At 40.4% G+C, this 72,089-nt stretch overlaps 2 protein-coding genes and 1 pseudogene across 2 annotated transcripts; 1 reads left to right on the top strand and 2 right to left on the bottom strand.

Moving 5' to 3' along the window:
• Positions 1-28,903: 28,903 nt before the first annotated feature.
• Positions 28,904-29,257, bottom strand: LOC125281248 (histone H2A-Bbd type 1). The gene has a single exon (XM_048213786.1). It carries the CDS (start codon positions 29,255-29,257, stop codon positions 28,904-28,906), a length of 354 nt encoding a protein of 117 aa, XP_048069743.1.
• Positions 29,258-36,994: 7,737 nt separating this feature from the next.
• On the bottom strand, positions 36,995-37,336 carry LOC113265818 (huntingtin-interacting protein M). The gene has a single exon (XM_026513259.1). It carries the CDS (start codon positions 37,334-37,336, stop codon positions 36,995-36,997), a length of 342 nt encoding a protein of 113 aa, XP_026369044.1.
• Positions 37,337-71,110: 33,774 nt separating this feature from the next.
• Positions 71,111-72,089, top strand: part of LOC113265766 (60S ribosomal protein L6-like) — a 5,767-nt pseudogene continuing 4,788 nt past the window's right edge.

The raw sequence follows: 72,089 nt of genomic DNA, 5'->3' as shown, positions 1-72,089 counted from the left end.
TTTCTGGAACACTCAGAGATGCTCAGGATACAGGTGAAACAGCAGATGCAAAATGCACTTGGGAGTGCCTTTCAAAGAGATGAGCAGGCAAGAACCCACATGCCTGCCAAACAGTGAGAACGACCATAGAGATAAAGATGCTGTGCGGAGCGAAATAAATAGTTCTTTCACTACGAAAGACTCAAGGGCAGGTGGTATGCAATCACGGGGATTTATTTTCAGTAGCGCAGTTTCCTCCTACACGGACAACTGCGTGGCACATTCAATGGCAGTGCAGTAGTTGAATTTGTTTTTAAAGAATTTATTATTTATTTGAGACAGAGAGTGAGCAATCAAGAGAGAGAGAGAACATGAGTTGGGGGAAGGGGCAGAGGGAGAAGTGGACTCCCGGCTGAGCAGGGAGCCCGATGTGGGGCTGGATCCCAGGACCCTGGGATCATGACCTGAGCCGAAGGCAGACACTTCACCGACTGAGCCACCCAGGTGCTCCTGAATTTTTTTGTTTTTAATTTCACAATGGTATTGATTTCCTGAACATTAATTAGGAGGCCAATTAGCAATATTAGCAGCCTTATAGCAATGCTCCAAGAGCAGAATGTTCCACAGTAATTGTTACCACTTATATAACTCAGCTAATCCTTATCACTCCTTCACAAAACAAGCTCTAATACCCCCACTTCATAGATGAGAAAGCTGAGGCCTAGAGAAGTTAATGAACATGCCCACACAGTAAGTAACTCAGTGCATTTTGGTTTCAGGGACCTGTTTCTAATCATTACAAGTGACTGTCTCTCAGTGCCTTTCGTGGAACAACAGCATCCCACAAGATGTCATGAGATATTCTATGGAAATTTTAAAAAGTCCTTTAGTCCAACAAAATTTCGTATATGTCCAGTTAAATCAAATTGAATATTTTTTCTCCTACAGAGCTTTTCAGAATTTCTCATATTTTAATGTTAACTATGAAGGTTCATAGAACTCTCAGTTTGGAAAAAAGATATCTAACGTGATTCGGTTCTTATCTTGGCATCTTGTATTTTGATATTTCTAAAGAGAACACATTTTCCTACTTCTTTTAGAGGACTACCTCTATCTTAAAAAAAAACTGGTCAGGTAGGGCGTCTGGGTGGCTCAGTCAGTTAAGAATCCCACTTTTGATTTCGGCTCAGGTCATGATCTCAGGGTCGTGAGATGGAGCCCCACATTGGGCCCTGCACTCAGCGCGGAGTCTGCTTGGGATTTTCCCTCTTCCTCTCCCGCCCCCTCTGCCCCTTCCCCGGCTCACTTGCATGCACGTGCGCTCTCTTTCTCTCTCAAATAAATTCATAAATAACATCTTCAAAAAAACTGGTTAGGAAAAAATCGAAATAAATTGAAAAGAGAAAGATTTGAAAGAAAAATTAGAAGATATACTTAAATCTCATTTGATAGTCCCCCAAATGCTTTTTAACTACTAACACCTATAAAATTCTATATTGCCCCCCAAAAGTATCACAGAGTAGATCATATATAAATTTAAAATAACTGTACAAAGGAAACTGCAAACAAAATTAAAAGAACCAAGTGATGGCTCCATATAAAGCAGGAAAAGGATTAATATCTAGAAAATATAAAGAGATAAATACATGAAAATAAACCAATAAAAGAAGGGGCAAATAACAGGCATCCCACAGTATTAGCAATTCACAAACAAATCATAGAAACATGAAAAGATGCTCACTTAGCTCACTAGTTATATAAATGCAAATTGCAAGGAGAAAACATTTTAGCTTTCCCATTTGATTATAAAAATGTAAAATACAAAAATCTGTACCATCTAGTGTTTAATGAGGGTGTGCGGAAATAGGTAATAAATAACCTCATGTCCCACTGGCGGAAAGAGGAATAAGTTCAATCCCTAGTGGAGATGATTTTCTGTGGATCTTTTCTGTATCTACCATGTCTTGTGAGCAGAGCCACTAGCTGGCCTTCTGTTCTGGGCAATCCTTCCAAGGATGTTTGTTTAGTGACCAGCCTTGAAAGACACCGTGTCTGTGTCTGCAGCAAGGAACAGACTTGCTTACGATTTGTTGAACAAAGCAAAAGTCTCTCTCCAGGGCAGAGGGCAGATTTTCTGGCCGCTCATTGTAAAAAATTGGGGTCCCCCCAGTTCAGGGTTCCTCAGCCGTTATGCAAGTCCACTACATGGACTATTATCACCCGGGAACTTGAGGGCAAGGGCAGCCAAGGCCAACGTGAAGCTCCCGAGACTTTCTATGCTGAGTAATCAAGTCCATTGCATCCGACCCAGGAGTAGCAGATCTCTAACCATCATCTGTAAAACTATGACAGGCCCATACTCATTAGCCTGAATGGAAGGTAAAATCTCAGAGCCTTTACAGTTCTTCTCACCCTTTTCAGAGGATGAGTTGAATCTTTCACAATTGGTCAAAGGGTACCAAGTTTCAGTTATGCTAGATCAGTAATTCCCAGAGATCCATTGTACAGCATAGTGCTTCTAGTTAAGAACACTGTATTATATACTTAAAAAATCCCTAAGCGCCCTTACCATTCCTTCCTTCCTTCCTTCCTTCCTATGTATGTACAAACATAGGATGGGAGGAAACTTTCGGAAGTGATGAATACGTTTATGGCATCAATTGTGGTGATAATTGCATGGGTGTATGCTTATCGCCAAACTCATTAAGTTGTAACATTAAATATGTACAGCTTTTTGTACGTCAATCACACCTCAGTGAAGTTTTAAAAATTAAGATGTGTATTTTTGACCACTTTTAAGAATCCATCTTATAGAAGAATTAATAGCTGTGTGTATAGGTGAGGCTAATGTGTAGATATTCATGGTAGCATAATTATCCAGAGTGAAAATTCTGAAATTGCCTCATGTTACTGCAATACCATGGTTCCATATTAAAGTGAGGTATTTAAAAATATGCACCAACATGGGGATATCTAAACTACATTGCTAGTTGAAAATAGGGATATATTTATGCTTTCAAATGTGTATGTGTCTAGTGCAATGCCATCAGTATATGTGTATTTATAATATACACAAATGCATAGGAAAAGGCATAGAATAATACACGTGATCTGCTAATCATGTTGCCTATGGGGATGGAAACGTAGGGGGTTACAGAAGAAATGAAATTTATTTCCATGTTGTTTATTATTTTATTTTGTTCACTTATTTATTTATTTAAACATTTATTTATTTGAGAGAGCACGGGTGAGCACAAGCGGGGGGAGGGGTAGAGGTATAAGCAGTTGAGCAGGGAGCCCGGTGCAAGGCTCAATCCCAGGACCCTGAGATCATGACTAGAGCTGAAGTCAGACGCTTAACTGACTGAACCACCCAGGTGCCCCCCCTATTGTTTATTATTTTAGAGACATGCATGTAATCATATATTCTTTATGTCTTTAAAAAATTTCCAAGAAGCAATAAGGTGTGGTGACTGAGTGCAGTTAGAAGGAAAAGAGAGAAGCCAAAAATAATTTTAAGAATTTGATCTTAGAGGGGCACCTGGGTGGCTCAGTCAGTTAAGCGTCTGCCTTCAGCCTGGGTCATGATCCCAGGGTCCTGGGATTGAGCCCTGCATCTGACTCTCTGCTCAGCGGGAAGCCTGCTTCTACCTCTCCCTCTGCCCCTCCCCCTGCTTGTGCTCTCTTGCTCTCTCTCTCTCAAATAAATAAAATCTTTTTTTTTTTTAAAGATTTTATTTATTTATTTGACAGAGATAGAGACAGCCAGCGAGAGAGGGAACACAAGCAGGGGGAGTGGGAGAGGAAGAAGCAGGCTCATAGCAGAGGAGCCTGATGTGGGGTTCGAACCCAGAACGCTGGGATCACGCCCTGAGCCGAAGGCAGACGCTTAACCGCTGTGCCACCCAGGCGCCCCAAATAAATAAAATCTTAAAAAAAAAAAAAAGAATTCGATCTTGGAAGAATACAGGTGACATTGCCAACAATAGGGAAGTTGGGTAGCTGTGCTGGTTTTGATGGGCAATAATGAATTCTGGTTTCAGACATATTGTGAATTAGGTGATACCACCCGGGCTCTTCCATATCAGTCTCCTACTTCCATCTTGCTCTCCTACGTCAGATTTCCTCCAAAACACAAATTTGATCATTGTTACTCCCATGCTTAGGATCCTTCAATGTTTTCCCTTTGCTTTTAAAAGTTCAAATTGTTTAACATGGTTTAAAAAACGCTTTATGATCTGGCTCTAGCTTACCCCCCTCTCATGTATCTACCCTCTAACCACACTCAACACTTCATTCTTCTAAAGAAGCCATGGTCTCTGCACCTCCAGATCTTCCTACTTATAAGACTTTGCCTGGAAGATCCTCTCCTCTCTTCACCTGCTAACTCCTAAGTATCCACAGGCATCTGCTTAAATGCCTGACTCCTAGTCTAGCTGGGGTATCTGTAATACGCTAGATAATAGCCCCAGAGATGCTCATGTACTAGTCATCAGAACCTCTGCCGAGGTGACTAAGTTAAGAATCTTGAGAAGGGAAGATTATCCTGGGTCATCCAGATGGGCCCAATGTAATCACAAGGGTCCTTCGGAGGGGGAGGTAGTGGAGCTAAAGTCGGGAAAAGAGGTGTGATGATAGCAGCAGAGGTTGGAGTAATGTTCTCTGAAGATGGAGGAAGGGGCCATGAGCCAAGAAATGCAGGCAGCCCCTAGAAGCTGGAAAAGGCAAGGAAATGGATTCTTCCCTGGAGCCTCCAGAAGAAAGTCCTGCCAGCACCATGATTTTAGCCTTAAGACTCATTTTGGACTTCTAGCAAATGAGATAAAAAATAAAACATTTAAGAATCAATGCCTGAAATAAAAGTCTCCTCTCAAGAGAGAACATCGAATCAGCCTGAGGTGATGCTCTATGTCAAAATGGAATGGGAAAAAGAAACTAAACGCAGGCAGATGCTTCAGATGGAGAAACTGGGCAATGCTCCAGCTCAGTGGGAACCACTGCAGGGCTAGTGGGTTTAGAGTGGAATTTACCACTGAAACCACTGTATATGACATTATGGTGGCCTCCTTAGCATGGATGCCGTCTTCTTAGATTGTGCTAGGTTCTATTTAATCAGACAGTTAACCCTTTTCCAATAATTCTATGTTACAAAATGTCACAAAAAATTGCCATCTTTAGAACAGATGTATGCAAAATGATCAGAAAAATGTTCCACTTAATTTAAAAAAAACACCATCAGGGAGAATGTAAGGACAAGAGAAAGATCCATCATACAAAATATAGGAAGAAGAGCAATGATTGGAGTTTCCTTGGAAACCTTCTTTGTAAGTGGAGCTTATTAGCTCCAAATACAACAGGGGCAGTCATTCCTTCATGTTTCAGTTATCTGTTGCTCAGTAACAAACTGCCCCAACGTTTAGTGACTTAAAACAAAAATTTATCACTATCTTCTATAGTTCTGTGGGTTGACTGGGCTTGACTGGGCTTAACTGGGAGGTACTCATTTTGCCGTTTCTTATGAGACTGCTGTCAGGTGGCAGCCGGGGCTGAAGTCATCTGAAGGCTGGACTAGTGGGGTGGTAAGGATAACACACTCACACGTCTGGCACTTGGTGTCAGCTGCTGGCTGGGAGCATAGCAGGAGCTGATGACCACCACACCTATATGTGATTCGTCCTTCATGGTTGTCTCAGGCTAGGCAGACTTCTTACACGGCAGCCGTCTTCCCCCAGACCAAGGCTTCTAAAGGCCTAAGCAGAAGCTGCAAGACATCTTAAGGCTTACCCTTGGAAGTCCCAGAACATTACTTCCACCACGTTTTATTTGTCAAGCAAATTGCTAAAATCATCCCAGATGGAAGGAGGTGAATTCGATTCCAATGGAATGGGAGTAGGGATGAACTTGTAGCCCTCTCGAATTTACCATATGTTACTTCCGAATATATACCATGTATAAGATTGTGGTTACCAGAAGGTTTGCAGATCAAGGCTCATGCACTCTTTGAGCTCTTTGATATGAATGGAGAAATTGCATGTGCACCATGATTCCCTATTTACTGTACCGGATCAGTACAAGTAGAGGCACTTTTAGCTACCCAAAGAGAAGCACACAGGGTTTGAAAAGGTCAGCGGTTAAGAGATAAGAATGTAAGGGTTATTATTTTACACACAGAGACACAAAAATCAGTGACATGGTAGCACAGTTGGCAGACATGGAAATTATTTGAGACTCTCCTGCAAACAAACAGTATCTAGAGTACCGTTGGGTATCCAGAGAAAACAGATGCCATGAGTCCCAGGGACACATGAAAGGGTAATAGAGCAAGAAAAGATAATGTTCTCGATGCAGAGCCTGGCAAGTAAAACGAAAGTCTCCTCAAAGGGTTTTGCAAGACTTGTGGTTGCTCCATTATTTGCGGTAGAGATTCATAAAGCTTTCTGAAGGATACCTTAGACAGCAAGAACTACTGACTCTCTACCTTCAAAAAGTATACATATGTTTTAACAGACAAAGAGAGGTAATTTCAGGAGTTCATAAACTGTGGTTACCCAGAAGTTTATACTCCACAGGTAAACACTGTTAATACAAAGCCCTTGGAATCAAATCCAGACTCAGTGCACCCTTTCAAGAGTCGGTGTTAGAGAAAGTGTGAAGCTTCAGAAACAAATGGAATTAAAATTCTACTCCCTGAGAGAATAACTTGGACAGGTTACCCTAAGCTTCCACATTTCAGTTTACTCATCTGTAAAATGGGAATATTAATCTCCACTTCCTTGGTTTGTTGTGAATATTCAAATGAATTAATGTGTGTGTGTATATATACATAAAACATATATAAATGTATTAAAATGTATACAAAATGTGAAATGTATGTAAAGCACAATATCTGGCACCTAACAGATGCTCAAAACATTTGAGACCCCTCCATTCATTCTGCTTTTATGCTGAAGTTAAGCAATATGTCATCAAGAGAGATCAGTCAAAACGTTACTCTGTTCCCTTTGATTCACAAAATACTCACAAGTCTCTCTCTAGCTTCCCAGATTTTTGACTAAGAATTCACAAACTTCTTGGAAATTGCATAGAAAGTCCACAATTTTTATTAATAAGATTATTAACACTATTAGGCTTCTCATAGATGATGACATGCTGGAAGGCTCATAATATGAAATGAAAAAAATCAGGATATAAAACTACTTATACAGCATGGTTCCAATTTTAAAGGAAATACATACACACCTAAATATTACGGAAAGAATGGAAGGAAATAAATCAAACTATTACATCTATGTCTGAAGACTTATATTATGGCTGTATCTTAATTTCTTCTTTATACTTGTCTTTAGTTCCGTGTTTCTACAGTGAACACATATTATATACAGTATCACTAAAAAACACAGCAAATGTCATTGCTGTCAAAAATATATTCTACCAGTATTAGCTCAGCTTCATATGCCATGATATACAATGCATATATCCATGGATTTTTATGCTTGGCTATTGAACAGGAAAATATTTCACTAGTAGAGTCATATAGGTTAATAAATCTATTAAGGTTAATAGATCTATTTTTTAAAGTTATGTTTAATTCATTAAGGTATGTTCAGCCCAGAAAACAATAAAACCAAAGGACAGATAGAATGGGTTACAGAATATATAAATGTTCATGCAATAAATATGTATAAAGCCACGTGTCAGAAACTATGCTGGATCTGGCGGATACTCGGATGAAGAAAACATGGGCTCCGTCCCAAGAAGCTTGTCTATTTTCTAGTGGAGACAGACATAAACATAAAAAAGAACAGTTTTATAAACGCCAACTTGGCTTTGAGAACACAAAGCAAAGAACAATTAGGAAGAGGAGAGTGGCCACTTGAGGATGTGAAGACAGTAAATAGGAAAAGTCACAAGAACACAAGACTAGTCCAGGGAATAGTGAATAATCCCCGGGCTGGGGTCTGAGTTAATGGTGGAGAGGTGAGAGGAAGGAGGGTGCCAGCCAGGGAGGAACGCGGTATCCAAATAAAGCATCTGGACTTTATGGAGTGTTTTTCAAACTGTGTCTCTGGCAATGGTTTCTTAGGAAACACAGCAAGGCAACTTGAGTGGCCAAGGCTGTGGCGCCGACCCCTGCTTGAAACAGAGGAGCTCTGCTTTTATCTGGTCTCTAAGTCAGATTTCCTGGCACGATTTTATTTGAAGAAAGAGTTCCATGACCTTAACAAGTCTGAAAACTGCTCCCATGCCATCAAGCTGTTGGTTGCTTTTAAGCCAAGAAATAGCACAGTCAGCTTTCTATTTTAGATTTGGGTTTTGAAAGACATCAGCCCTCTGTGCTTATATGAAAGAGAGGGTAGAGGCTCTGTGGACAACGTGGAGTCTCGCAGGGCTGCGAGGGAGAGATTACCAACTAAAGCTGTGGTAGTGGGAAAGCACCTAAGGGTCATTTTTTTTTCTGGTATTTGGGAATGATCTCAATAAGATCCAGCTACCAACTAGATGTGGGTGGTAAAGAGAAGGGAGAGTGTGACTCCGAGGTTTCCGGCATGGCGAACTGTAATGGGTCTTAAATTGTAGTGTACGTAAGAATCACCCCCAGGGCTTGTCCAGAAACAGATTCCTGAGGGTCCATCTGCAGAGATCCTGATTCAATAGGACCGGAGTGTAGCCTAGGAATGCTGATGGTAATACTATTGACAGAGAGAGAGAATGCAAGACAATAAAGGCCAGGGAGAAAAAACTGAAATTTGCACATGTTGAGGTCCAAGTGCTTATACGGGTAAACATCAACAAAGATCTGTCCAGAAAGGCATCTGGAATATGGAACTGGAGTTTATCAGAGCCTACACTAGAAGCATTTAATTGGGAATCGTTGGTGCCTATTTGGTGGCTAGAGTTATGCAAGGAAGAACATGAGAGGGTCAGGGGTAGGAGCATAAGGAACAATAATTAAAGAAGGGACAAAGGAACAAATGAGCTGATGGAAGACTGAGAAGGGATAATCAACACAGTGGGGGATGCATTTGAGTCTAATGAATTGGGAGTCAAGTATATCACTTAGAATCTAGGTAGGCCACCATTAAGTTTTTAATTAACCAATCAAGTAAACTGTTACAAACACATCTCCAGCTACATGAAGTACTACACTAAACCCAGAATCTTTGGAAAATGTACCATCTCAATGAATTCAGCCCAATCCAGGGTTATATCACATATTCCTTGCCCTATTATCCTAGTTTCTAATAATGTAAATTAGTAAGTCTTGTAATTACTTTAGTGTATAATCCAATTCCTTCAAGGTCATACTTTGTACTTGTCCCCCTGGAACATGCTGAAAATCTGACCAATAATTATGGACCTTGTGGTAACAAGAATTATTGGGGATGGGTGTTGAGAATAGACAACCTCTTACATGATAGATATAGACAGATAGAGAGATAGAGAGAGAGATAGATAGCCAGCCAGCCTGAAAATAAGCCATCAGTTGGGAGATTTGAAGTTACCGATCAAGACCAAAGGAAAGAACAGTTCGAGATGGATGTCTGAGAGGAAGTTCTATAGGAGATTATAGTGCAGAGGAGCACTTGAAGCATGGAGAATTTAGAAGAGTCATGCATGTTCTAGCAGCTTCTTTTCACAGGAGTCAAAGTGAGCTAAGCAGAAATGTCTTCATACAGGTAAAATGCATGGTCAGACAGCTCTTGCAAGTTCAGAACCCTGAACAAACACTCTGAAGGGTGAAGGAGCTTGAAGACTGGTATAAGAAGATGCAATAGTCTACCCCAAAATTCAGTTCATTGGCATCCAACCCCAATTAACCAAGCTCTCTTGAGGATTGCAAATTACTCCTAGGGAATCTTGCTTCCAAAGTCTTGTTGACATCACCTAGCTGAGGAGATACTAGGTCCTTTGTGGAAAGCTATTCATGCTACTCAGGCAGGTAGCTTGCAACCCCAGGAAGATCTATTTTTAAACTAAACCAGCAGTTGACTCTCACCTGCCCCGACCTCTCCTCTAGAGGAGGAATTCTCCATAAATACAGCCAGCTTGCTGCCCCTCATACTTAGTTTTTTTTTTTTTTTTTTCCCGTCTGATTAGTAATGCCATGTCTGCCAAATGCAGCAAAGAGCTATGGAGGGTAAGATGAACAACATTTATTCCCCTTCAAAGGTGGTCTTTCACCATGGTCTACTGTAGGGGTTGACACAAATTTTCTATGAAGGGCCAGCCAGTGAATATGTTAGGCTTTTTGGTCCAAGTGGCAAAATCATGACTATTTTGTAGCTACTTCTATAACGAGAGAGAAAACAAACGTCCACAAATATCTTATTGGCAAAATTCAAAAAAGAAGAAGAAATGTTGAATTTGGGGGGGGGGTGATTTTGTTTATTGATTGGTTGGTTGTTTGGTAACACAGATCCACTAATGAGAAGGACGGGATTTTAGGGCAGATAACATTTCACTTATCTAATGTTGGTATTCCTATAATCAAAATTATAGTAGGTATGACTGTGTCCCAGACCTACTAAATTTGAACCTGAATTTTAACAAAAGCCCCCAGTGATTTGCAAGCACCCTAAAGTTTGAGAACATACTAGTCTAGAGCTTCTTAATACTATCTGAGCTGCATCTCTATTACTCCAGAGAAGGTAAGGAAAGCTACAGATCCTAGAAAAGGTTCACAAACCATTCAAAGTCCATTCAAGAACTCCTATAGGGTCAGTGGCCCTGAAGACCTAAGGAACTCTGCTGTCAGGCCCACCTCAAGATGAATATGTTCTAAAATTAGATTGTGGGGATGGTGTTCAACCTAAGAATATACTAAAAACACACACACACACACACACACACACCTTGAATTGCACACTCAAAATAGGTAGATTGTAAGGTATGTGCATTATATCTTAGCAAAGCTGTTTTTATTTAAAAAGTCAAATTAAAGAATTTCAGTTTGGTGGTGAAGTATATTTTTATTTTACTTTATTTTAAGATTTATCTATTCATGGGGGGGGATGGGCAGAGGGAGAGAGAAACTCAAGCAGACTCTGAGCTGAGCAAGGAGCCCCACGTGGGCTCGATCTTACAACCCTGAAATCATGACCTGAGCCGAAACCAAGAGCTGGATGCTTAACCAACTGTGCCACTGAGGTCCCCCAAGGCATTAGATTTTTCAAACTTCCCATGGGTTTCCAATGGACAGCTCAAGTAGACAACTGCAAGAACCCCAGGCTTTGGCGTCAGGAAGCTCTGAGTTCAAATCCCAACTTTCCTACCTACTATGTTACAGAAGCTAAGCTATTTAACCTTCCTGAACCTCAGTTTCTTCTTATGTTAACTGGAGATAATCATATTACCCACCTCACAGGGTTTCTGGGAGGATTGGAAGGAACTTCTAACGCAAAATGCCTAGTTCGGTCCCTATCACACACTCTTGTTTCACATGAAGCCACTGAATTCCTCAGATATCAAATGTAAGGCCAAAAAGAAACCACTGTGTAATTCACATTATCTAAGTCATAGTTAATCATAACTGTTCTATTATCCATGTGGTATTCTATTTTATATTGGGTTGTGTATTTCCTGCTTCATTAGTGTACTTGCCCTAACTCCTTTTCCTTATGGCTCATGATAAAAATGACAGTAAACACTCACATAGCATTTATATACATGTGTCAGGCATTGTCCTAAGGTGTTGGTTTACATATGTTAACTCATTCAGTCCTCACGTCAACACCTGGAGTTACTTTCATTATTACCACATTACAGATAGGCACAACAAGGCAGAGGGAGACTAAGAAACTTGCCCAATGCCACAAAGCTCATAAGTGGTGGAGCTGGGGTTCAAACTAAGGAAGTTTTCCTCTAGTGACTGTGTTCGTGACCATTATACTATACTGTAGAATTATATATATATATATATATATATATATATATACACACACACACACACACACACACATACATATGTATATATATGCATATATGTGTATGTGTATGTACATATGCATATGTATGTATATATATGTATATATAATTAACATATTAATAAATTTTATATTTTATATTTTGTATTAAATTACATATAATAAATAACAAAGATAATATATAATTATATATATTATATATATATAAATACATAACTCAGAGATATATCATACACATAATTTTAGTCTTGCTCAATCTTATACCAATGCCCAGCACTCTGGCTTTTGAGGGTGCACATTTCTATGCACCAAAAGAATGTACAAAGATGGACACGCAGGCACACCAGAAAACTGAAAGATGGACTGCCGTAAACACAGATTCCTTTGTTGGTAGGAAAGGTGGGTTCAGGGACTGGTGCCAGTCTGCAGACTGTTACTGTCTGAGACAAGATATGTACAGAACTGAGAGCATTTACAAACTGTCATAGGAATTTGACACCAGAGTGACAAAGGAGCGAGTAATCAGCGGACTCATCTCATCATACGGTGCCTTTTACAAAAGCATCAGTCTGAGGTGGCTTGGAAAATGAAAAACAAAGGAACTGGTTCTTTGCCACAGACTGCTTGGGAAATAACACTGCTCTCAGTATGTTTTCTTTTCCTTTCAACGTTCCTCAAGCTAGGGGTTCTCTCTACCAAGAACAAAGCCTGGAGGTCTGAACATCGTTTTACTACCTGACAGCGCAGAGAAGATGTAGGATATGACATTGGAGCAGCTTCCCCTGACTGAGAAAGGAGGTAAAAGCTCCAGCAATGGGTCATGGTGCAGAGAGGGCAGAGGAAAAGAGGTTAGGAAGGGCCTGCTGCTACTTGGCTCCTGCAAGGATGGCCTGAGGAGCTCAGCTGGGGGAGGGGGACTTAGCATGGCTGAGACAACAGGAAGTCTTACAGGGGCCAGTAGACCCAAGGGCCCAGAGAACGCAGGCCCCTCTACCCTGGACTAAAGGTCAGAGAGAGGATGCCAACTGGTAAGACACTGGGAACAAGGACAAAACAGCAACAGCTCTGTAGATGCCAGCAGACTGGGGGAGCCTGTGACCCAGGAAGAAAGGTAGAAATTGGGGGAGGAGGAAAAAACATTCCAGGGAGATACCTTTAGAAGTACTTAACTTGACCAAGGTAACACACTCAGCAAGGACTCTGGTTCAAACCTAGGCTCTGAAATTTATTAGCTGTGGGATCTTGGAGACATGACTGAACCAAGACATCATCTTGGTTACATGGAAAGTACTTGAATAGTCCTTGGGTCATAGTAAATCCATGGAAAATGTGAGCAGTTACTAAGATTATTAGTGGTGGCACTGGACCTACATTTTATGTTTGCTGACCCAGGGTCAATAGTTACTCAATATAACCAATCAAATATTACCCCTGGATTTTATCCTCATTGTTCGGGAACCTGTGTAGTACTAATACTCAGTTACATCCTATTCTGCTTAAGTATAAAGCCAAACACCTCACTATTAATCACAAAAACAATAAGAGAGTGAAACAGGAATTCACTTGACAGAAAATCAATAGCTATTTGGTTTGTTGTATGTAACTGATTTAGAAATAACCTTCCTGTGTTTGGAGCTCAAATTCAGTAATAGCCAATGAAATCAGATGACAGCTATAAGTAGTTTGAAGTAAATTGAATTCTTCCTTTTTTTTTTAAGATTTTATTTATTTATTTGATAGAGAGAGACAGCGAGAGACAGAACACAAGCAAGGGGAGTGGGAGAGGGAGAAGCAGGCTTCCCACCGAGCAGGGGGCCCGATGCAGGGCTCGATCCCAGAACCCTGGGATCATGACCTGAGCCGAAGGCAGACGCTTAACAGCTGAGCCACCCAGGCGCCCCTGAGTTTTTCCTCCTTAAACATGACTAATGCAAACAAAACATTCCAGTCTTTCCTTTTTTCCAAGTTACTGGCTAGGCTTCCTTGTAGTTATTTTCCCTGGGCTGGTGTCTCAATTAGAGGACCATGATTCTTTGTCACAACATGTGCTTTAGTATATATCTAGTTCCAGTCAAAATGTGAAACTTTAAAATTATATACATTTGTTTGTAGGCACAGACATCTTTGGATATACCATTATATGTTGAAAATTGAAAAAAAAATATCTATTTTGTATTAGGCTCTTACGGCCTTGTTTGAAAACATATCCTTGATATATTGATTGATTTAAATGACATTAATTTCAAAAATTTTAATCCTATATTGATTTGTATGTGATTTCATGCCAGGAGACTAAACATCATTGCTGTCTATAAATAGCTCTTGGGAGGATCTATTAATGGATTTGTCTATACTCTGATAGGTGAAGCAAATAAATATGTTTGCTATGATCTTTCTTGGTCTGTGTTTACCAAGTGGGCTGTTGCTGAACTTTTTATGACCCAGATAAAAGTATGTTTAAATTCAAAGTCTATTTTTGAATCCTGGAACATCATTATTTGATGGCTGCATCCCAAGTACGATTTCTCCACACACACCTGCTGTCCCATCTCAACTATATTTTCTGATAAGATCTACGACTTCCATTCTTAGAATACACCGTCAATGTTAAATGATTTTGTTTAAAAAGTATGTTGTTTGGTTTTGGAAATTTTACTTGCTTTGAAATGAAGTGCCTCTTACAGTTGCTTTGTTATACGTCTTCTTAATTTCCCTCCAAGTTCTGGTGCCCTTTTGGAAATATTTTCTGACTGCACAACACCAAAATGAAAATGCCACTGAAGTCTATTTACATGAACCACAAACCCCTAAATGAATTGGATGTGTTCCTAATGTAGGAACAGAGTGCTTCCTGGCATTTGATTAGTAAGATTAAATCACATTAGCCTGGATAAGTCAACTGTTACAAAGACTGGAAACTGCTAAACGAAACTCTAACAAGAGTTACAAATGGTATTATGCCTACTTGGAAAGGAATAAGGTTATTAAGGGGTTCAGTGGAGGTAAGACTGATTTTAATATTTTAATTCAGTGAAGAAGAAAATGAAGTAAAAACCTATTCAATGATTTTTGTAGCTGATAATGCTTAAAGTAAAAATAGAAAAACACTAAGGTGAGAGAACACTTAAATGAACAAGAAGTAGTTGAAATAGGAATAGAAATCAAATGGCAACTCGAAACATCGAGACTAAACTGTTGAAATGTCAGCAGAAACAAAGAAACACATTCAAGAGAAAATCCCATGAAGCCATGATGAAGTACAGTGCAAAGCGGCTGCCAATTTACAGTACAATATGCTGTCTAGGAAATAGACGGATCGCTATTTGAGATCTTTTTTTTTTTAACGTTATTCATTTGACAGAGAGAGAGCGAGCACACAAGCAGGGAGGGCAACAAGCATAGGGAGAGGGAGAAGCAGGCTCCCTGCAGAGCAGGGAGCCCAACATGGGACTCGATCCCAGGACCCTGGGATCATGACCTGAGCCAAAGGCAGACGCTTAACCGACCGAGCCACCCAGGTGCCCCTACTATTTGAGATCTTTGATGCTTACACAAAGAATCATAGATGAGTAAAATCAGACTCCCCTTGCACAGATACTGGAAAACTTAGTAAAAATCTTCTTTTAGGGGCACCGAGGTGGCTCAGTCGGTTAAGTGTCTGCCTTCGGCCAAGGTCATGATCCCAGGCGCCTGGGTCAGAGCCCCACATAGGGTTTCCTGCTCAGCGGGGTGTCTACTTCTCCCTCTGCCCCTCCCTCTGCTTATGCTCCCTTTCCCAGTCTCTCTCTCTCAAATGAATAAAATCTTAAAAAAATTTTTTTTTAAATCTTCTTTTAGTAATTTTTATATGTTATGAAAAACTATCAAACATTTAATAGCACTTGTCAAGGAAAACAAACTGTAACATTTAACAGCTGCCCAAGACTCCAGAGCCTGCCCTTAACCAAATGCCAGGGCACAGAGGTGCTGAGATGATAGCACTCAGTGGTGGAGAATACGGGCTCTGGTTCTGGGCTGCCTGGGTTTGAAATCTGGCTCCATTACCCATCAGTTATGCACAACCTCCATGATCTTAAATTTATTCTTATGTAAATGGACTAACTATGCGATCTATCTCATGGGGTTCTTGGAAAGATTAAATGATTTAAATATTTTAAAGCACTTAGAACCACTCTTGGAATGTTCTAGATATTATTATTTGTCTTTTCTTAACATGGGAAAGAAAAACTCTCATCCAAAGTCAACTACTACTGTGTAAGTAAAAATACTCTAGCCAATGAGCCTGTCAATTGAGAGGAATAGAATTTCTAAGGTCCCTTGCACTTTGCAATGTTATAAGCCTATGCTTGTTATAGAAAGAAATTTCTAGAATACAGAGGAGAGCTAAGTCTGCTTTTTTAACATTTGGACATTTGGATACTGATATTTTGATTCCATGAAATGCTGACATATTTCATGACTCTAAAGGGCAAACTATTTACCATTCCTTTTTCTTTAACACCCTTCCCCTAAAGTGTCTGAAAGACCATTATCCCCATCCTTGGAGCTCAAATGGTTGCTCAGAATATGCATGACTCCTTGACGTGCGTTTGCTCAATTCTGCCCCAATTGGGAGGATCATTTTTTATCTGACTCTTGAGGGATTCAGTCAGGTATAGGTGTGTCCTCTCCGGCTCTGTTTCCAACCTTGATGTGGCACCTGATCCCCATATGGTGACTCCATTCTAATAAATCATTCCCCCCTTGTACCCACGCGCTGCCACACTGGCCCTCACCACCACTTCTGCACTTAGCGATCACTTCCAATGTCCCAGGCCCTGGTTTTAAGTATTGTACGTCTATTAACCCTTCCAATCCTACAACACCCTTTTGAGTAGAAATTATTGGTACCTTCATTTTACAGAAGAGGAAACTCAGGAACAGAGAAGCGAACTAAGTTTCCCAATTTCCCACAGCTGTTAAGTAGTAGAGCTGGGGTTCAAATTCAGGTAGTCCGGCTGCAGAGTCCAGGCTCTCAATCCCTATACTCTACTGCCCCAGTATTTAAGATCCAGAACCTCGGTCCCTGCCCCTAACTTAGTCTTCTATTAGCAAATCTTACTTTCATATTTAGAGTGCTTCACAGCTGAAAATCATTTCACCTCCGTGAGCCTATTTGTTCCCTGTGACCGCTGAGTGAGAGGGGTACGAGGACACTGGGGCTCACAGAGAGAGAAAACGCACAGGAGGCACTAGATGTTAAAATCAGAAATTAAAGCTGGATCTTTGGCTACTAAAGCCTGTGTTCTTTCTATCACACTCATAATTCTGCCCCCAGGGTTTGGACAAACAAGATATGCATGAGGTTTCACTTTCTGGGAGAGGTGGGATGTGACTCAGACCCTGAGTTCTAGGTAGCTCTGAGACTGAGGGAGGAGAGGACGAGAAAATAAAGTATAAAAGAAAAAGAGATTACAGAAAAGATACAGGGAAGAGGATAGATTCTAAACATACTGTCATAAAAAGAATGATACGACTTGGTAATGATTTGGGTATTGAAAGCAAAGGAAAAGTCAGAAGCAAAAGTGACTCCAAGGTTTCAAATGTGAGAAACCAGGAGATCACCGACACCAGAAGCAGAAACATGGAGGAAAGAGGAGGACATAAAAGACAGTTTGGCTACAACCGTGATGAATATTAGGTGACAGTTGGACCTACAAGTGGGAAAACACACAGTAGATGGGAAAACCTGGAAATGGCGATCTTATAGGCATTATTTGAAATGATATTTTTAACTATGATACTTAAGACTATGGGTTGTTGAGACATCACAGGCAAGGAAAAAGAAGTAATAGATTATGGACCAAATAATAAACCTTTGGGGGAATGAACAAGGACAAAAGAGAAAAGAAGGGAAGGAGACAAGAGGGAAAGTGGTAGAAAAGTAGTTGAATAGATAATATAGAGTCATGGGGAACAAGGAAGGGAGAATTCAAGAAGTAGGAAGTGATCATGAACATCACAAAGAGCAAAATAGTCAAACAGAATGAGGATTTGGAAAAGTATCCTCTGTAGCACTTATCGTAACTGAAATGAATTATTTGGGGAAATTAACACCTTTCCTAACAAGACTAGAGGCACGTAAAGGCAGACCCGAGGGCTGCCTACTGTAACTTCACTTCGTAGCAGCGTCTGATGTGCAGCTGTCACCGAATATTTATCGAATGGATAAATACATGAATGAATGTCATTAGATTTCCTAACAGCACCCCCAAGTGACCCTTGGAAGTACTATGGCAATCAAGTGATGAAGGTAGATGTCATATCACAGGGAAATTGAAAGAAAGTGGGGTTTTAAAAGAGAGAAAATGGGTAGTAAGGCTAGAAGGGGCAGATTTTAGTAAGTATCTCTCAGAGATGGGTTTTGCTGAAACGGGAGAGCACTTGGATCGAGAAAATTTCCTATTGTAGAATACTCTGTATTTAACAGATTTTGTACCTCTAAGATGTCTGCCTGACTTCCAGATTCTTCCAGAACTTAAGGTAGCCACTCGAGTCACCAGCTCTACAAGTGATGGAAACAATGGAACCACCTTTTCTGACCGCTGTGTTCAGGAGAATTAGGAGTCTGTGGGTTTGGCATGATGGAAGATGCGGAGAAAGCACGGTGAGCAGACGTCAGAGGAACCAGTGACACTACCGAAAGACAGGGCTGGGAACGGCACCAAGTTGGAGAGAAGTTACAGAATCCTGTGAAATCATCCAAAAGCGGGAAAGTATGTGTGGGGGTGAATGCGTGAGAGTGAGAGCACATACACGAGCAGCATATGGGACGTACAAAAACAGTTACAAGGAAATTCTAAATAGCAAGTATCAACGATGATTAGCTAAGTTATTGCATATGCTGGCAAAACAGTCATAACATATGCCATTGTATAATGGAACTCAGAGAGGTAAAACAAACGGCTCATTTCGCACATTAAAGTTGCATTTCCTTAACATCCTAAATAAGCGTAAGAAAGTAGCTTCAACAAATACACTAAATGTGCTTCCAGGACACAAAGAGGTAGAAACATTACTCCCTAAGCTTATTAGAAGACATTATCGAACTAGAATAAACTAAATGGCAACACAAAGCTAATTCCCAAACTCAGGGTGGCAGAGAATTTCAGAAAATCATAAGCACATGGAATAAATATGATTTGGCAACAAAAAGACATTTTCTCATTGCCTCCCTTATCTGTTTCCCCAGTATTAGCTGCCCATATGTAAATGTGTGTGTCACACACACAAACACACACACACACACACACACTCTGGGATGTATAGATTTAAGGATTTCACTAGAGTCCATTTGAATGTCTTCATGCACCTAAGTCATGGGGTATAAATCATAACAGCCTTGTGCTTAAGCTGTTGTCTAAACATCACATAAGCAACTTATTATAAAGCAAAAAAAAAAAAAAAAAACCCCAACTAAATTCCTGTGCTTAAAAGACATTTTAAGGAGGCTAAGATTTAAGGTGTATTTTTAGATACATTATCATATACGAGTAATATTTGCTACTCACAATTTTGAATGCTGGAAATAGATAACTCCTTTTTTTTCTCCAAGTACAGAGTGTGATATATTATGTTGCAAAATGCATTTCTCCCCTAAATGAAAAAGATAGTACTGCTAATTAATTTAAATCCATATTAAAGAGCAATTTTCAAAAACCTGATGCATCTTTCTAGTGTATATTCATATTCAGTCAGTATCTCGTCTCCTCATGGTGTTAAAAACATCACATTCATGTTGAAATTATTCCAGGGATTTCAGGCTGTAGCAATCTTTCTACTCAATTTATAACCGCAGTGGATATTTAACCATACCAAGAACAGGACTGTTCTTCAACAATGCTAAATAAAACATGTGAGTTTTCTAACAAATGAAAGAAACTCCGAACAAAAGGACTGCTATGTCATATAGAGAGGTGTGAGAGGTTTTTGGCAAAATGACAGTACTTTTGCTACGAACCTGATTTCTTTATGTCACGAGGATATATATTTGCTCATTGGAGACACTCATTTTTTTCAGTAGGATCGGGTGAAGTGTTTCAACTTGTAGATTAAATTAAGTGCTAATAACAAGAAGATATTTAGATTTCCCTCCTCAAGCCATCAAATTTACATAGCAGCCCAACAGCCAAAATGTCCCTTCTGTATATATTCCTCTCTCCTTCCTCTCATTGTAAAATCTCATATCAAACGGCGGAAGGAGTCATTCATTTCCTGACAAGCAAATCCCAACCCCCTAACACAAAAAAATACAAAAATCAAGAAAGGAGATGTCACGCTGAAGACCCTAAACACATTATTCTTACCTCAATCTGACGGCTAGAACATTGTGTAGACTCACTTTTCTTTCAGACACACCACCTGTAGAACGCTGGTCTACTTGACCCGCAGGGAGTGCTAGGAGCAGGAACTTGAAAAACCAGCCTCCCGTGTTCCCACAATCTATTTACACACCGAACACACCCAGGCGCACAGAGTAATATCTGTGGTGGACAGCTATTTCAAGAAGCAGGCAGTATCTCCACTTTCAGAAAGGAATGTTTCTGTTGATCAGCAGGGGAAAGGTAAGAGCTGCTTCATCCTCTCAAGCACATTTAGGAAGATTTTTGAAAGAGATACTTTTAAAACTAATGTTTTAAATGTGATTCATTCTTTCAATATTCTGTTCCTTTTGAGAATTCTATTCTCAAAGGATCTGAGAAAAACATATACTTAATGATAACAACTAACAAGTAAGTCCCAGGTGCAATGCCAAGTGCTTTACATCAATCGTTTCCCATAAGTTCCGAAACTTACTAAGTAGGAACTAGTACTGTCCCCGTATTAGAGATGGAAAAACTAGGTATTTTGCCCACAGTTACCCAAACAGGAAATGGTAGAGCCAGAAGTTAAATCCAGGCACTCCAGCACCACAGTCCGTGTGTCTCACTGTGCCACCGCACTGTGTACGTAGGATTTTTATTTTCATTTTTTTGTATGTACGATTTTTAAAAGATAACCATAATAGGATGTGGCTGCTCAGCTGAACAGTGGATAACGAGTGAAATTTTCCTTTTTTTTTAAATAATTTTTATTTTGTTATATTAGTCACCATACAGTACATCCCCAGTTTTTGATGCAATGCTCCATGATTCTTTATTTGCATATAACACCCAGTGCACCATGCAATATGTACCCTCCTTAATACCCATCACCGGCCTATCCCAATCCCCCCGAGTGAAATTTTCTTAATGCTTTTACCTACTGCATCTTAAGTTGGAGTCAGTAAAAATTCTGGAAGATTATTTTCCCAACTTGATTATTCATTTATACGATCATAACAGGCCTCTTTTTAGTCCAGGGAATTGAGTAGAAGATGCGTCTAACTTTAAGTACCAAGAGAGTTATTATTTCCTTATGTTCAAAGAGTCATACAGGAGAAGCCAATACAGCACCATAAATAAAACTCTCAAAGATATCTATCTTGTTCTGTGGTTTTTTTTGTTTTGTTTTTCTGATTGGGTAACTCCTATTGATCTGTCTTCAAGTTCACTACTGACTCTCTTTCTTCAGCCACCTCCAAGCTGATGTTGAGCCCAGCTAGTGTGTTTTTATTTTGGTTATTATAATTTTAGGTTCTAAAGGCATTTTTTTGCATTTAAAAAGCACTTTAATACGCAAGTGAGAAAAACACCAGGCAGATGTGCAGAAGCTGACATAGTTGTCTCTGGGGTCTAAAACCTGGGAGGTGTATGGAAAAGTGAACCATTCCAATTCCCAGTCAGGTCCTAAAGCTTTTATTTGGTTATTTATACTTTCCATTTACCTGCTGAAATTCCCTCCCTGTTTGCTCATTAAGACCGTATTTCCTTTTATTCTTTCAACATATTCTCCTTTAGTTCTTTGACCACAGAATAACTGCTTTAAAGTCATTGTTTAAGAAGTCCAACAACTGGGCATCTTGGCTTCTTTTTTTCTTGACTATAGGTCATTTCCTGTTTCTTTGCATGGTGAATAATTTTTATTGTACACTGGACAGTGTGGATATGTTTGGGGATTCTGGGTTTTGCTATCTTCCTCTGAAGAGTACTGATTTTTGTTCTAGTAGGCAGTTCAGTAGGTTTGATTTTATGCTTTGTTAAGGTAGATATGTAGAAAACATAAGGTCTTCCCCAAGCCTGATTAATTTTAAGGTATCAGACTCCAAATTCTATCTCCTCTCCATATCTTATAATTGTAGGGCTTTGTAATTGTTAAGGGTGGATTTATTACAGGTTTTACTTTAGGGCATGGTCTTTACTACTAAGGCTTCTGGTGTCTCAGCTAGATGCCCAGGATACTAGTGAGGTATTATCAAGTTCTCTTCACTCTTATTGCTTGGAGCTCCAACATTGCCCAGCATGGGTCAACTGGTAATATCTCTGTCCTTTCTCAAATCTGTACCCTCTGGCCCGTCTTAGGTAGTCCAGCCCTGTGAACATGCAGCCCAGTTCTCAGCCAAAACCTCTTCGAAAACCTCCAAATGGACTTTTGAAGGCCTTCCTTTATATAGCTCTTTCTTCTGTGATGCTTTGTCTTGAAAATTCCAGCTTCTTCAAATCGACTGTATTCAAATTGATTGATTGAATTCTTCAAATTCCTGCTTTCTCAGGCCAGCAACTTCACTGTTGTTCTGCCTGAAATCCAGCAAAATATGCCAGTGGGAAGTCTTCCCCAGGCAGAGAACTGGAGGGATGGTTGAGCTACCTTGTGGGTTTTCTTTCTGTCTGGAATTACAGCACTGTGCTGTCTGTTGTACAATGCTCCCAAAACAGTCAGCTCGTATATTTTGTCCAGTTTTATGGTCATTTATGGCAGAAGGGCTAGTCCAGTACCAATTACTCCAGCAGAGAGTGAAAGTCTCCCAAGGGATTCATTTTTTACCAAATTTAAGTGTTATGAAAAACCTGTTTGCTGTTCAATCTTACAAGTCTTGTGCAATTTTAACCCATCTCAAAACATAATCATATGAATCATGTGAAAGGTAGGTAGTGAGGGCACAACTTCAGTGGAGATGGATAAATTAGCTAGCTGCTGTATCGTTTATCTTCACCTAGTGTCTTAGTTTGGGTCCTTTAGAAGCAGGTGCTGATTTGAGTGGATATAGCTTATTTGGGAGGTCTATTAGTTTCCTTTGGCTTCTGTAACAAATTACCACAATCTTGGTGGCCTAAAGCAACACACATTTATTATCTTAGAGTTCTGGAGGTCAGAAGTTTGAAATCACTTTCACTGGGCTAAATTCTGGGTGTTGACAAGGCCACAGGCTCTAGGGGAGAATTTATTTGCCTTTTCCAACACCTGAGAATGTATTCCTTGTCTGTGGCCCCTTCCATCATCTTCAAAGTCAAAAGCCTAGCATCTTGCTTCAATGGTCACCATGGCTGCTTCTTCTGTACTGAATCTCCCTCTAGCTTCCTCTTAAGGGGACTTGTGATTGCATTTAGGACCCATCCATATATTCCAAGATATTCTCCCCATCTCAAAATCCTCACTTAATCATATTTGTAAAAGTTCTTTTGTCATATAAGGTAACATTCACGAGTTTATGGATTAAAACCTGGATATCCAGACTACAAGAGTCTACCCTCTGGCCCCTAGAGATTCATATCCATCCCACATTCAAAATATCCCATCAACCCCAAAAGTCTCAACCCAGTAGAGTATCAACTCAAAGTCTAAAATCTCATTACCTAAATCAGGTGTGAATGAGATTCTGGAACAATCTATCTTGGGGCAAAGTTCCTCTCCATTTCCAAACTTGTGAAATTAGAAAACAGGTTATTTACTCTCAATCCAACCAGCAAGATCCATTAGGTTTCAAGGCCTGAAAATAGTCCTCTATGGTTTGAAGCTATGCCCTTGGCCTGTGGCTCAACACTTTGGGACAGACCTTCCATCCTAGGGCATTTGGCTCTAAACTCTGGGCAATATTACAGAACAGTATTCTTGTGTCTGTTCTTTGTATTTCTTTGTTGGTGGGTATAGCATCTGCTGGTTCTCTCATGAGGTAACAGAAACCTTTTAACATGATCATTTTGTATCTGTATAAATGTCATGATTTTATCTTGTCCTGAAAATTACCTTCTAATCATCTTAGAGGTCAAACAGAAGTTCCCAATATATTAACCTACCAGAGCTAGGTAAATTTCATTACCAGAGAAGTGTGCCTCATGCAGAGTTCAAGCCTGGGCATGTCTTCTCTTGGTGGTTCAGGTGAATCCAAAGCACTAATGCAATGATGTTGACTCTGTTTCTCTAGTTTTAATTTTCTGATCTCCGATCTCAGTCTGTTTTATTTTGGATACATTATAGCTCATCGTGTATTGCTGTTCTAAAGTAAAATGGCTTTCTGTTCTGGAATCGGAATGAAGATGCTGAAATACAAAAGTGAGCATTGACAGAAAGCTGCAGAAAGGTCGCAAAGAGAGAACTTGAAAAGGAACACAATTTGTGCTACATTTTTCCAAACTGGACTCAATTTTCACAAGTTTATAAGATTTTCAAAAAGCGATTGTGGTTACTTTAATATCAAATATTATATTGGATGTTAACTTAATCAGAGAATTTCATTTGCTTTCAGTAAGAACAACTGAGTTTTGTTGAGAGTATGGGTGTGCTCTTACTAAGAGATTGCAAAGGGTGACTCCTTAGCTGTATGAGTTTCCTATGACTGCTCCAAAAAATTACTAAAACCTTTGTGCCTTTGAAAACACATACATTTATTTGCTTACAGTTCTGGAAGTCAGAAGTTCAAAATCAGTTTCTCTGAACTATCTTCTTTATAATCTGCCTTTTAAAAAAAGCAGAGATTTTATACTTCAAAAGAAAAACTTTCTACCATTTGCTCTGACTTCATCATGACCCTGATTATTCTCTTTAAATTAAAAGAAATAATAGAAGTTACGTAACTTTTGAATGGTTATTACACTACCACTTTAAGTAACAGGTAGCCGAGCTACAACCATTCACGTTCTGAAACTTCCATAAACCCATCTTAAATGCACAAATGTCCTGGCAATTTTATTTTTTCCTCCTCCAAAATGAATCCTAAATGAAAAATGAAATAAAATAATACTTCAAAGGATATTTTGCACTTAAAACTCTCTTTGAGATTTCCCACAAGGCCCTGAAAGTCACAAAATTCTGTCACCTTAAAAAGAGAGGTGGTAGAATTATGAGGTTTATTTGATATACTGTTTATGAGTTGCATGGGAAAAAATTCTCAAAAGAGGTGATCAACTTTCTCTAGGTTAAATTTGAATAGGGATAACATTAACATAAATGTTTTAGAAATTGTAGCATATATAGGAAGTTCCTAGAAATTTGTCAGTACTCTCACTGTCCATTGATTCTACTTACTGGAGTCCTGGTGGTACTTTCCCTGATGATATTAAGGTAACAACATGACAGTGATATCAGTGTAATTTCAGTTATTTTTAAATGTTTGATTGAAATCTTACTAATTTAATTTGCAACCAGCATCTTCTAGGCCAGTGCTTTCAAACTGAGGATGTATATAAAACTTATCCCTAGAGATTGTAATTAAAATACAGATGTTCAGAACCCGCTCCAGACTTTTTACAAAATAGTCTTAATAATTAGGTTAGTAGACCTTTTGTCCAAAACTCATTTTTTTAATGGGCTTTATTATCTTCTTTTGCATATCACAGAAAAAAAGTAATTTCACCTTCATTTGCATTATTCTTATGCCCTCCCACAAAAGTTTTCACTTAAGAAAATACCAGTAATAAGTTAACCACAGTCATAAATGTCTGTCTCCTCTGGGTAGTTTTTTGTTTAACTCTGATGGTTGCCCCAAGACCATGCAATCAGCTATGCGACAGGGATCTTGTTTTCAACAAAGAAGGACTGTCTGAGAGTCCCCAGGAAGAGGACAGGTATTTCCAAGAAGAGGCTCTTGAGTACAGGCTTCTATCATCATCACATAACCACCTGTAAGACCACAGTGGATAGACACCGAATTCTGAGAACAAGTTAACTGAGAAGCAGAAGTGTTCATGACACTGGTCCACGTAAGATACAGCGGAACAAGATCTACGTTTGCAAAGTACAAAGATAAAATCAAAGTATGAAACCAATCCCTTTATCCTAACCTATCAGATTTCCCAAGTAAAACACAACGGAGTTGTTGATAGTGCTTTCCTAGCTCCAAGAGACACTAAGATCAGCACTGAAGAGTTTAGCTTCTTTTTCCCAGAGGAGAACATGAAACACTTTCTGCCTAAAGGCCTGTTTCTCAGGATATCGGAGAGGAAAGAACCTCAACAGGTAGGAGAGATAAGCTCTCCTTCTCACTGTGATGTTGGAAGAGCCGATTACCATCTTGGCGCCAAACTGGCCTCCAATATGAAATGGAGACCCTAGAACAATACGAAATGGAGATCCTAGAAAAACTCCGTCTTCTGTGCCCCACTTACTGTTAGTACAGAGTTTTTCTTAGGAAAAGCTCATAGACTGGTAACTGTACATATACCTCAAGCAGACCTTTAAAGTAATTTAGTCCAACCTCCGAATTTTATGGCCATGGAAGATGATGTGCCCCCAAGTAAATGACACTTAGAGGAGACCAGAACCTGGTGAATCTCCACCTCCAGTTGCTGGGGAGAGGGCTGCTTGCCAACTCACATGAAGAGGAGAGTAAGAACTGAACTTGGCTAAGGCTAGGAGGGCTTCATGGCTCTCTATAACAAATTACCAAGGAGCTAGAGGAGTTCACACAGGTGGCCAAGGCCTACCAGGACCACTGTCACAACCTGAGTGTCCAGTATAATGCCAGGAAGTACCTGGCCAAAGAGGAGAGGATGCTGGCAGAGAGAAAAGCTGCTAGAGGCGCCACGGCTGCCTGTGGTAGCTCCTTGAGTCTCCCTCAGATGACTATCACTGTATTACTAAAAGAGACAGTAATGAATTCTGAAAATTTGTGGGGTGGACATCTTGACAATGTTTCTGTAAATATTTGAAGGGGCAGTATGTGTCAAGAAAGGTTTCTTGGATTTATACAAACACGTATTCCAACAAGCTCTAAATACAGCCTCCATACTATTATTCTCAGGATACTTCTGTGAATTAGTGAAAAGCCAAGTTGGGTCTTTCTGCTTAGACACACATGGAAGGAGGCAGAGGGAGGGGGAGTCACCAGGCAGAGGGGAGCAGAGGGGAAACCAGGCTGAGGCCTGTCTGGTTTCCTCTGGCTTCTTCCTCTGGGTGGCACTCTTCTGTCTCTCCACAGGGTTCAGCAGGCTGCAGTTTCGCAGCCAATGGCCCAGGCGTCCAGCCATCATGGAAGAGCCAGGCCCAGGGGCGCGTGGGGAAGCACACCTAAGCATCTGGTCTACCGGGAGGGAGAGACACGCAGCTGCTCACGAAGGACGCACTCTGTGCCAGGCACTGTGTTCTGCAGCAGGTCACAGCCACACAGTCACTCCATCTTTGTGAAAATCAAAGATTGGAGAGAGGACTGTCCAAGATCACATGGCCAGAAAGTGGTGAACTGGGATAGCCAACCCAGTTTCTCTGATCCCATTATTGAAGTCGCCTGGGCAACCTCTGAGCAGCCCTCTATGATGGGCCAGGGGGCGACAGAGGGGGGGCCCTTGAGCACATGATGAACAGGAGAAAATGTTAAATGTTAATCATCACAGGAAGGGGACAGACTGCCAGAACACTTGATGTGACAACTATTTTTAACCTACAACAGCACAAGAGTGTTTCTAAGAATCTATGTACTTGAGTCCACCACTTGGGACAGAACTTACACAGAACATACTTATAGCTCTCCAAACATGCATTCGGCCATGGATAACTCTAGGTCGCTCCATCAAATATATGACCATAGACAGATTTGGTGTTTCATCTGAGAATGAGACTAAAAATGTGTTTATAATGGAGTACATTCATAAATAAATCTGTTAAGGGGCGCCTGGGTGGCTCAGTCGTTTAAGCATCTGACTCTTGATTTTGACTCAGGTCACGATCTCAGTGTTGTGAGATTGAGCCCCGAGTCAGGCTCTGCACTGGGTGTGGAACCTGCTTAAGATTCTCTCTTGCCCTCTCCCTTTGCCCCTCCCTCCCCTTCCTCTCAAAATACATACATACATCTATTAATAACTATTAAAAACTTGTAGAATTGCATGTCTTAGGCCAGATAATATCTTTGATATTACTATTTACCAGTGCCCACAAGAGAGGACAGAAGGCTATACTCCACAGAGTGTCACAGCACTAGCTAATAATCCCTACCTCAAGTCCTGTTTCGGTCGGAATGAGGTGGGGGTATGAATGAATGAAATCAACCTGAGCATAGTTCCATTTCTGTACACCTCTTCACGGTTTCCCATCGCTCCTCAGTCTTCCTGTAAAGCCCCTGCCCCATTAAGCTCATGTCAACTGCTATGCCACCCTCTCCACCCACCCCCACTGCCATCTCCTCCTGACTGCCACACGTTCCCCTATCATGAACAAAGCCTTCAGCACCTCAGTCTTGGTCTTCAGCCCCATCCCAGTCCCCGCCATCGTTCTGGGAATTCAACATGCCCGGGAAACCCCACCCCCCCACCCCCCAGCCAACCTCCTGGCCTCCCAGGCCTTGACTTGCTCAGAGGCAGTGAGGAAGTCGTTCCTCCACAACCAGCTACTCCCCTCGGGGCTACACACCCCCTCCCCTAGCAAACACTGTCCCCAGTAAACTGCTCCCTGAAACTCCAACTTTCCACAGCAACCGCCCCTTCCACCCTCCACTCCCCATGGGAGATCTCCTCCTGGATGTCTCAGACACCTCCCGCTCAGAAGGACAGAAAGAGACACCCGTCGGAAGCACGGCACCGGATTTAAATCCTTTAATGGCTTGCGCTGCCAAAAGAGCAGGCCTCCCTCATCTGTGCTGGGGCCTAGAGGAGGCTGTGGGCTCTGGTCCCCGGGCCTCAGCACTTCCCGGGCTGGGGCGCCCCTTCGGCCGGCGGCGAGGTGTTGTCTCCAAAGAGGTGGCTCAGGTGCTGGTTGTTCACCAGGGCCCTCTGCACGTGCTCCGGGGTGATGCGCATCTTGTGGTGGTTGCGGGCCTCCTGGCCCGCCAGCTCCAGGATGTTGGCCGTCAGGTACTCGAGAATGCCAGCGAGGAAGATGGGTGTCGATGAGCTCAGGCGCTGGGCATAGAGACCCTCCCGCAGGAGGCGGTCCACGCGGCTAACTGGGAACTGGAGCTCGGCTCTCATGGAGCGGGACAGACCATGCCTCTTATGTCGGTGAGAGTGCCAGTGGCTTCTCCTCCCAGACATGATGGGAGCTGGGTTTGGCCCCTGATCAGCCCACCCTGACGGTCCCAGCGGCCTGGGTCTGTCGAGACGCCAGAGCTCCCTCCTGCCCACTGTGCCCCGCACTGGTCCGGGCGCTGCCTTTATGACAACTCCGACATTGTGATGTCACCGATGACACTGGGCCCTGATCAGGACTGGCCTAGAAACGTCTATGACAGAAACCTAGTCTCCCTGCTGATGGGACCCTGTGTATGAGGGAACGTTTTCTATGTGACTTTAATAGCGTAGCATAAAACAGGAAATGAATGTTTCAAGGTAAACACGGCCCTGTCGTTAGGGCACTCCACTCCTGGTTATCGGATTCCAGCCTTGCATTGTCTTTGAGCTCTTTTACAGCCCTTTGTAAACTGCTGGTCACCAACAGACATACCGAATGCTGTCCAGTAGCATCCAAAATAAAACCAGTTTTTCCCCCATTTATACATTTAAATATTATCAATATTTCTATGTTCTTTGGATTCTCTTTTGAATTGGTTACAATATCTGCCAATTCCTCATGAGTTAAAACAAACTTTTAACATTTTCATTTCATATCTGTATAAGGGTCATGATTTTACTCTGTTTGAATGTATCTTCTGGGGACACCTGGTTGGCTCAGTCAGTTAAGCATCCAACTCTTGATTTCAGCTCAGTTCATGATCTCAGGGTTGTGAGATCAAGCCCTGTGTCAGGCTCTGTGAAGCCTGCTTAAGTTTCTCTCCCTCAGGTCTTCCCAACCCCACACGCATGCTTGCTTGCTCTCTCTCAAAAATATCTTCTGTTTTGAAGGTCACACTGATATGCCCAGTGGGTTCACCTGTGAGAGACAGGTAAAAATTCATAGACCCAGAAGTGTACCTCATTCTCAGTTGATACCCAGAAGCGTCTTATTTCTTCTACGTGAATCCAAAGTACAGATAGTACTTTGTTGATTTTGTTTTTCTAATTTAAATTTTTCATAATTGTAATTTTCTTCCCTAACTTTGTGTTTCTGTTGTATTTTAATTTTGTTCCAAATCTGGTTCAGTTCTGACAGGTTTGTTTACAAGATTTTCAGAAAGAGCTTCTGGGTCCTTCAGAATCAAAAGTTACATTGAAGCCATCAGAGTTTAGTTTGTTCTCTGTGAAAAAGGCCAAGTTTTCCTGGAGTGTTTGTCAGCACTTGATAAGAGGTTATACAAGATTACTCTTCACATGTATTAGCTTCCTATGGCTGCTGTAACACATTGCCACAAACTTGGTGGCTTAAAACAATGCACATTTGTTCTCTTTTAGGTCATAAATTGAAATCAGTTTCACCAGGCTAAAATCGAGGTGTGGACAGGGTTCTGTAACCTCTAAAATCTCTAGGGTAGAATCCATTTCCTTGCCTTCTCCAGCTTCTAGAGCTGAATTATTTGAATTCCTTGACTCATGGCTTCATCTATCTTCAAAGCCAATAGTGTTGTATCTTGCTTCAGTTGTCACATTGCCTTTTGCTTTTATATTCAAATTTCCATCTGCTTTCTTCTTAAAAGGGCACTTTGATTTCTAGGGCCAACCACAATTATCCAGGATAATCTTCCCACCTCACTATCTTTAATTTACATCTACAAAGTCTCATTTGCAAGATAGAGAGTAACATTCCCGGGTTCCGGGGAATAGGACCTGAGTATTTTAGAAAGCCATAGTTTACCCTACCATGTTACTTTATATATAATCTGCCCAAGTGGCAGAGATTCCGTATTTCGCCAGAATATACCTTTATTTTGACTTCAACACGCCTTTGATGATTCTCTTTAAAATAAAAGAAACAATAGTTCTGCATTTCTAAAGTGTTAAGGACTCTTCTATATTAAGTATTGTCTTGCCACTGAATTAGTAGAAAGCCAAGCTACAACCATTCATGTTCTCAGGCCCTCATGATTCTACCTTAAGCGTGCAAATGTCCACGTGACGTTTGATTTTAGCATTCCCAAAATACAATCTTAAATGAAAATTGAAATAAAATAATACTTCGCAGTATCTTTTGCACTTAAAACTGTCTTTGGTTTTAAACTAATTTCTCACAGGGCCCCTGAAAAATCAAAGATTTATTTTTTCACATTATAAAAAAGAGAAGTGCTAGAAATAATTAGATTTATTGGACATATCACTACTGATGAGTCACACAGAAAATGCCCAAATCAAAGGACGTGCTCAGACTTCCCTAGGTTGAATATTAATACAGAAAATATTAATATAAGTGTTTCAAATGTTCTATACTGTATGGGAAGTTTCTAGAGACTTGTCAATGGCTTTACTGTCCATGAGATGCTTCTAATTATCAGAGTCCTGCTGGTGATTTAGGCAATGAAACTATAGTGTCATCAGCCATCATTTCAGTTATTACTTTGAAATATTTGGTTGCAACCTTCCTTATAAAATTTCAATCCAGCATCTTCTAGGCCAGTGCTTTTTGACAAAGGATACACGTCAAACCTACCTATAGTAATGGTTAAATTTTATGTGTCAGCTTTGCTAGGCCACGGTGCCCAGTCGTTTGACCAAATGCAAGTCTAGATGTTGCTGTGCAGATACTTTTCAGATGAGATTAACATCTACAATCAGCTGACTATAAGAAAAGGAAATTACCATCATACAATCAGCTGAAACTCTAAAGAGCAAAAACTGAGGTTTCTTGGAGAAGAATTTGGCCATACTGTAACATAGAAATCTGGCTAGACTTTCTAGCCTGTTGACCTACCTTACACAATTAGGACTTGTCAGACTAGATGACTCCATGAACCAATCATACACACACATACACACATACATATATACATATAGGATATATATATATACCTTTGGTTCAGTTGTTTTCTGCACAACTCTAATACACCGATGGGATTTTACTAAAATCCTTAAGTCTAAGACCTATTCCATACTTTTTTGAAAAGGGGTCACATCATTACACTTTATAGACACTGGGTCAAAAAATCTTTTCCTGCCTTGTCGTCTTCTTTTACACAAGACATAAAAAAAAAGTAATTTCACCTGTAGCTGCACTATTGTTATTCCCTCACACAAAATTTTTACTTACAAAAATTATCCATAAGTTGATCTCAGCCGTAAGTATCTGTCTCCTCCAGTTTGTTATCTGCTTTACAGTGATGCTTCTCTGAAGGCGCTATAATCATCAACAACCCAGAGACTGTTTTCAACAAATAAGGATGGTCTCAGAACCCCATAAAAAAAAGACAGTAACTTCAAGACCCTTCAAGAATAAACTTTTAAGCACAGGCTTCTGATGTCATCACATAACCACTTCTAAGACCCTGTCAGTGGACAGAGTGAGAATTTCGAGAACACCTTGTTTGAGAAGGAGATGGGTTCGTGACACAGCTATCACAGTGTCCCGTGGAACAAGACCGAGATTTGCAAAGTTCAAAGACCTGTGCCAGAAAATCAGTCCTCTGATCCTAACCTGTCTGGCCTTTCCCAAATAAAACAGAAGTCAAAGTTCTTGAGAATGAGTTGTTGCCTGTGCTTTCCTAGAAGTCCAAGAGACCCTAACATCCCTGTATTGGAGAGATGAGCTTCTTTAGCTCAGAGGAGAACATTAAACACTTTCTATCTTCAGTTCAGGGTCATTTCTCAGGACACAGTAGCAGAGGATTCTCAACAACAGGTACCAGAACACGACTGTCATAGTCGCTGTTCTACCCACTTGCCATGTGACGTTGGGAGAGGTATCATCTCTGGGTCAAAGTGGCCTCGGCTGTAAAATGGAGACCCTAAGAAAGAATCCCTGTCCTCTATGCCCTATTTCCCCACTGTCAGTATGGACTTTTCTTAGGAAAAGCCCAGACTGGTAACTGTACGCCTTGAGTAGACCTTTGAAACAATGTCATCCAACCTCCTCATTTGGCAGCTGTGGAAGCTGATGTGCCCCCCCCCCCATTAAACCACACCTACGGGAGACCAGAACCCAGCTTTCCTCCCACTTCTGTCACTATTCTATCCCAATAGGTTATGAACACTCTCTCCTCCACAGTCAAGTTGGCCAATTGCTTTCATCCTACGTGGCAGAAGCCAAATATCCCACAACCACAGTATGTAACCTGCCTCCCTGCTGCAAACTGGTTTCCTTTAGATTTTGCTTAAACAGACGAAGTTGAGAGATATTTTCCCCACAGTGATTCTAGAATGCTAAGTACGTGACAGACCAATCTGTTTTCATGAAGGACGCTGAAGCAGAAACACTAAATGAAACATCAAATTTACGTCCTATTCATTGCCTTTCCCTACTAGACTTGAAACCATACTCCTTAAAGAATAAAATAAAACTCACTCTGACAGTGCTATTCAAATGTGATGTGGGGGCTGATATAGGCTATGAAATTATTTGTTACCGATCAGCTACAGCAGGTTGGGAGATGGTGAGCATTCAGTGACCTTTAGAGCAATCAGGTTTTGCCATAACATTTAAGTGAGTGGAGTCTTCTTACTGAACAGAATTTATACCAGTTTAGATGTTGCAGAACTCGAGTAGAGTCAAATGTAGACACTGCTGTAGTCCTAAAACATGACCATGTGTCAATTCACAGTGAAGTTGTACAAGAGAACATACTGGCCCCATAGCAAAGACAAGTTTGAAGAGCATTGTGCTGTTCTAATTCATGGAAGGAGAGCATTCCATCTTTTAGAAAACTGTGGTTTTACAATTACATTATGATGGGGATAATGAACTCAAGGAACTTTAAGAGCCAAGCGAGTACTGTAAATGAGTGAAGTGGGTCATACATGAGATAGAGCAGGGAAGGCTGAGCACTGCAGCAAACCAGAGAGCCCCAGTATTAATGGGACAGCAGCCAGTCATCTTCATCTGACGTACACACGCATGCCCAGACATTGTGATTTCACCAGAGAAGCCAGTAATTGAGGTTTTCAGGTTAAAAGTTCTTGATTTTAAATGCTGGCAGCTGATTAATTTTCCTTTAAAAACATCATCGTAGGCCTAATGATCCCATTTGCTGCCTCCATTATGCCTATCAGCAGCCACTTTGTAATTTGTTCTTTAGGCAAATGATTTATTGATGCTTATAGTCTTTCAGTCTTGAATCCTATTCTGGGGCTCCAAAGGCCCTTTCTAAATAGTTAGGTGGTCTCCCTCTGACCACTTCCTGTAGGGTCTGTCAGATTCAGGGACTAAGGTAGCCTGGGACTTCAAACACCTCTGTTCCCAAAGGTTGTTCTCAGTAAGAGGCCAGCCTAGTGCCCAGGCCTTGTGCTCATGCCAACCTCAAGTGCACACGACCCTCCAGGTTGCCCTCAGGCTCGACTTTTGGGCTCATATCTTCTTACACAATATGTTTTCTGCTGTGCTGACCTGTGTCTGACCCCAGCCTGTCCCCATACTGCTTTTGATCACAGACCTGGTTTGGCAGCCACATCCTCCCGAGACCATCCCCACTCACTCTAGTTTTAGTTTTCCACTCCCAACAGAGCACTAGTCATCCATGGTCTTCTCTCTCCAGGGCCCAAGCTAGAGCTAATCGTTCCTCACCATGCCCCCCCCCCACACACACACACAGTTTGGAAACGCACAAAGGGCCTAAACTCGGGTGGCTCGTTCTTTCCCAACGGCAGTGATTCTCAGTCTCTGCCCACCTCCCTCCCGAGTGCAGGAGTCCTGTGCCCGTCTACGAGGGGGACTTGGCAGGGCACTGCATTTACACCCATGCTCTGCTGACCACGGCCCCCATGTTTCCTGGGAAACCCACAAGCACGGCGGAAGCACAGTTCTTAAAGGGATGGCAGCACTGCCCTGCCCGAGTCTCCCACGCCCTCGTGACGGCAGAGGGCTTGCCAACATGAGGTCATTAAAGCTCAAACTCCAAACTCCACCTAGGACGTCGGAGAGTCTGAGCTACCGGGGAAGCCTGGCTCCCTATAGGTGTCACAGTGACCATCAGTGTCGACTACTGCACGGATTGTGAGGTGACCACCTGACCACACAGGTCTGCTAAGCCGACATAATTTATGCACCTACTCTCACGTCTCTGGCCTTTAATGAATTCCTCCTTAGCTGTGCCTTCTGGTGAAGCACCCGGGAGACTATTTTGTGCTAAAACAAGCCCCTGCCACAAGCCAAAATCAACAGCTTCTACGAATCAGCTATTTAACCAACATATCAAGATCTTAGCATATGATTGATTCCCTGGCATCACCCACCCTGGAGGCAGGCACTCCCTGTGGGCTGAAGGACACGGGAATAGGAGAAACCATGCCCTGGATGCTAAGACGCTCCACTTCGGGGATGGGGTGGCGATGCTGGTGCCATCCTGCGATCAGGTGAAGGAGAATCTCACCTGCAGCTGCTGGGGAGAGGCCTGCTGGCTACTCAGATGAACAGAAAAGTAACCGATGAACGTGGCTAAGGCCAGGAGGGCTTCCTGGCTCTCCGTAACAAGTCACAACTTTGTGGGGTGGACAACCTGACAGTGAGGTTTCTGAAAATGTTGCGCTGAATGGCATTATGGAGCAAGAAAAGTTGCTTGGATTTATACAACACATATTTCAATGAACTCTAAACACAACCCTGACACTATTATTGTCAGGACACTCCTGTGAAGTCGGCAAAGGCAGCTCCACACTTTGATAGGTGGTGGAAGGAGGCAGAGAGGGGGGAGTCACCAGGCAGAGGGGAGCAGAAGGGGAAACCAGGCTGAGGCCTCTCTGGTTTCCTCTGGCTTCTTCCTCTGGGTGGCACTCTTCTGTCTCTCCACAGGGTTCAGCAGGCTGCAGTTTCACAGCCAGTGGCCCAGGCGTCCAGCTATCACGGGAGAGCCAGGCCCAGGGGCGCTTGGGGGAAGCACACCTAAGCATCTGGTCTACCAGGAGGGAGAGACACACAGCTATTAAGAACTCTTTGAATTGCCTGTTTTAGGCCAGAGAGTAGTTTTTATATATATTACCACTTAATTTACAGTGTCCACAAGAGAAGACAGAAGGCTATACTCCACAGAGTGTCACAGCACTAGCTAATAATCCCTACCTCAAGTCCTGTTTCGGTCGGAATGAGGTGGGGGTATGAATGAATGAAATCAACCTGAGCATAGTTCCATTTCTGTACACCTCTTCACGGTTTCCCATCGCTCCTCAGTCTTCCTGTAAAGCCCCTGCCCCATTAAGCTCATGTCAACTGCTATGCCACCCTCTCCACCCACCCCCACTGCCATCTCCTCCTGACTGCCACACGTTCCCCTATCATGAACAAAGCCTTCAGCACCTCAGTCTTGGTCTTCAGCCCCATCCCAGTCCCCGCCATCGTTCTGGGAATTCAACATGCCCGGGAAACCCCACCCCCCCACCCCCCAGCCAACCTCCTGGCCTCCCAGGCCTTGACTTGCTCAGAGGCAGTGAGGAAGTCGTTCCCCCACAACCAGCTACTCCCCTCGGGGCTACACACCCCCTCCCCTAGCAAACACTGTCCCCAGTAAACTGCTCCCTGAAACTCCAACTTTCCACAGCAACCGCCCCTTCCACCCTCCACTCCCCATGGGAGATCTCCTCCTGGATGTCTCAGACACCTCCCGCTCAGAAGGACAGAAACAGAGACCAGTTAGAAGCACAGCACTGGATTTAAATCCTTTAATAGTATTTACTGATGACAGAAGTCAGGCGTCCTCAACTATGAGAAGAGACTTGGCTTGGACTAAGGCTATGAGGACTCCCACAAGTCCTGGGACCCAGGCTTTAGCCATTTCTTCTGGATCCAGGCATCTCATCAAACAGCGTGAAGGCTGTATCCTTCGAGCGGTGGTAGGGCTCTCCACTGCTGTCCATTGCTCTCTCCACATCTTGTGGGGCAGTCGGCATGTTGCTGTTGTTGGCCTCAGTGCCTACCAGGTCCAGGATGTAATCAGTGAGGTGGTCGAACATGGTAAGGAGGAAATCAGTTGTGGATGAACTCAGGCGATGGTTGTATTGATTCTCCTGCAGGAGGCGGTCCACGTAGCTCACAGGGAATTGGAGCTCGGCTGTTATAAGATGGGCTTGAGTCTGATAAGAGCTCTCATGGCTTTTCTTTCCTGACATGATGTTGGCTTGGTTTGGCTCCAATCAGCTCTACTTGATTCTTCAGCTGGACTAGGCCTCTTAAGGCACCAGGGGTCAATCCTGCCCACTATATCCCCGTGCTCTGGCCCCTCATTGGTCAGGGAGTTGCCTTTGTGACATCCTAGCCTTTGGGATGTCACTGGTACCCACTGTGCCTTTATCAGGCCTCAGCCCAGTAATGTCTATGACAGGAACTTGGTCACCCTAATGACTGGACCCTGATTTTGAGAGAACTGTGATTTTCTCTTGATTTTTAACACATTACAGAGATAAATATGTATTTCAATGGAAGACTTCTCCCTGTCTTAGGACACGACTCCACATTCTCTGATTCTAGCCTTATATTGTCTTTGAGGTCTTTTACAACCCTTTGTTAGTTGTAGGTTAATGATAAATATGTAAAATGTCTTGTCTAGTAGAGATTACCTTGTTCCCCCCAGCCACATGATGTAATAAAACCAGTTTTGCCTCCATTTACACATTCATTTAAATACTCTTAATATTCCTGTATCTAATTCTTGGATTCTCTATGAACCAGTTATATAGCATCTTCCCATTCCCTCACTGATTTGATAGAATCTTTTCTTAATTGCCAGAGAGACAGAGACAGAGAGAGAGAGAGAGAGCACCCAAGCAGGGGGAGCAGCAGCCAGAGGCAGAAGCAGGCTCCCCACTGAGCAAGGAGCCCGATGTGGGACTCGATCCCAGGGATCATGATCTGAGCTGAAGGCAGACGCTTAACCAACTAAGCCACCCAGGCGTCCCTAAATAGAATCTTTTAACACATGTTTATTTCATACCTGTATTAGTGTCTTCATTTTACACTGTTTGAAAAATTTCTCTTGATCATTTTGGAAGTCATAATGAGATGCTCAGTGGATTCATCTATCAGAATCAGGTAAACATTGTTCAGAGAGAGAAGTTTACCTTGGGCTTAGTTTAAGCCCAGTCATGTCTTCTTGGCTGTCCTCGGTGAAGCCAAAGCACCAAGAGATGTTTCCTCTCATTTTTTCTCATTTTTAAAAAGATTTTATTTATTTGAGAAAGACAAACAGAGAGAGAATGAGCAGAGGGGGAGAGGGAGAAGCGGACTCCCCGCTGAGTGCAGAGCCTCATGCCAGGCTGGATCCCAGGACCTCCGAAATCACAACCTGAGCCAAAGTCAGACAGACGCTTAACTGAGTGAGCCACCCAGGCACCCCACCATTCTTTTCTCATTTTAATTTTCCTCTCCACTGAGTTTGTGTTTCTGCTTTGTTTTTGGTTCATTTGCAGCTGATAACAGTTATAGACATTTCCAATCCAAAAGAGAAATAGAAGGAAGAAAGGAGTCTCTGATCCAAGGAATGTGGATCAAGTAGGCAAACCTATGTATGTTTCAAGGTCTGGGAAGAATCTTTCGTAGCTCGTGGCTCCTCCCTCTGATCCCATGACTTTACCTTCGTCCATAGCTCTGCCTTCATCCCTCGGCTCTGTCCTCAAAATCATCTTTATTTTGAATGGAACACATGTTTGCAGCTGAGTAGTTTTATCAGCTTCTTTTCCTCTTGCCAAATCTTGGGAGTTCCATGGCCTTCTTTCATTTCATCTATCCTCTCAGTTAAAGATGGCATTGTTTCTGCTGATTTCACATACTCAGAAATCTTGTAGTTCCCCCTGTATGTCATGGGAATTTGTGCCCATAGACAAGAGACACTTACAGATCCCTCCAGGAAAATGCCATCTCAATTCCTTGCTTCTGTTGAGATGGCTAAGTTATCCATGATTCACACCCCATATTGCTTCAAAGAGCCCTCTGTTGAACTGAATACTTTGATCTTCTGATGCCTCAGAGAAAAGATGTGTCTAGCTACATGCTTGATTTGTATCTCCAGAGGAGGCTTTCCTGACAGCAAATCCTCTCATTTTAATGTCTTTTGCAATCTGGATAGGCTGAGAATTGCGCCTATCTTCAAGTCCTGGTTCCTTTTTGCTGAACAGCTGTTCCCTCAATTTACTTTCCTCTAGCATTTTACTCTAAATAGCAAGAAGAAGGAAGGGCAGGCCTTCGAACGCTTTTCTTAGAAATCTGCTCAACTAAATCTTCAATTCACTGTTTATGAGTTCCGTGTAATTGCAGGACAAAATTCAGCCAACATTTCTGCCACTATATAACAAGAATCCTCTCTTCTCCAGTTTCCACTATGATGTTCCCAATTTCTTTCTAAACCTTTACGAGCAATACCTTTGACATTCGTATTTCCATTAATAGGTTATTTATGATGACTTAGGTCTTCTCTAAGACAATGTAGGTTTTCTCTACTGTGCTCCTTACTTCCTTTCAAGCTCTCACCAGCAGCACTTTTAACATCCATATTTCTACTAACTGTTCAAGGTAATCTAGCATTTTCTATCATGCTTCTCAAAATTATGCCAGCCTATAGCCATTATCCAATTCCAAACCTGCTTCCGCATTTTTAGATACTCATTATAGCAGTAAACTACTTCCTTGTACCAAATTCTGTATCAGATTCCTATGGTTGCTAAGGAATTGCTACAGAGTTGGTGACTTAAAAGAATACATATTTCGTCTTGTACAGCTCTGGAGGTAAGAAGTCCAAACAGTGTCGCTGGGCTGAAAACAAGTTGCCCACAGGGCCATGCTCCCTCTGGAGGCTGTAGAGGAAAATCTGTTTGTTGGACTTTTTCAGTTTGAGAGCCACATTGCTTGCATTTCTTGCTTTGCCCCCTCCCTTCATCATCACAGCCTGCAGTGTAGCATCTTGCCTCAGTGGTCAAATTTCCATTTTCTGTGTCAAATCTCTCTGCTTCCCTCTTATACGGACATGTGTATTTGCACCTAGATTCTATCACATAGTACAGAATCATCCGTCTCAAGATCCTTCTCTTAATCCTATATGTGAATTCCCTTTTGGCATAGAAGGTGACATTTGCAGGCTCAAGAGACTTAGATCTGGTTAACTGGGGGGCCGTTTTTCAGCCTACCATGGTAGGTATTCCCAGAAAACTAATAGGGAAGTGAGGAATTGAGACAAGGAAGGGAAGGAAGCAAGCAAAATGTCCACTACTGATCAGCTTAATATCACTGGAGAACTTAAGGGGACACTAAAAGATACACTTTCCAAGGGAAGATATTGCCCCAGCATTCTGGACTGCCATGCTATCATGGGCAATGGGCTCTGAAAGCTTAATAAAAGCCCTCACACAAAGAAATGCAGGTCCTAACATTTCAAAGTCAGGCAAATATGCATCCAATGGGTTTGTGTTGTGACCATGTGGGTAGGACCCTGACAGCATCTTCTACACGGTCATGTTTATATACTTTCATTATAAAGTCTTTCCCTTCCATCCTTACCTCCTGCCTGCTCTTCTTTCATGTAACTAATGTTTATTGTGCAGCTACCTTGTATCAAGCACTGAGATGCTGGATATTCAATGTTAAACAAAACACATACTATCTTGTCCTTGTGAAGCTTCCACTCTCGTGGGAAAGACAGATACCCAAGGAAATATGTAATTCCAAGTTGTCACACGTGATCTAAAGCAGAGATTATCAACCTCTGCACTACTGACATTTTTGACTGGACCATTCTTTCTTGTGGGGCCCAAGGACTGTTCCTGGTATAGCACAATATTTAGCAATATCCTTGGCCTCTATCCACTAGGTGATAGAGCACACTACAGTCGTGATACAAAGAAGTATCTCTATTCATTATCAACTGTCCCCTACAGGGCAAAAGCATCCTCAATTGAGAACCACAGTACATTAAAAATGTATATTAAAAATAAATTACTTTCAGATACAATGAGGGGATATAACTTAGATGGAGGAATCAAGGAATATCCTCCAAAGGAGGGGCAATGAAGCGGAGAACTGGCACGAGACTAGGGAATGAGGTAGAAAAGAGGTTGAGAGAATGAACATTTCAGAAAGATGGGAATGGGCTAATTCCTACACTGGCGGTGTACGTGAAGTATTTTAAATAAAAGTAATGTGACCAAACACAAGCGTAGAAAAGGATGGGGGTTAAGATGACCTTGTACCCACCCACAAACAGCGATAAATCTGGACTTTAATGGGCTTCTTGGAACTTGGGTCCATCTCCCGTATGTGGATGAACATGATTTTTGTATATATACACAGATGACCCTTGGACAACATGGAGGTTAGGGGGTGCGGACGTCCTGCACAGCACAAAATCTATGCATAACTTTTGATTCCTCCTAAATTTGCCTACTAACAGCCTACTGTTGACTGAAAGCCTTCCTGATAACATAAGCAATTAACACATGATGTGTACGTATTACATACTATGTTAAGAAAAAGCTAAAGGGAATCATAAGAGAAAAAATATTTACAGTACTGTACTGTATTTATTGAAAAAAAATTCATGTCTAAGTGGACTTGCACAGTTCAAACCCATGTTGATCAAGAGTCAACTGTATTTTAATTAACCAATGATAAAACAGAAAAGGATTCTGAGAGACCAAACAAGAGCAGGATGAATGGTTGTCGTACTGTATGGTAGGCTTTGCAGAAGTGGCCACAATTATCCCATTAAAAAAAAAAATGTGACTTTGCAGCTTCTCCAATGAAGACATGGTGCCTATATCCCCACTTCTAAAATCTGGACCGGCCTTTCCATTTACTTGGGGAAATAAAGTGGGGAAGTAATAGTAGACCAGTAATGGGCCTGGTCCTCAAGAAATTTTGTATTCTTTCATTCTTACTTAAAACAGCTACTTCTGTTTGTCGACAAGCTTAAGCTAGCCTGCTAGAGGATGAGAGCCCATACTGAGCTGAGCCAAGTCACCTTGGTTGTCCCTTGTAAGGCCTTCAATATGTAAGCCCAGCCATGATTGGCAAAGTCAACTCATCCTCTTTTTGTGGTATTATTATTACACATATTAAAACTGTAGATTCTATAGACTCACTAATACATTGACATAATTATTTCATGTCTTTGTGTCCTTAAAAAAGCTGAGAGAAGAGGAGCAAACATATATCTATACAGATTTTGTCATATTAACCTTCTTATTTGTCATCTATGGTTCTCTTCATTTGTTCCTGCCCTTTCTAGTACCATTTGGTCCTTTTCTTAACCTAATACAGCTTTGCTTCCACCCATCCCCTTTGTGCTGTTATTGGAAAATATATTACATTTTTATATCTTTTACGCACAATACATTATACAACTAATTTTAAAATCAGTTAAAAGAAGAAAGGAAAATAAATATGCATTTCTATTGTCTTTTAAAATTACATAGTTACCTCAACCAGTACTTTTTTTTTGGGGAGGTAGAGTATGGATTTTAATTACTGCCTGGGGTTGCTTGCTTTCAGTCTGAAAAACTTCATTTTTCTTTCTGCTCCTCAAACTGAAAAATCTCAAATGTTCTATCAAGTTCATGGTTTCTTTCTTCTGAGATTCAAATCTACCAGTCTGCCCTCTAATGAATTTGTCATTTCAGTTACTGTAAATTTCAACCCCAGAACTTCCATTGGGTCCCTTTTTATGATTTTTATGATTTCTCTGGCTTTACTGGTATTTTCTATTTGAGGTAGTATTGTCATATCTTCCTTTAATCATATTCTTTAATCGCGGTTTCCTTTAGTCCTTTGAACATATTTATAATAGTAACTCCGAAATCTCCATTCAGTCCCACATCTGGTTGACCTCACAAGTTTCTGTTGCGGGCCTTTATTCTCATGTATGGGTCATATTTTTCTGTTTTTTTGCATGTCCCACAATTTTTTGCTGGAAACTGGAAATTTTAGATAATATATTGTAGCAACTCTGTGTATTGGTTCCACCACCAAGTGCCTGTTATTATTTCTCTGTTGAATTGTTTCGTGACTGGCTGGATTATTTTAGTGGCGTCTACAGCCTCCCTTCACACTGTGAAGCCTCTTATGTTGTTCCTCATGGGGTGCAGACCTGAGTAGTATCCCTGTCATCCAAGACGACGTTGGTTTTGGTAGCACTCTCTTTGTCTTTCTCTGACCACACCCAACTGTTAAACTCCACTAATTAGTAGTGGATTGTTCTACTGCTTTTAACAAATGCTCTGAGGCCTAAATTGTTCCACGGACTGATCCAATCAAACCCAGCCTCTCTTGAAGGATCAGTTGCTTAGGTCAGTGATTAAGATCTGTTCTGTCCCCAGGAGGGTTCCCCCCTGGTATCTCTTTCTCAGCTACTCTCCAGAAAACCAGCTGGCCTACAGTTCTGTCTATATCTCCAATTAATCTGCCAGTCTCTTCCCAGTGGCCTTTCATCATAACTTCGACTGTTTTTGAGAGTGCCCTAATGTTCAAACATCTCCATAGGCTGTTGGAAATGAAGTCAGCTCCCTTGCTAAGGGATTCAGTGTTCTCGATTTTAGGGCCTGCTTCTCCTCCAGGGCACAAATCCCTGAGCCATGGCTCTGGAGCTAGGGGTGGGGACAATGGGACATTTTTCTCTGAGTGACACTCCTGCTTTATTTAGGAGCTGAACCCTTATGTAGGACGAGTAGCCTCAGTTCTCCTTACCTTGCCTCTCAGTGCGGATCACGTGTGGATGACAGTACTTGTAAGGGTGATCAGGTCCCAGTATACTCAATGATGCCACACCCAAGGTAGAGCCTCCATCCCATGAGTGGGGTTGGGAGGAAGAAGCAAGCCCCCATCTCTCAGCCAGACTTGCCCAGAATTTGGTCTTAGCAACAAGTAGCTGGGGGCAGAAAGAGAAATGTTGATGTCCTGCCCATCCCTTAAAGATAGCCCTTTGGATTAGGAGTTGGAGGGAGAAGGAGCCCTGTGTCCTTTGCTGCACCGGTCTTGAAGGGAGTTTCCATTTCACTGAGCTGGGAGGGGAGTGGAATGGAGTAGGCATCAGTCCGGTTACCATACACTCTTGCTGCAACCTCTAAGTTTTAATAGATTTTGTTGAATAAATATTTCTTCATTTGCAGTATGCCCTTAGGACCATCTCCAAAGACTTCAAATGGTTATTTTAAAATTAATTTTCACCAATTTTCTAGGGAATTGGTCTATAGAGATGTCTCACTTTCATGTTGGAAGCAGAACTCTGGTTGTGATTTTTAAGTTACTAAGGTTTGGTAGTTTATTACAAAGCATTATTGTAGCAATAGATAACTGATGGCACACAAGTCAATAGTGGAGCTCCTAGAAAACCCCAGCCTCTCAATCCTTCCCATGGAATCCAGAGTATTCCCTCCATTGCAACTGAAACCACCCTAGGGATTGAGTGAAATAAACTACTGATATGGTAACTAATACCATAAACCAAAAACACTTCAGCATACAGTTTCCAAAAATAAGTCTCATAAAATGAGTCATACTGGAAGAACTGGACTTACAGAGAGGCTTAAATAAAGTGTGATTCTTCAGTCAGTAAGAAACGGCCATTTACCACATTACAGAGGAAAGCACTCTCACAATTCAGTGGCACATGAAACGGTAAGACCGATTACCTGCTTTTAACTAAGCAGAGTCAACACTACATTTGAAGACAGCACTTTATGAAAACTGAATTTGTAAAGTGAGATACTCCTTCTCCAAACATTTGATCAGGTTTGACACAGAAAGTGAAAGAGGAGTAAGTTGTGTCACATCTAAGAATTTCCTTGCTTTAATTCCAGATTCAGAAATATAGACTATCTGGTATACTTCACACATAATACAAACAAAAAGCCAAAATCACTGAACTAGAGCTTAATCACATCTACTTACCAATAGAATCTTCCAGTAAGGATAGCTAAAGAATCCAAGAGCACTATCAACAGATGTTATTCCATCACAGGAGTTTTTTCTTGACCTACAAGAGTACCCATCCCAAGGTTCTCTGTGACTTCTCTGCCACAAAGTATTCGAATTGTTTACAAAGCCAAATTTGCCTCAGCCATAAAAAAAAGAATGAAATCTTGCCATTTGCAACAACGTGGATGGATCTAGAGGGTATAATGCTAAGTGAAATCAGTCAGAGAGAAAAATACCTTACAATTTCACTCATATGTGGAATTTAAAAAACAAAACAAACGAACAAAGAAGAAAAGAGACAAACCAAGAAACAGACTCTTAACTATAGAAACCAAACTTGTGGTTGCCAGAGGGGAGGTGGGTGGGAGGATGGATGAAATAGGTGAAGGAAATTAAGAGCACACTTATCATGATGAGCACTGAGTAATGTATAGAACTGCTGAATCACTATATTATACACCTGAAACTAATGTAACACTGTACATTAATTATACTAACATTTAAAAATTATTTAATGAATTAACTTAAAGAATGCACCGAGGATGAGTGGAGGTTTAAGTATGTTAAAGTTGAACATATAGAATGAGTACCTCTGGGGGTATGGGAGAGGGTTTTAAGTGGTATTCCAATGGATATAAATCTTTGTTTAAATGTATCTTAGTAGAAGGTTAAAACAATGATAGTGATCTAAAAGCTTTCTTTTAAAATAAAAATAATACATATATAGCCAAACTTGCAGTTAACTTTCTGAGTCTTAGGGAATTCTAATTTTCGATCTTTAAAGATCTTTAATCACAACAACTGAAAAAATTGAAGTATTTATCAAAATGTCACAATTTTCAAATATGAGGGGAAATGACTATTCAGGCAATCACGCTTGCTGACCTCTAGGTCCTAAGTCCACAGGAAAGCCAGGAAGCTTGACACTCAGAAGCTGACAGTGATTTGGTGATAACAGACTACTACTGTGGCGGGCTGGTTCACATTTCTGAAACAGCAGTTGCTGAAAGTTGCTCCAAAAATATCCAGTTTGGTCCTTCCTAAGCCTAAGACATAATATTATATTTCCTGACCACTTTTCAGCCTTGTTCTACCCTCTTCTCCTTCTGCCCCAAAGTGGGCAAGCTTGTAAGAAAGACTGAGTACTCCCTCCTTTGGTGCTAGTGAGAGATTCATACCATACAAGCTGGTTCCTATACATGGGAAACTTCCTCCCCGCCCCACTCCCTAGCTACCACAAAACTGACAAGTCAGTCTTCTGTTCCTGCTCTCTCAAGATATTTTGGGACCTATTTCAGAGCTACCCTGCTCCATCCAGAAAGCCTCATTATGTGAGTGATACATCTTTTCATACCCTCTTGGTTTGTGGAGGGGGGTGAGGGAGGGAGAGAGGGAGGGAGAGGGGGGGAGGGAGAGAGAGGGAGAGAGAGGGAGAGAGAGGGAGAGAGAGGGAGAGAGAGGGAGAGAGAGGGAGAGGGAGAGAGAGGGAGAGAGAGAGAGAGAGAGAGAGAGAGAAAGAGAGAGATCTGCATCCTAATCAAGTTTTGGGTGGGAATCCATCCTGTATCTGCGTAGTCAACAGTATTCCACTACTGTTGAGTCCCTGCTGCACTGCAAAGTAAAGTGCAAACTCGTCACACATCCCATAGGGCTTTTCATCATCTTTCCCCATCCCACCTCTCTAGCTTCCTCTCCCCATTTCTTCCTCTCCACAGAAACCTAATGCTTCTGCCTCTGCTTATCTATTCCCAGAATATTCCATGCTCTGTCATCATCTCTGATCGTATATCTGATTTACCTTTGCCTGGAATGTCCTTCCTACTTCCACTTCTCCCTTCCTTTCCCAATTTCCAAGCCACCTTCTTTCTCTTTGATATCTAGAAAATGTTTTCCCCACCCCCTAAGACCAAGTAAAATGTGATACCCTCCTAAAGTCTCCACTAACTTCACTAGGCAGAGACTTTCTCTTCTTTTCCTGGTCTATGATGACATTTAAATCACCGTTCTTGCCTGCTTCTAGGTCTCTCTTCCCCTGCAACTCTGAACCTTTTGATGTTGGAGATCTTCCCTTCCTCATCTAATATGATTTGTCTCTAGCACACTCTTATGAATATAATCAGTGATAATGTTAACTGAGTATTCTTTTTTAAATAGAGTGAAAACCTTATTAAGGATGAAAGGATGTTGGTAAACACAATATTATGAACTCTTTGAGATAGAGCAAGAATAAGAATTTTTCTATATTTGCTTCTAGTGTTATATGCAAATGAACGTTAAGAAATTGTTGCATAAGCTAATGAAATAAGTGCAAAGTAGTTAAAATCTAGCCGCTAAAGACCTGTATTTTAGGGAAGTAGCAAGGTGAGATAAGTTATTTATCATTTCCAGATCATAAACATTTCATCACTACTGAGCTAGATTCCTTGAGACCTAAATGATGCTTCTCTGTTAAATTTAATAGCCACAGAAAAAGCAATGTGACCTCTATGGCTCAATAATCACGAGATAATTAGTTAACAGAAATGAAAATGACTCATGTGCCTCATTCTCCCCTCCATAAAAACAAATTTGGAAACTGTGTTTTTTGTTTTGACCAGTGTGCTTATAGAAGAGTTAAGAAAAACTTCTCACCATCTGACTGCAAATATCCCCATCCTCCCTTGAGATCACTTTAAGTTCATAGTTGCTAAATTCATCTAAGAACATGGCTTTTGTAACATTTTATCAAGAACCTAGGTAACAACCTAGAGGATAAGCTTAGCCTGACAAGAGGAATAGTTAGTACATTGCATCACATTTCATCCAGTCACACAGCAAATATTAATTGAGCATCTACTATATATCTCTCTCATAGGACTCAATCCATTGTGCCCTGTTCTTCTCTTTACATCTCTTTTTATCTACCCCTGCAAGTCTTGGAGCTTCTGAGGGCAGGAATTATATAGTATTTTCATGTAATACCCACTACTATGTACTGGGTTGGCACATGGGTCCAGTGCTGAAGGAAGTTGGTCCTCATCACCTTGTGGAACTCGCTAATACCTAAAGACTGGGAATTCTGAAAGCAATGAGATAATACAAATATAAACTTCTATACTGAGGGTCACAAAATCAACAACCTAAACACATATAGGAGAAAGAACCAACTTGCAAGTATTTCATCTGAAAAGATATGAGCAAATGTTTTCTCGGTCCAAAGTCTTAGTGAGATGTACTCATAGGTTTATGCAGTTGTTAAGGTAAATAGGAACAGTCACATCCCTGACTGTTGTCACAGCTTCTATAAATGACCCATTGTTAGGGCTCCAGGAAGACTGATGCCATGATAAATGCATGGCCTCCAACCTTCACCAAGTTCTTAGGCCTGCATGGCAATCATGGCAATCTACCAACATGTTCCCAAACTGGTTCCTTGGCTCATTCCACTAGTACCATTTTTTAGCTTTTCACTCCCTTCAAACCATGTTCTCACCTGTGTTTCCTATCTCATCCTAACAGATGTTGTCGGTGCCTCCAAATAACACCACAACCCCCAGCATCTCAGGTTGTCCCAGCTTCACCCTACTGCAAGCACCTGCCATTGTCAACCGGAAGCCTCACTCTCAGTTGGCTTGGGGAAGACTGGAAGTTCAGGGAAAGGAATGCCCCCTGAGAACAGTTGTTAGCCAATGGCACATGGGAGCAGAGGATAAATATTTCAGTTCTCTTGCCCCTAAGATGGGATAATTCTGATGCATGTTCTGCACTGTTTCCCAGCATTTCCCAGCAGGATTAAGTCCCAGTTGCCCAGGGCGGGAACTTGTTCCATAACACACACTTTATCAGCTTACTTCTCATCCCTCTCTCACTTCCTTAATTACCCTAATGGTTATTCTTGGAATTAACTTTCACATAAACTACTTGCACATGAACCCTGTCTCAGGGTCAGCCTCTGGGAGTACAAAGCTGAGATGCTCCCTTTCAGCAAAAACACTTATCTCCTACTCCACAGGGAAAACAGAGACCCTGTCCCAATCCCAGGCAGGGGTGGTCTTATGACCCTGGTACCACAGTTACAAACTTAACTAAACCTATACTCATCCTTGCCTCCCACCTTTCAACTTCAGTAGAAGAGGTGTCTGTTCTTTTACTTAACATTAATCCCCTGGTATGTTATCTACATTCGTTAGACGTAGAGCTTTAAAAAAAAAAAAGCCATTTTATTTTGAAGTAATTTCAGATTTACAGCATTTTTTTTAAAAGTACAAATAACCACCGTGTACCTTTCAACAAGGTCTCCTAAATACTAACGGTATACTGTGTTTACATCATCATTCTCTTGCTGAATTTCTTTTTAAATTGTGATGGACCTTTTTTAAAAATATCCAATACGTCAAGGACTAATCTTGTTTATGTTGTTTTCTCTTAAGATTTTATTCATATATTTGACAGAGAGAGAGAGAGAGATCACAAGTAAGCATAGCTGCAGACAGAGCTGCAGACAGGGGGAGAGAGAAGCAGGCTCCCTGCTGAGCAGAGAGCCCGATGCGGGGCTCGATCCCAGGACCCCAGGAACATGACCTGAGCCGAAGGCAGACACTTAACCGACTGAGCCACCCAGGCACCCCTTGGTTACATTTTTGTAAAACATAATAAAAGTGAATCGGAAAAGCAACCATGACCAAAGAAGGATAAACAAGATACAAGCGCCTAGTTTTTAAATATTTAGGTTCACTAGGTATCAAATAACAGCCAAATAGCTCTAACAATTTCTAAATGTTTATTTTTCATTTCCATATTTATCATGTCCCAGACCAGGAACTCACAATTTACAGACTGGCACGGATCCACCAACCACAATGTGTAGCATTACTGCCGTGAATATCCATTGTCAGAGTTCGCACTCCCCAACCCTGACATTTCAACCTCCCCTTCGACCACAATAGCCCTTTCTTTCATGACCATGCTTGAATATTTTCCTTCTTAAAACAACAACGTTGACAGCCCACAGTCCCATCTCTGGGTACCATCTTATCTTCTTATCCTTATGAACAAAGCTTTTCACTTCCTATTATTGCCTCTTCTACTCATTCCTTGGTGCCTTATAAATCTACTCTGTCTCCGTCAGTTCAGGAAACTGTTTTTGCAACAAATCCAGTGACCTTCTCGTTGCTAAGTCCATGAAATACATGGGCCACATTTCAGTTCTTACCTCATTAGACTTCTCTCCAGCTTGCGAGATGTGGGCCATGCCCTCTCCTTCCTCCACCTTTCTTCTCCCTTGTTTTTGGGGGCTAGGACCCTCTTTTGGGTTTCCTCCTACCTACAGGCCTTCTCGGTTTCCTTTCAAGGATTCTGTCCCCCACAGACTTCTATTTTCATTCTGTAATCTCTCTTCTTGAGTGAACACTTCCATTCACGTTTCAGCAAACATCTTTTACTGATGATTTCAAAATCTCCATCTGAAGCCCAAACAGTTGTTTGTCCTACAGGTTGGCCCAAACTAACCTCATTCTAACTGCCACCCACTGAAGTCACTTTATTCAGTTTTGTTAACTTTTGTAATTTTCGGGTTTTGTGTCTGTGAAATGGGAATAATGTCTGACTGAGAGGACTCTTGGGCAGATCAAATGATGCAACGCAGGGGGGAGTACTGAAGCAGTGCCTGACCACAGTAAGTGCTCAATAAACAGCAGACAGGATTATCAGCTACTTCCTCCAGGATTTGCTTCTCATATTAGTCCTTTATGATATTGAATGTGGCTAATGTCTTATCAGATTGTTCTTCCCCTCTCCCTTTCATCCTTCAGTGCCTGCTGCTAGGTGCTATGTTAGGTGCAAGGGATAAAACACTGACTAAGACCATCCCAACCCTAAGTTTATAATCCAGTGGGTAATACAGATGTTAAATAATTCACTACAGCATAGGAGCTTAGGGATCACCTTTAACTTTTCTCTCTCCCTTATCCTTATCCCCTAATCTGACCTCCATCAGTGATGAAATCCTTTCTATTTTTTCTCACTATCGCTAAAAGTCCATTCCTTCCTCGAGCTTTGCACAGTCCAATACAGTAGTCATTAGCCATATGTGGCCATTTAGATTTAAATTAATGAAAATAAAAATGCAGTTCCTTAGTCTCACTGGTCATAGTTCAAGAACTCAGGAGAAACATATAACCAGGGGCTACTGTATCAGAGTAGCTCTAGACATCACCATCATTGTCTATTGCCATCTATTGGACAGCTCTATTCTAGCTTCAATGCCCTAAAGCAGATCCTTATCATTTATTTCCTAGATTACTAAAAGGGCCTAGGTATTAGCCTTTCAGCCATTAATCATATCTCCTCAATCTAAGTTCCGCTGGTTTCCCAGAATGACTGCCAGAATGCAAATATAACCATGTTACTCTTCTGTTGACAAGTCTTTAATACTCCTCCACTGTATTTTTTTATACCCTAACAATAGCCTACATTATGTGGCCCTAGCCTAACTCTCAGCCTTATTCTTTTGCAGTTCACTCTACAGCAGCATATGCTCAAGTCATGGTGATCTAGAATAGCTAAAACAATTTTAGAGGGAAGAACAAGTTGGAGGGCGTACATTACCTGAATTTAAGTCTCATTATAAGGCTAGAGTGATAAAGACAGTGTAGTATTGATGAGATGGTAGACACATCAATGGAACAGAATTAAAGGCCCAGAAATAGACCCAAAATATATGGTCTGTTGATTGTCAATAAAGTCACCAAGAAAATTCAGTGGAGAAAGGATAATTTTTTCAACAGTGCTTACACAACTGGGTATCCATATGGAAAAAAAAATAACTGCTACTCCCTCTCCTTGTGCACTGTCAAATAAATAAAATCTATTAAAAAATAGATTTAATAAATAAACCTCAGGCCTTACCTATAATAAATCTTACCAGATTACAGTGCATATGTATACATGTGTCATATACAATGTGATCTAAATACATATACATTTATTCTATAATTGTAATGTTAATTATAGTATGTATTTATGAATTATTTTTTATTATGTTAGTCACCATACAGTACATCATTAGCTTTTGATGTATTTATGAATAATTTTATATTGATATTAATATAATATGTAATAATATATCACTTTAGATCATATTACATATGAATAATGTATTGTGATTCCTATGTAATATCATGTGTATAATAATATATGATGCATATATATGATATGCAATAAATTAGAAATGGATCACAGATGGAAATGTGAAAGCTAAAACTACAAAACTTCTAGAAGAAAACATAGAAGAAAATTTTTGCAATGCCAGTTTAGGGAAAGATTTCTTAGATAAGACACCAAAAACATAAGCCATTAAAAAAATGGATAAATTGAACTTTATCAAAATTAAAAACTTTTGCTCATCAAAGACACCATTAAGAAAATTAAAAGGTAAGCCTAAAGGATGAGAGAAAATACAATACATACATATGAAGAAGAACTTAGATCTAGAATATACAAAGATATGTTATGCCTCAAAAAATCAGAAAACCACCCAATTAAAAATGGGCAAAAGACTTGAACTAGAACTCTATAAAAAAGATATATAACTGGCCAGTAAGCACATGAAAACATATCTAACATCTTTAAAATATGCCCAGCATTTTCAGGAAATGCAAATTAAACTACGATGAGATACCCCTACATGATCACTAGGAGGACTGCGATGAAAAGTCAACAGCAACAACAACAACATCATGTGTTGGAAACACTGGAACGGTTATACACCGCTAGGGAGAAAGTGAAATAGTAAAACCACTTTGGAAAACTTCTGTCAGCTTCTTAAAAAGTTAGTCACTTAACATACTGCCCACTCCTAGGTATTTTCCCAAGAGAAATGAAAATACATGAACCCAAAAAGACCTGTACATGAATGCACATGCCAATTTTAGTCATAATTGTCCCCAAGTGAAAACAATGCGATGTCTGTCAACAGGTGAATGAATAAACATGTGGAATATCCATATAATGAAATACTACTCAGTGATAAAAAGGAACAGATTACTGATTCACACAGCAATATGAATAAATCTCAAAATCTTTTTGCTGAGTGAAAGAAGCCAGACACAGAATTGTACATGTTGTAGGAGTCCATCTGTATAAAACTTTAGAAAAGGCAAATTAATCCACAGAACCTTAAAGTAGATCATCATTGTCCTGGGGCCAGGGGTGGAGGGAGGGACAGGCTGCAAGGGGTCCTAGGAAATCGGAAATATTCTGCAAATTCACTGTGGCAGGGGTTTCATGGGTGTATACATGGATCAAAACTTTCTGAATTGCCTTATATTGAGGTCCTAGTCCCTCATACGATGGCATTTGGAGATGGGCCTTTGGGAGGTAATTAGAGTTCGATGAGGTCATAAAGGTGGGGTCTTCATGATGGGATGGATTAGCACCCTTATAAAAAGATACAACAAAGAACTTGCTTGCTCTCTTCCTCTCTGCCAAGTGAGGGCACGGGATAAGGCAGCCATCTGCAAGTTTTTACCAGAACTGACTGTGCTGGCACCTTGATCTCAGACTTCCAACCTCCAGAACTATGAAAAATAACTTTCTGCTGTGTAACCCACCCAAGTCTGTGGTATTTTGCTATGGCAGCCTGAGCTAATGTATCATGCGTAATCAGTGAAATGCAAACTGAAATGACTCTGAAGTACCAGTGCATACCCATCAGACTGGTAAACATTCATTCATTCATTTATTCATTTTGGTGTTTGAGATAGGTATACCTTGTATACTGATTTTATTATGTTATGTTAGTCACCATACAGTACATCATTAGCTTTTGATGCAGTGTTCCATGCTTCATTGTTTGCATATAACACCCAGCGCTCCATGCAATACGTGCCCTCCTTAATACCCATCAGTGGGCTAACCCATCCCCTCACCCCCTCTTTCTCTCTAAAACCCTCAGATGTTTCCCAGAATCCATAGTCTCTCATGGTTTGTCTCCCCCTCTGATTTCCCCCCTTCATTTTTCCCTTCCATCTCCTCATGTCCTCCATGTTATTCCTTACGTTCCACAAACTGGTATACATTTAAAAGGTTTTGTAAAGATGGTAACAAACTCCTAAAGAGCAATTGGACAGCATCTTTAAATGCTGAAGATTTTCATCCCCCAGGACTCAGGAATTTAACTCTTGTAATCAATTATCTAAGAAACTCCTGCACACAGGCACAAGATCCATGCAAAAAAAAATATGCTGCAAACTTTTTTGATGTGACAAAATATCTGAAACAACATAGTGTTCTTCAAAAATAGTGATTAAACAGTGCTATGTTTGTATCATGAAATTTTATGCAGCAATAAAAAGAAACTCTTTAAACCCTTCCCCATCAGTGGAGAACCCTCACCAGAGGCCAGGGACAACAGCGTTCGCTTACTTCTCATTTCTTCAGATTTTTCCTCAGGGTCAAATATTGTTAAGAAAGTGTGTGGGAAAGGTTTTCACACAGAATCAAAGGAATTTCATTTTGATTATGGCCTGTCCTACCTAATTTCTTGGCCACAAATAATTTGTTAAATTATTCTGTATCCATGGCCTTATAGTGACAAGATTTTCTGTTATCTACGAGTGATGAAAAAAAGTCGTGAAGCCTGCTCAAACTTCGTTTTGGACAAGGAAAAAAACTACCAGCATACGTTGCTTTATTACACTTCACTTTATTGCACTTTGCAGATAATGTGTTTTCACAAATGGAAGGCTTTTGGCCACCCTACGTCTGTTAATTCTCACAATATTTCAAACTTTTTCACCATTATTATATTTGTTATAGTGAACTGTGATCAGTGATCTCTGAGGTTACTATTGTAACTGTTTTGGGGTGCTACAAACTGTTTCCACATAAGGTGGCAAACTTAGTCAATAAATGTTGTGTGTGTCCTTACTGCTCCATTGGCCACTTTCCCATCTCTTTCCCTCTCTTTAAGCCTCCTTATTCCCTGACACACAACAATATTGAAATTAGGCCAATTAATAATCCAACAATGGCCTCTAAGTGCTCAAATGAAAGGAATAATTGCATGTCTCTTAGTTTAAATAAAAAACTAGACATAATTATATGTTTAGTGAGGAAGGCATGTCAAAAACCAAGATCGGCTGAAAGCTAGGCCTCTGTGCCAAACAGTTAACCAACCCGTGAATGCAAAGGAAGAGTTCTTGAAGGAAATTAAAAGTGCTCCTCCAGTGAACACACAAATAAGAAAGTGAAACAGCCTTCTTGCTGATAATGGACAAAATTTCAGTGGTTTGGACAAAAGATCAAACCAGCCACAACATTCACTTAAACCAAAGCCTAATCCAGAGAAATCCCCAACCCTCTTCAGTTCTATGAAGGCTGAGAGAGATGAGAAGGCTGCAGAAGGAAAGTGTGAAGCTGGCAGAGGTTGGTTCATGAGTTTAAGGAAAGAAGTCTTCTCCACAGCATCAAAGTACAAGGTGAAGCAGCAAGTGCTGATGGAGAAGCTGCAGCAGGGTATCCAGAAGACCTAGCTAAGACAATCATTGAAGGTAGCTACACTGAACCACAGATTTTCAGTGTAGACGAAATTGGACTTCCATAGCTAGAGCGCAGAAGTCAATGCCTGGCTTCAAAGCTTTCAAAGACAGGCTGATTCTCCTGTTAGGGGCTAATGCAGCTGGTGACTTGAAGCTGAAGCCAGTACTCATTTACCACACCAAATATCCTAGCACTTACGAATTATGCTTAATCTACTCTGCCTTTGCTCTATAAATGGGACAAAGCCTGGATGACAGGACGTTTACACATGGTTTACTCAATATGGTAAGCCCACTGATGGGACCTACCGCTCAGAAAAAAAGATTCCTTCCATTGACAATGCACCAGGTCACCCAAGAGCTCTGATGGAGATGGACAACAAGATCAATGTTTCTATGCCAGATAACACCACGCCCATTCTGCAGCCCATGGATCAAGGAGTAATTCTGACTTTCAAGTCTTATTATTTAAGAAATACATTTTATAAGGCTATAGCTGCCATAGATAGTGAATCCTCTGATGGATGTGGGCAAAGTAAATTGAAAACCTCTGAAAAGGATTCACCATTCTAGATGCCATGAAGAACATCTATGATTCATGGAAAAAAAGGTAAAAACATCAGCATGAACAGGAGTTTGGAAAAAGTTGATTCCAATCCACATGGATGAGTTGAAGGGGTTCAAGCCTTCAGTGGAGGAAGTAACTGCAGATGTGGTGCAAACAGCTAGAGAACCAGTATTAGAAGTGGAGCCTGAAGATGGGACTGAATTGCTGCCATCTCTTGATGAAAATTTTAGTGGATGAGGAGTTGCTTTGCATGGATAAGCAAAGAAAATGGTTTCTTGAGATGGAATCTACTGCTGAAGATGCTGTGAAGATTGTTAAAATGCCAACCGAGGACTCAGAATATTCCATAAACTTAGTTGATAGAGCAGCCTGAGTGTTTGAGAGGATTCACTCCAATTTGAAAGAAGTTCTGTAGACGAAACACTATCAGACAGCATCACTTGCCACAGAGAAATCATCCATGAAGGGAAGAGTCAATCGATGCAGCATTCATTTTTGTCTTATTTTCAGAAATTGCCACAGCCGCCCCCACCTCCAGCCACCACCACCCTGAGCAGTCAGCAGCCATCAACACTGAGGCAAGAGCCTCCATCTGCAAAAAGCTCAGACAATGGTAAGCATTTTCTAGCAATAAAGCACTTTTTAAATTAAGACGTATACATTGTTTTCTTAGACAGAACACTACTGCACACTTGATAGACTATGGTACGGTGTAAACCTAACTTCTATATGCACTGGGAAAACAAAAAATTCATTTGACCTACTTTATTGTGATACCCGCTTTACCGTGGTGTTCTAGAACTGAACTTCCAATATCTCTGAGCTATGCCTATCTTCCACTGAGTTTAGTGGGATGGTGATAGAGAAAAATAATTTGCTTTAATGATTACAATCTATGAGTCCCATTTTATCAATGTCCTCATTACTGATATATTTTCAATCCAAGGCTTACAAAAATATAAAGGGTAATACTGTATTATTTTTCTAGTTAAAGTCCTATGATGGTTGAGTGAGTTTGGTTTACTATTTTTCAAGAGATTGCACACTACAATGTGAATATACGTAACATTACCAAACCACACACTTAAAAACAGTTAACATGGTAAATTTTATGGTATGTGCTTTTTCCCACAATTTAAAAAAACATGCGCATTATGTTATACATAAATTATACATTAAGTGGATTTTTAAAAATCTTATGAATTGAAAACTTTAAATGGATAGTTTATTGAACATAAATAATACCTCAGTAAAGTTAAAAAACATTAAATTCAGAAGTCATATTGAATCCCTTGTAATTGCTCACATGTGTCATATTCTCTCATGCCTCGGTGTCCTCATACATAGTCTTCCTTCTCTTAGGATGTGCCCTGCCCCCCACCCCCAACCCCCAACCATCCAGCTTTGCCTGGCTAACTCTTCTTCTTTTAAAATTAGTTCTAGGGGTGCCTGAGGGGCTCAGTCAGTTAAGCATCTGCTTTCAGCTCAGGTCATGATCCCAGGGTCCTGGGATCAAGCCCCACATCGGGTTCCTTGCTCAGCAGGGAGTCTGATTCTCCTTCTCCCTCTGCTCCTCCAGCCTATTCATGCTCTCTCGTTCTCTCCCTCTCTCTCTCTAGCCAATAAATAAATAAATTCTTTTAAAAAATAAGATAAAATTAGTTCTAATGGCTTTTGACTCTGGAAAACATTTTCTCAACCAAATGTGAGCCAGCTGCCCTCCTAATTGTTCCCATAGCATTCTATGTTGAACCCAATCAAGAGACGGAGAAAGAAGATCATAAAATGATCCTGTTCCCTGTGTCAAGGTCAGACTGGTGAGTTCCCTCCAGAGTCCCAATAGCGTGGCTACTGAGAGATCTCCTAGGGTATCAGTCATCACTCTGGTAAAAATATCTCAAGGATTTCATCCTTAGCCCAGGCTCAGAAACGTGATCCCTGTCAGCACCCTAAAAGTAGATCAGGAGACTATTGACATTAAACAAGTTCACAAGACATAATAAGGAAAAAACTATCCCAGGAGCCAAAATACTGCAAATCCAGACAACCAGCAGGTTTTCTTCCCTTGCAGGCCAAAAACTGTCTTCAATTCACACTCAGGACAGGGCAAAAAGCATTTATTTGCTCAATTAGAAAATTCTATGTTGCTTTAGCAACAGAAGTGGGACCCATAAGTAGAAATCACAGGTATTAGATGTATGCACATTATTACCGATGACAGTAATTCAAAAACGGGATGGACTATCTCAAATATTATACACATTTCCGGTCACTGGAATGGCTGGAAATAGTTGATTGAACCTCTGCCATGAAATGGCAGATGATGTCAACCATGCCAATGTAAAAGGGACTTAAGGTCATTAAAGTTCCAAGTTTCAGACTCTATGATTTTTCCCATCTCACATCCTAGCACATAGACGTTCGTGAGATGCTATATGTTAATCCATGGTACAAAATAGCATTTTTTTCCATTGATTGATATTTCTGTGCTTTCTCTCAGCTGTTGCAACCTGTTTCATCTGTAAAATACCTTTCTTGAAAAATTGGGGGAAGTTAAATAAGATAATACCTATCAAGCATGTATTTTATATTAAATATTTAATAATTATTAATTCCCTTACTGCTCAGTTTATACATGGAAGACAACTGATGAGTAGAACATCCAGATATCATTTCAAGTACTTCTCACTCTGGTTTCACAAACTCCCAAAGACCAAGAGCCCGTTGAGGTTGGGTCGATGTTATTCATCTTTGAATATCTAATGCCACACTCAGTGCCAAGAACTTACTGGCTCTCAATACTGTTTGCTAAATAATTAAGTGACCCAGGAGATCTTGGTTGGGTGCCTTTCCCCAAAAGATCTGGATGGTTCTTCAACTCGAGCAGCTCATTTTTTCCATTGGGTAGTTCAACAATAGCCACAAGAAAAACAAAAGCCAGCCAGGAGGCCATTTGAAGAATCTGGCTAGTGAAAACAGTTATACTGTCAAAGTGGATCCTACCAAGCTCAAGGGAAGTAGGGAGAAGGAAGAAATAGATTAAATTCAGGAAAGGGGGCAAAGTCATTCTCTGTAATCACCAAACAACCACACATCTGTGAAGCATTAGTCACCTGTAAAAATACTATGAGTCATGCTATCCTTTATGACAGCATGTAAAGGGTTGTATTTTATGGAGTTGAAGCTCAACCTGACATATTTACAGTACAACCCCACATCACATCCTCTCCAGTTACTGAGACCACGCCTAGAGTTCAGTTTGAGATAGGAAAGACAACGTCGATGAAGTGAAAGTAATATAAAATGTCAGAAGAGATCAAAAGAGATAATGCATCTGAAAACGTTCCCAAAACTAGATACGTTATTTAAAGCTAAAATGATATTCTTTTTACCCGAGCCCATCAAGACACAGGACTGCATGGTGCAGATTCACACTTGTTTCACGTATTTGTTCAAGAAATAATAATGATGATGAAGAGCTAATTTGATGGATGACATTGATAAGTGATACTCCTTAATTATAAGCCATTACAACTCCATACAAAGTTAAATACAAAATTTTTTAAAGATGATGTCTATTTTCTAGCATATATACTTGATATGAAAAGAACTATAATAGAAGTCATTGCAATTCATATTTAGATATATCTAATAAAGAAATATAGAGGCTTTTGTTGTTATTCATGTGATAGGACTTAAAATTAGGCAGACTGTCAGCATATCAGTTCTAGTATGGAAATCAAAGACATATCAATCAATCAAGAAGCAATTTATGGAGCATTTATAATGGCTCCTTCATCCTGGGGTCTCTGGGAAGTTTAAAGAACTATAGGCTATAGAGCTAACTTTCAGTAGTTTATATTAAGAGTTCAGAATAATACTGTATTGCTTTCACTTTATTAATGTCTTTCCTATCTCAAACTGAAAAAAACAGTGCACATAAGTGCCAAATTGTATTATTGGGAAAGACAGGAAGAATTCAAAGTATTTTGTCTGGGAAGGTGAAACACCCGTTCTCACCATTCAACAAATTAGAATTCTTTAGGATTAGGCCACACAAACTGTTCTGGGTAAGAAAGACTGCAGTCTAGAGGTTAAAAGTATGGCCCTTCCGCCTGACTGCCTAGGTTTGATTCTCAATTAGCTTATTATCTATGTGTCCTCGGCCTTATTAAACTCTTGATGACTCAGTTTCTTCACCCGTAAAATGGAGATGACACTCCATGCCTCTGAGTTATAATGAGTTAGTATTTGCGAAGAATTTACAACACTGCCTGCTCCATAATATCAGATATGTGGTTTTTTACGTAAGAGAGGGAAAAAAGCATTAGACTCTGATCTTTTTTTCTTAATTCTTTAAAGATTTTATTTACCCATTTCAGACAGAGAGAATGAGAGAGCACAAGCGAGGTTAGGGGCAGAAGGAGAGGAAGAGGGAGAGGGAGGAGCAGACTTTCTGCTGAGCGAAGAGCCCGACGTGGGGCTCAATCCCAGGACCCTGAGATCATGACCTGAGCCGAAGGCAGATGCCCAACCAACTGGGCCACCCAGGCGCCCCTAGGCTCTGATTATCTAAATAAGAAGTTCAATTATTCCAACCAAGTAACAAAGTTATAAGACAAATATAGTCAAACTGACAAATCACAGAGCTGAAGAGAATTTACTTCAATAAGGGAATAGAATTGTTGAACTTGTTACAATGACCTACATAGATGATAAAGTACAAAAAGTGATTATGGCACAGTGGAGAATATTCAGACACCGGAATGAGAAGGCTCAGGTTTTGAATCCTATCTCTACCACTTATTATCTAGGTAAGCGTGCATGAGTTACTTCTCTGTTTTAGTTTATTAAAATAAGAAAAAGTACAGATCCTATATTGTAGGGTTGTTGTACATATTAAATGAGTTAATATTTTTAAAGTACTTAGAACAATGCCCAGCATTTTTACAGTTACTATTTTTTAAATTATAGGTTCTATGACCAGATACTTACTAGGGTAGTGTAAAGATTAGAAATCAGCTTAGCAAGTATAAATAAAATTAAAATATCATAGATAATATTTACATTATATCTACCCATCAAATTGCTAAGCTAAACCACAAAAGTGTCATGCAATTATTGGAGTGATCACTGCCATTAATATTTGTGGGATCCTAAAGATACCAGAGTGACTCTCCTGGTTTAATCCAAGCTTGGCTCCTTTTCTGCTCCATAATCATGATGGATCCTTTTATTTTTTTAATAATATTTTTGTATTATATTATGTTAGTCACCATACAGTACATCCCTAGCTTTTGATGTAAAGTTCCATGATTCATTATTTGCGTATAACACCCAGTGCACCATGCAATACGTGCCCTCCTTAATACCCATCACCGGCCTATCCCATTCCCCCACCCCCCCTCCCCTCTGAAGCCCTCAGTTTGTTTCCCAGAGTCCATAGTCTCTCATGGTTCATTCCCCCTTCTGTTTACCTCCCTTTCTTCTTCCCTTTCTTCTCCTACCAATCTTCCTACTTCTTATGTTCCATAAATGAGTGAAACCATATGATAATTGTCTTTCTTTGCTTGACTTATTTCATTTAGCATTATCTCCTCCAGTCCCGTCCATGTTGCAGCAAACGTTGAGAAATTGTTCTTTTTGCTGGCTGAGTAATATTCCATTTTATATATGGACCACATCTTCTTAATCCAGTCATCTGTTGAAGGGCATCTCGGCTCCTTCCACGATTTAGCTATTGTGGACAATGGTGCTATGAACACTGGGGTGCATATGGCCCTTCTCTTCACTACGTCTGTATCTTTGGGGTAAATACCCAGTAGTGCAATGGCTGGATCATAGGGTAGCTCAATTTTTAACTTTTTAAGGCACCTCCACACAGTTTTCCAAGTGGTTGGTGGGAATGATGGATCCTTTTAAAAACATACACAAAGGCATGCTGCTTCCCTGGTTAAATCCATCCAGTGACTCCTCATCTCTCACTCCCCAAACCCAGCCCATCCCAAATAGCAAATTAAATATTCCTTACAATCATATACAGTAATCTGAGAATTCTTTTAATTTTCTCTATCTTGTTATACTTCCAGTGCTGTTTTTCTGCCCTTAATCTGACTCTGCCAATCAGTCTTTCTGAGCCCCACACGTGTTTGCTTTCCCTAGAATCCTCCTCCTCTGCAGTCCTAGACTAGGTCAGGTCTCCATTAACACAGAATACCTTGTACTTCTCTTTTCTTAATATTTATCATACTTGCAGTTAATAGTTTAGCATCTTTCTTCCTACTAGTATATAAAATGTGTGCCGATAGGAACTGTTTTTTTAATTTAAATTTTGTTTAGTTAACATGCAGTACAATATTGGTTTCAGGAGTAGAATTTGTTTTGTTTTGTTCAATGTTGATTTCCCAAACTTAACATCATTCCAGGCATATCAGAAGCAATCAATAAATATTTATTGAAGTATGGAAGGGAAGTAGAAAAACAACCTATTAAGGCACTAGTCACATATTCCCTTACCTAACCCTATCTCCTAGTTGATCCTACACCCTCAACACACATTTCACCATTATCACCAAACTTGGAAAATCACATCTTTTTTGTTGTGCCTATGACCCAAACTCTCTGCTCCTTATCAACTGTACCAACGGGCAAAAACCACAAAGCCGTGACTTTTGGTCTCCCTAACTAACTGTGTAAGATAACAGACAGATCCCTTCCTCCCCTGGCCCTCAAAGTCCTCATCTATACCATGAGGGAATATGATACTGGATGATATTTGTGCTCTAGCATTCAGAAATTGTGTCAAACACTCATCTCTGCAGCACCCCATTTTGTGACAGTTTACCCTAGTAAACAATGGTGTGCCAAAGGCAGCTTTTATGGGTTCACTGGAGTCAACTCTGTACATCCCTTCTCAACCTTGAGTTCAGTGACATCATATTGGTAGCTTGGAATCAGGCAGAGCAGGAACGCATATTACCACAGTAATCAACAAAAGCTATAAATGAGGGAGTTTATAGGGGGATCTGGTTGTTAAACATTTACCAGGACACCACTGCCTGTAAACTCCAGCTGCTACCATGGAACAGGGACCAGCCCTAGATTAAAAATTAGTACTAGTGGTATATGGAGCAAGAAGTATTGATGTGGATAGTCTAGAAGGGGATATGGAACACTAAAAAGAGGGGAAAACAACAGGTTTTGGGTGGTGTATTTTAGTCTAGGATGACCTCAAGGCAGACTCTGAGACATGGCTTTGAGTGAAATTGGGAGGTGATCCCGGGGAACACCAGTGGTGAGTCAGAAAAGGGAAGAAACCCAGCGCAAGGTACATTAATGAGCTGCTTTCGGCTATGGGCAACTGGGGCTCAGTTCCACTGGAGACATAGAGGAGACTGCGTAGAACATGTCTCAGAATTGTTTCAACGGAAAGTGAGGGAGCTGAGGTATTTATCCACAAACTCCTACCGAGCATTGGTTGAGCTGCTTCTGCGGGCTTTACATCCGTAGAATTTTTTTTTTTTTTTTGGCTATCCCTATATTCCAAAGCACACATCTACAGCCAGGAAAAGCTCCCAGAGAATCACACACGCTTACAATAGGACACCTTTGGCCCGTACGGGAATAGTAAGTATTGAGGCGCTAGCGGTGAAGCATCAATAGTACCTGTGTCAGAAATTAACGGCACTGACTCAGCATTGGAGAAGACTTTTGATCAGGGACATTCAGCCTCAGATTGCTCTTTTCCAACAAAAAGCCAAGACGTATCATACCTCTGTACCATGCCACTAGACAGGAGACTGAGGTCACTCTCCAGTAACCCACTGCAGGCAATTTTAAAGGACAGTGAGCTTCACTACATTCGAACATTAACACGTTTGCATAAGGGAATGTTAAGAAAAACGTAGCTAGAACAATAAAATTACAGTTGGAAACACTCTGGAATCCAAGTTTGAACTCCAAGCAATTACAGTTAGAAAGAATGAGACTCCTCTAAAACTGACAGAAAATCCTTTACATGCAGAAATGAACAGTCCAGTGGCGGGGAGGTGTTCATAGCACAGCATTAATAGATGACTTAGAACCTAGATGACTAAAAGAGAAGAAAATTCTAAGGTGGACCAAAGAGACATTTCTCATTTTGTTGGTTTCACCCATTTCTACTACAGTATAATTGGGTGTTAATACTAGAACCACACTCTAATTTGTTAGATCTAAATTTTTCTCAAATTATGTAGTGCATACTATTTTGTTTATCTCACAACATGCGTTTGTGTTTTTCAAATTAATCCTCCAGTTATTATTATAAAATCTTAAAGGAACTCCTTCAAGTATTAACAAAACCTTTGGATCCAACCAACAACTGAGGTCTGGATTCTGATGTCCAGAGAAGAGATGAAGAACACTGTTATGAAATAGTTCTTGAACAAAACCTGTCCTGTTAATATGTTAACCCACAACTGAGAGAAGAACTAAGAATGGATGTGGGGCAGGTAATAGTGAACTGGATAATCTAAACATCAATCTGCTTTCATTCATAAAGAAGTTAAATACATAAGTTCTGTGGCAGCATTTCTCAAAATGTGGTTCAAAAACCCTTAGAGATCTCCAAGACCCTTTCGGTAAGTCCTTGAGGTCAAAACTATTTTCATAGTAATACCAAGATTTTATTTACCTTTTTTACCCTCACTTTCTCATGAGTGCACGGTGGAATTTTCCAGAGGCTACATGACCTGCGATGATGCCATCACTCTGACAACTAATGGAACATGTGTTTTTGTGTTCTTACGTTTAAAGGTTTCTCAGCTTTAATTTCTAATCTGGTAAATATTGATGGATAGAACCCACATAAACAAAAGCTCTTTGAGGTCCTCAATAATGTTTAACAGGTTCAAGGCCAAAATGTTTGAGAATCACTGTTCTATGGTATTCTTCAGCAGGAGTATTGATGTAAGGCATCTACTACAAATAAAGATTAGATAACTTTCGGAAACATTAGGAATGTATTTGAACTCAAAACATTTAGAAGGGCCTTTAGTTGTTATCTAATCATCGTTTCAGTAGGTGAGGAAAGTGGCATTCAGAGATATTTGTGTTCCAACTTACATAGATAGGTAATGAAAGGGCAGGATTAGAACACAGGACTTGTAAATGCTTAGTGGTTTTTTGGTTTCGTTTTTGTTTTGAATCTTACAAAGTTCTATCACAGACTGTCCATTTCATCCTTTAGCCTTCAGGTGAACCATACAGATGTGCTAGGGACATGAGAATGAATCTGCCTGAGAAAAAAATGTTCTAAATCAACTGACACATTCTGAATCAGAAGGGCCAGAAATAAATTTAATGAAATTATTATCTCTCAAGTTCCCTCTCCTATCATTTAGTCAAGAAGCTGAGTCTATTCATTTCAAAGCAATGAAGGGAAGTATCCCATTAAAGTAATTGCAAAGAAATTGATCTTGTCACTCATCCCAAGGTCATCTTATCAGATTCCTCTTCTTACTCCTGCAGAAGACACTTCCTAAATTCCCCAATGTCTTCCTAACATTTCTGCTAAGCTGCAAAAGTAGCATCATTGACAAAACAATGGCAGCATATGACTCATATCCCGATAACGGATATAATAGTGCTTTATGAACAAGAATGGATGACACAAAAGTTATGATTATTATAATGCTATGTTCTGTTTGGCTCAAAAACTGGTCCCAGATCCATTTCTGAGGCATTCTCAGGGTTTTTGTGAGACATTATGAGGTAGTGATTCGAAGTACTCATTCCTCCATCAAAGAAAGGTAGGTTCATGCCCTGTCTCTACCACTTACGGGCCGTGTGACCTTTGGCAAGAAACCTAAGCATACCAGCCTCAAATTTCTCAAATGTACAAAATGGAGGTGATAACAGAATGTGCTTCACCAAGTTGTAAAGATTAAAGAAGAGAAATGCAATCTGAGGCACACAGAAGATGGTGAATGCTCTCTAGTTACCTTTGGCTACTCCTCTTATCACCATCCTAAGTATTAAAAGGAATGCATCACCACGAAGTCAGACTTCAGAGACTGGTGTGGTAAAGAAGGAAAGTGCTGAGAAATTCTCAAAGATGATGGGTGCCATACTGAGAAGGGGAGCAAGATACAAGAACTCCCAGTCTTGGGATAGCATAAGAAGCACCAGTCCTGGGATTAGAGCAAATGGGTTTGAAACTCATGCCCATCAGAAAAATTGGAGTTGAGAAGGGCTGGGATTTGGGTCTGTATGAGAGTTGGAGTTGGGGGAAAAAATGAGGTACCAACTACAGATACACTCAGGCTTTTTTTTTTTCTTGTAAGACCCATCCTTCCCAAAGTGCTCCATTCTCTACCCAGATGTATATCCTGCTTCCAGTTTCTGTTTATAAAGTCTAAGGTAAGCAAATAGATGAGGTATTAGTTGATTAGGAGGGACTCGGCCCTGTGGCACTTGTATTTCAAACCAGGCTCAAGAGGACAAACAACTTTCATGCCCAAAGGACTGTCTATCTAAAGGAGAAATGTCAGGCTAAATATCACATCATAACACTTTCTGTAATATCTTGAGCAAGCTGTAAAACCCATTTGGTATTACTCACCGAGAAATAGGATTTGAAATGACTAACTCTGCCTGAGAAAATAACTGCATGTATATTCAAAGACAATAAATTCAGCACCTTACTTTTTAGCAAGGATATTGTGCCATATTTCAGACCCCAAGGACTGACAACGCTTAATTTAGATGGAGATCAATTTACAACTGCAGCTTCCTGGATGAAGCCACGCGATGATTATAGCATGCTGTTTCAGTGAGGTGATACCGGCATTCTCTCTGCCGCTGATCGTATACATGACCTTGAGCAAATTACTTAGCTTCCTAATTCTGTTCCCTCGTCTGTAAAATAAGCATCACGATAGTGTGTTTGTCCCAAATGTTACATGAGATAATACATGTTGGCCTTTAGTACAGTGACTGACATACACAAACAGATATGAGTTGTTTTTACTATCAGGTCAAAGAACAGATTCTAAGAAGAAAACCTTAACTGACTGGTCAAAATTAAGCTGTCCATGATGTCAGGAAAAACACTGACACTGGTGCTATGTATCAATACTAGACAACTAACAAAGTAAGAAAAGTTGCTTAGATTTTACAAAAAGAACTCCAATTACACTCATGTAGGTAAAATATGTAACACTCTAATCTCCATATTCTATTTTAATCCAACAACTATATTTTGATGTCTATTTATGTGCCCAGTGTTAGCACATGAGAACACAGAAGAGGACACTGTCCTTACCCTCAAGAAGCTCATAAGTTACTAGATCGGATAACTATGCAAACAAATAATTACATTGTATTATGTAAACCCAGTGACAGAAATATATAGGAGATGCAGACCTGGCACAGAGAACAAACAATATGGTGAAGATGAGTTATTTACAAAGTCTTCACAGCTCAGAAACTACGTTTACACTAGGGACCTAGAGAGTTCAGAAACACAACCCACCAACACACGCACGCACATGCACACACACTCCACTGATTTTCAACAAATGTGCCAAATTAATTCAGTGGGAAAAGGACAGTCTTCAACAATTGGTGTTCGAACAATTCGATACCCATATGGAAAAAATAATAATCTCAAACTTTGCATTCTACTATATACAGAAATCACTGGAAATGAGTAGCAGTCCTAAATATGAGTGCTAAAATTATAACACTTCTAGAAAAACATAGAAAATCTTTGTGACTTTGGGTTAGGCAAAGAGTTCTTAGGGCACAAAAAGCATGAACCACAAAAGAAAAAACAATGACAAAATGCATGTCATCAAAATTTAAAATCTGTAGTCATAACGGCACTGGAGGAGATAATGCTAAGTGAAATAAGTCAAGCAGAGAAAGACAACTATCATATGATTTCTCTCATCTATGGAACATAAGAACTAGGATGATCGGTAGGGGAAGAAAGGGATAAAGAAAGGGGGGGTAATCAGAAGGGGGAATGAAACATGAGAGACTATGGACTCTGAGAAACAAACTGAGGGCCTCAGAGGGGAGGGGGGTGGGGGAATGGGATAGGCCGGTGATGGGTAGTAAGGAGGGCACGTATTGCATGGTGCACTGGGTGTTATACACAACTAATGAATCATCGAGCCTTACATCGGAAACCAGGGATGTACTGTATGGTGACTAACATAATATAATAAAAAATCACTAAAAAAATAATAAAAAAATAAAATAAAATAAAATCTGTAGTCATAAGAACATACTCTTAAGAAAATTAAAAAGCAAGCCAAACAGGAAGAAAATTATTTACAAAACATTTAGCTGATAAGGGATTTGTATCCAAAACATGTTTTTTAAAAAAAAATCTTACAACTCCATAATAGAAAGAAAACAACGAACTTTTTAAAATGGGCCAAATGTGTGAACAAATGCTTTACCAAAGCTATATGTACAGCCAATAAGCACAAGGTAACATGTTTAACACCACTATTCATTATGGAAAAACAAAACCATAATGTGATGCCACCACACACCTACAGCTATGGTTAAAACTAAAAAGACTAACCGTACCATATGCTAGCAATCAAATTTTCATACTTCACTGCTAGGAATTAAAAATGGTATAGCCACTTTGGAAAACAATTGGGCTGTTTCTTTTAATGCTAAACCTTACAGTACCATAAGGCACAGAATCCCACTAAGAGGTATTTATCTAAGAGAAATGAAAATATATGTCCATGGAAATACCTGTATTCCAATGATAACAGCCTCAAACATTACTCATAACAGCCCCAAACTGGAAACAACCAAATGTCTACCTAGCAGTGAATGGGTAAACACAATGCGATAGATCTATATGACAGAACACAACTCGGCAATGAAAAGGAACAAACCAATTATGCAAGTAACAACATGGATGAATCTCAAAAGCATATAAAGTGAAAGAAGCCACACGCAAAAGATCACATACAGTGTGATTCCATGTATACAGAATTCTAGAAAAGGCAAAACTATGATGAAAGAAAGCAAACCAGCAGTTACCAGGGGCTGGGGTAGAGAGGATTGACTGCAAATTGGTAGGAAGGACCTTTCCGAAGTAATGGCCATGTTCTATATCTTGTTCGTGGTGATTAAATTACTGCATATATTTGTTGAAACTCCTCTAACTGTACAATTTAAATTGGTGAATTTTACTGTATATAAAGTACACTTCAATGAAGCTGCTTTTTTAAAAACAATCATTTATGGGTTCCACCTGAAGAAACTATTCAATTGTCTCATTTTCTTAAAAAATGCAAATTTTAGGGTAGTGAACCTTTAAGATGTACAGTTTTTCAAAAAGCAGCATTTAAGGTTATCATAAAGCTGGTTATGAATAAAATCAGTGTAAATAGCCTTCAACATAGTCCTAAAATAAAAACCCATTGTTAAAAACGAGGGATTTATGAGCACTATTTCACTGTAATTTACAAAGTGAACCATTCCTTAGATAGAAGAAATTCTCCAATTCAAATATAATAAAAATAGATGTACCTTAAGATAAAATTACATATCTAAATGAAAAAAAATCTTAATATAAGAAAACCTGATATATGAAACTTTGGACATGCACATTAAGTGGTTATTTGCTTCATAAAAGGTTTCACACTCAATTTACTTTAACAGTAAACTTCTCTATCCCATTTAAAATAACTTAGGAACAAGGGTGCCTGGGTGGCTCAGTTGGTTAAGCATCTGCTTTTGGCTCAGGTCATGATCCTGGAGTCCTGGGATCAAGTCCCACATTGGGCTCTTTGCTCAGCAGGGAGCCTGCTTCTCCCTCCGCTTGCCACCCCTCTGCTTGTGCACTCTTTCTCCCTGACAAATAAATTAAAAAAATTTTTTTTAAATCAATCAATAAATAAAATGACTTAAGAACAGATTTTTAGGAAGGTACCCCAAACTGTACTGAGTATAAACAAGAATCAGCAACTCTGAGCACTCTAGCTACAATTATATAATAATATATAATAATATACAATTACATAATAATAATGGGGAAAAGTAATCATAAATTTACTTCCTTGAAATCTAAGCCCCTCCTTACACTGATTAGTCAGGAAATTACTGGCTAAAGGTGAGGCCCAACTAAGAAGATGTGAGCAATTCCTCTGTACTTAAAAAGTTCGAGGCCAGCATCTCTTAATCCTAACAAGGACAGAAACAACTAAAAGATGTTAGTCTAATTATGTTTTCCAGGATAAAGAGATACAGATGGTGGTAGAAGATAATTCCAGTCATCCAGCTCACTAATTTTACAAATGCAGTAAATAGTTTGAATCCTTGTCTCTCAACTGCTAAAATCTGTTACATAAATTTAAAAAAGTCTGGAGAATTTAGGTATTTTTAAACAAATTTACATATAGTGGGTAACCAATTTATACTATTCCTCTAAGTTCCCTGGAAAGAGACCAGTGTGTAATCAACAGTTTCTAAATAATCTATGCTCTGGTGCCAAATGAATATAAATATGATGTCAACAAAAAGTATTACTCAATAAATTATGATCTCATTTATTATTTTAAAAGTTTTTGTTATATTCTTTTATTTTTTATAACCATTCTGTGAGGTATATAAGAAAAAAACTGTACCCCAATTTCAGGTAGGGAAAGACTCATTTGCCCTGGATCTCATATTGCATTTGTTATAAAGGAATTCCGTGTTCTTTACACTATGCCATAAAATATTTCCAGGTATTGATAAGACTTTGTTTCAATGACCTCTAAGACTTTCAGTATCACTGAATAAAGGTTTATGTGTTACAGTTTTGATAAATCTCTTTTTCTCATATGGCATAACAACCTGAAACTTGGAAACCTGAAGTTATACCCTGACACTTAAATAGTTACATGGACTTGATCAATTCCATAGAGCTTCACACCGATACTGACCAAGAGGGCTTTGGACACAATGTTGCTATAACGTCCATCTGTGTGTATGCAGTCGGGGTGGGAAGGAAGAGGAGAACTATCAGAAACGAACGCAACATGAAACACACTACATGAGGTCAGCTTTGCAAATTGTGAAACATCTGCTAAGGTTCAGTTTATTCCCTCATGGTCTGAGAATTACAAACTCTTCATCACAACAGAAATTCAAAGCAAAGATAAACTATCATGCAATCTCATGGAGAGGTCTACCATTATCATGACAAAACACCAGAACAACAAAAAAGTTCCCTTCTTGTTCTTGTTTATTTCTTCTTAAGACCTTGAATTTGACTCTAAAACTGTTACATTTCCTTGAGGAGAACATTTTGTCTCCATTTATGGGATCTCATTAAAGTTCCAACCCTGGCTCAATCTGCCTTCTTCATATCCACATCCAGGACAACTGGAGAAAATTGCACAGCCCTGCAGACCGGTAATAAGACAAACTCATGGTCTACAAACCAGCTAGGCCCCAGAATCAGCTGTGAACTCTTTCCCTCATCTTTGGTCAGGTCCTGCAGCCAGTGCCTTCAATGACTTTTCCAGTGCTGCTCTCAGGCTCACTACACAGGCCCTGATGTCCTCCCTCTCAGAAGAAAGCTTTTCCTCTCAATGTACTTCCTTTAACTTTTCCATGTCTACTCTCAGCTGCACCTCCTCACTAGGATCAAATGTCTTTCCTCGTTTTCAAATCTAGTCTCTTCATCCTTGACCACTTCCCTCCTCCACAGCATTGTTCCAGCAAACACGCTCTTAACTTCAGTTTCTCCAGTTTTACCTATTCCTAAACCTTAGCCTATGAACAAGTGTAGAACACTCATACATTGCCATCGATCTACTGTCCTGTTGGTCTCTTTTCACATTTATTAAATTTATTGAAATGCTTGTCCGCACCTTC

This window comes from Ursus arctos, chromosome X (assembly GCF_023065955.2).
Source record: "Ursus arctos isolate Adak ecotype North America chromosome X, UrsArc2.0, whole genome shotgun sequence".
Lineage (NCBI taxonomy): Eukaryota > Metazoa > Chordata > Mammalia > Carnivora > Ursidae > Ursus > Ursus arctos.
Note: the sequence above shows the minus strand (reverse complement) of the source record. Positions and strands in the feature narration are given on the sequence as shown.

Excerpts from the sequence above, each read along its gene's own strand:
- LOC125281248 (XM_048213786.1), bottom strand. The coding sequence starts at position 29,257 with ATGTCTGGGAGGAGAAGCCACTGGCACTCTCACCGACATAAGAGGCAT.
- LOC113265818 (XM_026513259.1), bottom strand. The coding sequence starts at position 37,336 with ATGTCAGGAAAGAAAAGCCATGAGAGCTCTTATCAGACTCAAGCCCAT.